Raw genomic sequence first — 72,089 nt, forward strand, 5'->3', positions numbered from 1 at the left:
AGCAAAAATCAGGCTTTGAATGAAGAATCACATTTCTTGGTAAAATCATGCAGGATTGAAATTTTTGATGGTTTTTTACTCCTCTCAACAGCCCAAACAAGTTTCTAAAAGGATGAGTTTGCAACTACTTTACTTTTGGAGAAAATTCAAAACATTCATTATTCAATAGGGCCCAAACTATCAAAAACCAGCGGTTTGAATGAACACACATTTCTTGGTAGAATCATGCAGGACTGAAATTTTTGATGTTTTTCTACTCCTCTCATGAGCCCAAACAAGTCTCTAAAAGCATGAGTTTGCAACTACTTTACTTTTGGAGAAAATTCAAAACATTCATTACTCAAAAGAGCCCAATAGCAAAAACCAGCGTTTTGAATGAAGAATCACATTTCTTGGTAGAATCATGCAGGATTGAAATTTTTGATGGATTTTTACTCCTCTCAACAGCCCAAACAAGTTTCTAAAAGGATGAGTTTGCAACTACTTTACTTTTGGAGAAAATTCAAAACATTCATTATTCAATAGAGCCCAATAGCAAAAACCAGCGTTTTGAATGAAGAATCACATTTCTTGGTAAAATCATGCAGGATTGAAATTTTTGATGGTTTTTTACTCCTCTCAACAGCCCAAACAAGTTTCTAAAAGGATGAGTTTGCAACTACTTTACTTTTGGAGAAAATTCAAAACATTCATTATTCAATAGGGCCCAAACTATCAAAAACCAGCGGTTTCAATTAACACACATTTCTTGGTAGAATCATGCAGGACTGAAATTTTTGATGTTTTTCTACTCCTCTCATGAGCCCAAACAAGTCTCTAAAAGCATGAGTTTGCAACTACTTTACTTTTGGAGAAAATTCAAAACATTCACTATTCAATAGAGCCCAATAGCAAAAATCAGGTTTTGAATGAAGAATCACATTTCTTGGTAAAATCATGCAGGATTGAAATTTTTGATGGTTTTTTACTCCTCTCAACAGCCCAAACAAGTTTCTAAAAGGATGAGTTTGCAACTACTTTACTTTTGGAGAAAATTCAAAACATTCATTATTCAATAGGCCCAAACTATCAAAAACCAGCGGTTTGAATGAACACACATTTCTTAGTAGAATCATGCAGGACTGAAATTTTTGATGTTTTTCTACTCCTCTCATGAGCCCAAACAAGTCTCTAAAAGCATGAGTTTGCAACTACTTTACTTTTGGAGAAAATTCAAAACATTCATTACTCAAAAGAGCCCAATAGCAAAAACCAGCGTTTTGAATGAAGAATCACATTTCTTGGTAGAATCATGCAGGATTGAAATTTTTGATGGATTTTTACTCCTCTCAACAGCCCAAACAAGTTTCTAATGGATGAGTTTGCAACTACTTTACTTTTGGAGAAAATTCAAAACATTCATTATTCAATAGGGCCCAAACTATCAAAAACCAGCGGTTTCAATGAACACACATTTCTTGGTAGAATCATGCAGGACTGAAATTTTTGATGTTTTTCTACTCCTCTCATGAGCCCAAACAAGTCTCTAAAAGCATGAGTTTGCAACTACTTTACTTTTGGAGAAAATTCAAAACATTCATTATTCAATAGAGCCCAATAGCAAAAATCAGGTTTTGAATGAAGAATCACATTTCTTGGTAGAATCATGCAGGATTGAAATTTTTGATGGTTTTTTACTCCTCTCAACAACCCAAACAAGTTTCTAAAAGGATGAGTTTGCAACTACTTTACTTTTGGAGAAAATTCAAAACATTCATTATTCAATAGGGCCCAAACTATCAAAAACCAGCGGTTTCAATGAACACACATTTCTTGTTAGAATCATGCAGGACTGAAATTTTTGATGTTTTTCTACTCCTCTCATGAGCCCAAACAAGTCTCTAAAAGCATGAGTTTGCAACTAGTTTACTTTTGGAGAAAATTCAAAACATTCATTATTCAATAGAGCCCAATAGCAAAAATCAGGTTTTGAATGAAGAATCACATTTCTTGGTAGAATCATGCAGGATTGAAATTTTTGATGGTTTTTTACTCCTCTCAACAGCACAAACAAGTTTCTAAAAGGATGAGTTTGCAACTACTTTACTTTTGGAGAAAATTCAAAACATTCATTATTCAATAGAGCCCAATAGCAAAAACCAGAGTTTTGAATGAAGTATCACATTTCTTGGTAGAATCATGCAGGATTGAAATTTTTGATGGTTTTTTACTCCTCTCAACAGCCCAAACAAGTTTCTAAAAGGATGAGTTTGCAACTACTTTACTTTTGGAGAAAATTCAAAACATTCATTAATCAATAGGGCCCAAACTATCAAAAACCAGCGGTTTGAATGAACACACATTTCTTGGTAGAATCATGCAGGACTGAAATTTTTGATGTTTTTCTACTCCTCTCATGAGTAGAGTTGAGCGATACCAGCCGATACTTGAAAATATCGGATCGGAATGGATCGGCCGATCTTAAAAAAAAGTATCGGTATCGCCGATTCCGATACCGGGAACCAATGCAAGTCAATGGGGCCAAAATATCGGAATTAAAAAAAACCCTTTCTTTCCTTGTAGGTTAATTCTACATGAAGAAAAACAACTAAGAATAATGTAGAATGTATTGTGGGAGGTGGAGGAGACATTAAAGCCATAGAGGTTTAGCCCAATCAAATGGAATAGCAGGAATTAAACTTTTTTTTTTAAAGATGTTAGGAGTTACAAAGATATTGACTATGTTAGCCTCATTTATATTTTGCCAGACATGTATGTCTTCTTCTTCTACTTCCTTTTTTTACATTCTTCTTCTTCTTCTTCTACTTCCTTTTTTTACATTCTTCTTCTTCTTCTTCTACTTCCTTTTTTTACATTCTTCTTCTTATTCCTTTTTTTACATTCTTCTTCTTCTTCTACTTCCTTTTTTTACATTCTTCTTCTTCTTCTTCTTCTTCTTCTTCTTCTTCTTCTTCTTCTTCTTCTTCCTTTTCTTACATTCTTCATATTCTTCTTATTCAACAATTATTATTCTACATATTCAGCTTCTTCATCTTCTTCCTATTCTTCTTCATCATATTCTTGTTTGTGTCAGGCATTCCTGTAGTTGTTATCTAGAAAAGTTAGAAGTTTACACCTTCCGTTCTGCCTGTCACAAAAGATTTACAACAGGATTTGTCCGCGTTCAGTTTGGCCTGCAGAAGCAGGCCTTTTCCAGGGGCACCACGAGGAGGAACGGACTCACCCCCATACACTGCTTAGTCTTCTTCTGCTTATAAATAAGATAATATCATTTGCTCAGAGTATTAGTCTTATGCTTAATGTTCTTCTGCTTTGTTTTTTTTATGCTTCTTTGTCTTCTCTCTCTTGTTGTTCTGCATCTTGGTGGTTGTCTTCCTGTTCTTTGTCCTCTTGAACCAGCTGACGGTACTGGCACCCGGAGGGGCAGCAGAAGGAACAAGAGCCAATGGCACTACCGAGGACCAGCTGACGGTGCTGGAACCCGGTTACTAAGCAGGAGGTACCTGTGCTACAAAGCACTACCAAGGACCAGCAGACGTTGCCGGAACTCGGATACCGAGATGGAGGCACCTAGGCCAAACGCTCTGACGAGAACCAGCTGACGGTGCTGGAACCCGGAGGGGTAGCATAAGCTGCAAGAGCAAATGGAAATAGCGAGGACCAGCTGACAGTGCTGGCACCCGGAGGGGCAGCAGAAGGAATAAGAGCCAATGGCACAACCGAGGACCAGCTGACGGTGCTGGAACCCGGTTACTAAGCAGGAGGTACCTGTGCTACAAAGCACTACCAAGGACCAGCAGACGTTGCCGGAACTCGGATACCGAGATGGAGGCACCTAGGCCAAAGGCTCTGACGAGAACCAGCTGACGGTGCTGGAACCCGGAGGGGTAGCATAAGCTGCAAGAGCAAATGGAAATAGCGAGGACCAGCTGACAGTGCTGGCACCCGGAGGGGCAGCAGAAGGAATAAGAGCCAATGGCACAACCGAGGACCAGCTGACGGTGCTGGAACCCGGTTACTAAGCAGGAGGTACCTGTGCTACAAAGCACTACCAAGGACCAGCAGACGTTGCTGGAACTCGGATACCGAGATGGAGGCACCTAGGCCAAAGGCTCTGATGAGAACCAGCTGACGGTGCTGGAACCCGGAGGGGTATCAGAAGTTACCCCTGAAAAGCAAAGTTGGCATGCCGCAAGCTGGCCGCAGTTACCGAATCACACAGTCCTACAGGGGGTGCTTGTCCTACTGGCACTATGGAACAAACCTTTCTTACCAGAACCCGCAGTCCACATAGGAAGCACCTAAACTGCTGGCACCCTAGCCTCGGCTAACCCAACCGCAACACGACATGGCAACTTGGGGTGGCAAACTGACATTGACACTTCCCGGAAACAGCAGGCAGGGCTGGAACCAAGCTGGGCAGGAGGGAGTACCCGTGCCAAAGTCAGTTATGAGCAGCAACTGGCGATGTTGGAGCCCAGGACAAGCACTTAGCAGGCTGAGGCCTGATGTGCTGTCAATTGGGAGGCAGCAGGACAGATTGCCATCAAAACAGCAGGGGAACAGCTGACGTTACTGAACCCCACAAACACAGGAGCTAGTGTTTTACTCTGTGAAGACGGCACTTCCGAGCAACAACTGGCTGTGTTGAAGCCCAGGGACAAGCACGGAGCAGGCTTAGGCTGCATTGAAGAAATTTTAAGATCGGTTGTAGACTACTAATTTGAACCAAGCTCCACTTAGGCCTGTGGATTCACTGATTTTCGTATTTCCCCTGTCCTCCAACCCCGCCAGTTACAGCTCCGAAGTGGCGTCTGCACAATCCACACTTGTTCCTGTGTTACAGGTGTTCAGTCCGGTCAGTTAATCCCCTGATGTGTGTCCGGCAATGTCGCCTGCTCTGTCCACATTCCGATAATGGGAATGTGGACAGAGCAGGCGACATTGCCGGACACACATCAGGGGATTAACTGATCGGACTGAACACCTGTAACACAGGAACAAGTGTGGATTGTGCAGACGCCACTTCGGAGCTGTAACTGGCAGGGTTGGAGGACAGGGGAAATACGAGAGACAGTGGAGCCACAGGCCTAATTGGAGCACGGTTAAAAATCAGTAGTGGTACGACTGTGTAGGCAGCAGGAGACTTTGCCATCCACACAGCAGGGGATCAGCTGACATTACTGAACCCCACTGAGACACGGGAGCAAGTATCTCTTTCCGTGTGGACGGCACTTCCGAACTACAACTGGCTGTGTTGAAGCCCAGGAAATAGGAGGGTGTAGGCAGAGGCCTACTGTATTTTGAATGAGTTTACAGCAGGAGAGACTGCCATCCACACAGCAGGGGATCAGCTGACGTTACTGAACCCCACTGAGACACGGGAGCAAGTATCTCTTTCCGTGTGGACGGCACTTCCGAACTACAACTGGCTGTGTTGAAGCCCAGGAAATAGGAGGGTGTAGGCAGAGGCCTACTGAATTTTGAATGAGGTGACAGCAGGAGAGACTGCCATCCACACAGCAGGGGATCAGCTGACGTTACTGAACCCCACTGAGACACGGGAGCAAGTATCTCTTTCCGTGTGGACGGCACTTCCGAACTACAACTGGCTGTGTTGAAGCCCAGGAAATAGGAGGGTGTAGGCAGAGGCCTACTGTATTTTGAATGAGTTTACAGCAGGAGAGACTGCCATCCACACAGCAGGGGATCAGCTGACGTTACTGAACCCCACTGAGACACGGGAGCAAGTATCTCTTTCCGTGTGGACGGCACTTCCGAACTACAACTGGCTGTGTTGAAGCCCAGGAAATAGGAGGGTGTAGGCAGAGGCCTACTGAATTTTGAATGAGGTGACAGCAGGAGAGACTGCCATCCACACAGCAGGGGATCAGCTGACGTTACTGAACCCCACTGAGACACGGGAGCAAGTGTCTCTTTCCGTGTGGACGGCACTTCCGAACTACAACTGGCTGTGTTGAAGCCCAGGAAATAGGAGGGTGTAGGCAGAGGCCTACTGTATTTTGAATGAGTTTACAGCAGGAGAGACTGCCATCCACACAGCAGGGGATCAGCTGACGTTACTGAACCCCACTGAGACACGGGAGCAAGTATCTCTTTCCGTGTGGACGGCACTTCCGAACTACAACTGGCTGTGTTGAAGCCCAGGAAATAGGAGGGTGTAGGCAGAGGCCTACTGTATTTTGAATGAGGTGACAGCAGGAGAGACTGCCATCCACACAGCAGGGGATCAGCTGACGTTACTGAACCCCACTGAGACACGGGAGCAAGTGTCTCTTTCCGTGTGGACGGCACTTCCGAACTACAACTGGCTGTGTTGAAGCCCAGGAAATAGGAGGGTGTAGGCAGAGGCCTACTGTATTTTGAATGAGTTTACAGCAGGAGAGACTGCCATCCACACAGCAGGGGATCAGCTGACGTTACTGAACCCCACTGAGACACGGGAGCAAGTATCTCTTTCCGTGTGGACGGCACTTCCGAACTACAACTGGCTGTGTTGAAGCCCAGGAAATAGGAGGGTGTAGGCAGAGGCCTACTGTATTTTGAATGAGTTTACAGCAGGAGAGACTGCCATCCACACAGCAGGGGATCAGCTGACGTTACTGAACCCCACTGAGACACGGGAGCAAGTATCTCTTTCCGTGTGGACGGCACTTCCGAACTACAACTGGCTGTGTTGAAGCCCAGGAAATAGGAGGGTGTAGGCAGAGGCCTACTGAATTTTGAATGAGGTGACAGCAGGAGAGACTGCCATCCACACAGCAGGGGATCAGCTGACGTTACTGAACCCCACTGAGACACGGGAGCAAGTATCTCTTTCCGTGTGGACGGCACTTCCGAACTACAACTGGCTGTGTTGAAGCCCAGGAAATAGGAGGGTGTAGGCAGAGGCCTACTGAATTTTGAATGAGGTGACAGCAGGAGAGACTGCCATCCACACAGCAGGGGATCAGCTGACGTTACTGAACCCCACTGAGACACGGGAGCAAGTGTCTCTTTCCGTGTGGACGGCACTTCCGAACTACAACTGGCTGTGTTGAAGCCCAGGAAATAGGAGGGTGTAGGCAGAGGCCTACTGTATTTTGAATGAGTTTACAGCAGGAGAGACTGCCATCCACACAGCAGGGGATCAGCTGACGTTACTGAACCCCACTGAGACACGGGAGCAAGTATCTCTTTCCGTGTGGACGGCACTTCCGAACTACAACTGGCTGTGTTGAAGCCCAGGAAATAGGAGGGTGTAGGCAGAGGCCTACTGTCTTTGTAATGCGGAGACAGCAGGAGAGACTGCCATCTCCACAGCAGGGGAACAGCTGGCAGTGCTGAACCCCACTAACACTTGAACGAACGTGTTTGGTTCTGTGGAGACGACACTTCTGAACACCAACTGACGCTGTTGGAGCCCAGGATTAGGCGAGGAGCAGGCTGGGGCCTACTGGATTTTGGCAGGTGAAGGCAGCAGGAGACTTGCCATCTCCACAGCAGGGGAACAGCTGGCAGTGCTGAACCCCACTAACACTTGAACGAACGTGTTTGGTTCTGTGGAGACGACACTTCTGAACACCAACTGACGCTGTTGGAGCCCAGGATTAGGCGAGGAGCAGGCTGGGGCCTACTGGATTTTGGCAGGTGAAGGCAGCAGGAGACTTGCCATCTCCACAGCAGGGGAACAGCTGGCAGTGCTGAACCCCACTAACACTTGAACGAACGTGTTTGGTTCTGTGGAGACGACACTTCTGAACACCAACTGACGCTGTTGGAGCCCAGGATTAGGCGAGGAGCAGGCTGGGGCCTACTGGATTTTGGCAGGTGAATGCAGCAGGAGACTTGCCATCTCCACAGCAGGGGAACAGCTGGCAGTGCTGAACCCCACTAACACTTGAACGAATGTGTTTGGTTCTGTGGAGACGACACTTCTGAACACCAACTGACGCTGTTGGAGCCCAGGATTAGGCGAGGAGCAGGCTGGGGCCTACTGGATTTTGGCAGGTGAAGGCAGCAGGAGACTTGCCATCTCCACAGCAGGGGAACAGCTGGCAGTGCTGAACCCCACTAACACTTGAACGAACGTGTTTGGTTCTGTGGAGACGACACTTCTGAACACCAACTGACGCTGTTGGAGCCCAGGATTAGGCGAGGAGCAGGCTGGGGCCTACTGGATTTTGGCAGGTGAATGCAGCAGGAGACTTGCCATCTCCACAGCAGGGGAACAGCTGGCAGTGCTGAACCCCACTAACACTTGAACGAATGTGTTTGGTTCTGTGGAGACGACACTTCTGAACACCAACTGACGCTGTTGGAGCCCAGGATTAGGCGAGGAGCAGGCTGGGGCCTACTGGATTTTGGCAGGTGAAGGCAGCAGGAGACTTGCCATCTCCACAGCAGGGGAACAGCTGGCAGTGCTGAACCCCACTAACACTTGAACGAATGTGTTTGTTTCTGTGGAGACGACACTTCTGAACACCAACTGACGCTGTTGGAGCCCAGGATTAGGCGAGGAGCAGGCTGGGGCCTACTGGATTTTGGCAGGTGAATGCAGCAGGAGACTTGCCATCTCCACAGCAGGGGAACAGCTGGCAGTGCTGAACCCCACTAACACTTGAACGAACGTGTTTGGCTCTGTGGAGACGACACTTCTGAACACCAACTGACGCTGTTGGAGCCCAGGATTAGGCGAGGAGCAGGCTGGGGCCTACTGGATTTTGGCAGGTGAAGGCAGCAGGAGACTTGCCATCTCCACAGCAGGGGAACAGCTGGCAGTGCTGAACCCCACTAACACTTGAACGAATGTGTTTGGTTCTGTGGAGACGACACTTCTGAACACCAACTGACGCTGTTGGAGCCCAGGATTAGGCGAGGAGCAGGCTGGGGCCTACTGGATTTTGGCAGGTGAATGCAGCAGGAGACTTGCCATCTCCACAGCAGGGGAACAGCTGGCAGTGCTGAACCCCACTAACACTTGAACGAATGTGTTTGGTTCTGTGGAGACGACACTTCTGAACACCAACTGACGCTGTTGGAGCCCAGGATTAGGCGAGGAGCAGGCTGGGGCCTACTGGATTTTGGCAGGTGAAGGCAGCAGGAGACTTGCCATCTCCACAGCAGGGGAACAGCTGGCAGTGCTGAACCCCACTAACACTTGAACGAATGTGTTTGTTTCTGTGGAGACGACACTTCTGAACACCAACTGACGCTGTTGGAGCCCAGGATTAGGCGAGGAGCAGGCTGGGGCCTACTGGATTTTGGCAGGTGAATGCAGCAGGAGACTTGCCATCTCCACAGCAGGGGAACAGCTGGCAGTGCTGAACCCCACTAACACTTGAACGAACGTGTTTGGCTCTGTGGAGACGACACTTCTGAACACCAACTGACGCTGTTGGAGCCCAGGATTAGGCGAGGAGCAGGCTGGGGCCTACTGGATTTTGGCAGGTGAAGGCAGCAGGAGACTTGCCATCTCCACAGCAGGGGAACAGCTGGCAGTGCTGAACCCCACTAACACTTGAACGAATGTGTTTGGTTCTGTGGAGACGACACTTCTGAACACCAACTGACGCTGTTGGAGCCCAGGATTAGGCGAGGAGCAGGCTGGGGCCTACTGGATTTTGGCAGGTGAAGGCAGCAGGAGACTTGCCATCTCCACAGCAGGGGAACAGCTGGCAGTGCTGAACCCCACTAACACTTGAACGAATGTGTTTGGCTCTGTGGAGACGACACTTCTGAACACCAACTGACGCTGTTGGAGCCCAGGATTAGGCGAGGAGCAGGCTGGGGCCTACTGGATTTTGGCAGGTGAATGCAGCAGGAGACTTGCCATCTCCACAGCAGGGGAACAGCTGGCAGTGCTGAACCCCACTAACACTTGAACGAATGTGTTTGGCTCTGTGGAGACGACACTTCTGAACACCAACTGACGCTGTTGGTGCCCAGGATTACGCATGCCGCATGCAGAGGCCAATGGGCAGCGGTTTTTATGGAGGTTGTGGACTACTACTGATTCTAACCATGCTCCACTTAGGCCTCTGGCTCCACTGTCTCTACTATTTACCCTGGCCTCCAACCCCGCCAGCTACATCTCTGAAGTGGCGTCAGCACAATCTACACTTGTTCCTGTGTTACTGGTGCTCAGTCCCATCAGTTGATCCCCTGATGTTTGTCCGGCAAGTTCGCCAGCTCTGTCCTCATTCCCACTACTGGTTATGGGAATGTGGACAGAGCAGGAGACCTTGCCGGACACACATCAGGGGATAAACTGATGGGACTGAGCCACAGGAACACAGGAACAAGTGTAGATTGTGCTGACGCCACTTCAGAGATGTAGATGGCGGGGTTGGAGGTCAGGGGAAATAGTAGAGACAGTGGAGCCAGAGACCTAAGTTGGGCACGGTTAAAAATCAGTAGTGGTTTGAATGTTGATGGAGCTGGTGACTCTGCCGTCCACACAGCAGGGGATCAGCTGGCATTACTGAACCCCAGTAACACAGGAGCTAGTGTGTTTCTCTGTGCAGACGACACATCTGAGCGACAACTGGCTGTGTTGAAGCACAGGGATTATAGTTCAGGTGGTAGAAAAATGAACACACCAGCAGACCTGGATACAGTTGCCAACCACTAATTTAGTCTGTAAGAGGAATGGCAAAGTCTTTGGAGATCCAGGCCTTGTTCATTTTCAGAAAAGTCAGCCGGTCAACATTATCGGAAGATAGTCGCGTGCGACGGTCTGTTAGTACACCACCTGCGGCACTAAAGACACGTTCCGATAATACACTGGCAGCAGGGCAAGCCAGCACCTCCAATGCATACTGGCTAAGCTCTGGCCATGTATCCAGCTTAGAGACCCAAAACTTGAAGGGGGAAGAGCCATCTGGGAGTACAGCGACAGGGCAAGACATGTAGTCTGACACCATCTGACGGAAGCGTTGCCTCCTGCTGACTCGAGGCGTCGCTGATGGTGTAGACAATTGTGGTGGACACACAAAACTTTGCCACATTTGGGCCATAGTGGTCTTGCCTTGTGCTGCGGCACTGCCTCTGCTCCCTCTTTGTGCAGAGTTTCCTCCACTGCCTCGACGCACAGAGCTGCTTTGTAAAGCACTTGCAACAATGCTGTCGGGTGGAATGGAAAACATTATGGACTGCACCAGTGACTCTTCGTACTCCCGCATTTTACGCTCCCGGTTCAACGTTGGTATGAGCCTTTGTACGCTGTCCCGGTAGCGAGGATCTAGGAGGGTGTACACCCAATAATCAGCCGAGACGAGAATGTGGGCGATGCGGCGGTCGTTTCTCAGGCACTGCAGCATGAAATCAACCATGTGCTGCAGACTCCCAACTGCCAAAGAACCGCTGTCCCCTGTTTGAGGCGTGACCTCGACCTGCTCTGCATCACCCCACCCTCGCTGTACATACTGAGTAGAGGTTTGTGTACCTCCCTCCTCTGGAGAGATGTCTTCCTCCTCCATCGACTCCTCCTCATCCTCCTCACAAAGTGTCCCCTGCCTAGGCCTTTGTGAGGAAACACGTAGCGCAGACTGTCCAGAAGCAGATGGCATTTGGGACTCCTCATCCTCCACCTCTTCTGAAACCTCATCCCTTAGTGCTTGCAGTGTTTGTTGAAGCAGGCAGATAAGGGGGACAGTCATGCTGACTAGTGCATCATCTGCACTCGCCATCCGCGTGGATTCATCGAAGGCACGCAAAACGAGGCAGATGTCCTTCATAGAGGCCCACTCAATGGTGCTGAAGTGTGAACGGCGCACAGTGCGACTTGTTTGCGCCTGATGCAGCTGGTACTCCATGACTGCTGCCTGCTGCTCACACAACCGCTCCAACATATGTAACGTTGAATTCCACCGGGTGGGTAGGTCACATATGATGCGATGTTCTGGAAGGCCAAATCGTCGCTGCAGAGCAGCGAGGCGCGATCTTGCCGTGCTGGAACGTCGCAAGTGAGCGCACTCTATGCGGACCTTGTGCAACAGTGCATCAAGATCCGGATAGTCCCTCAGAAAGCTCTGCACGACCAAGTTAAGAACATGTGCCAGACATGGGATGTGTGTGAGGTTGCCTAGGCCAAGAGCTGCCACCAGATTTCGGCCATTGTCACACACTACCAAGCCCGGCTGGAGATTCGCTGGCCCAAACCACACATCGCTCTCCAGCTTGATAGCATTCCAGAGCTCCTGCGCTGTGTGGCTTCGATTCCCCAAAGAAATTAATTTGAGTACAGCCTGTTGACGTTTGGCCACGGCTGTGCTCATATCGGTCGTAACAGGCTCCTGCTCTGCTGTTTCTGAGGAACTTGAGTAGGAGGAGGAGTCTATGTGTACAGACTGGAGTCCTGCAATCCGTGGCGTTGGAAGAACACGTACAGCGCCACTCTCCAGATCCGTACCCGGCTCCACAACATTGACCCAGTGGGCAGTGAGGGAAAGGTATCGTCCCTGTCCATGGTTACTGGTCCACGCATCGGTGGTCAGGTGGACCTTGCTACTAACGGCGTTTAGTAGCGCATGTTTTATTTTGCCCTCAACATGTTTCTGCAGGGCAGGGACGGCTCGCCTGCTGAAATAAAAGCGGCTGGGCACGTTGTATTGGGGGACTGCCAATGCCATTAAGTCCCGGAAGGTGTCAGTGTCCACCAGCCTGAATGACAGCATTTCAACTGCCAGAAGTTTGGCAATGCCAGCATTCAGAGACTGTGCTCGGGGATGGTTTGCCGAGTAAGGGCGCCTTTTATCCCATGCCTGTGCTACCGATGGCTGTGATGGATGGGAACGTGCTGTTATGGGTGGAATCTGACAGGGTCTCCGGACAACAGTGGCAGAGGTTCTTCCTTGGCGATCCTGTGAGGAAGCCGAACCAGCAGTGTGTGAGCTGGAGGAAGAGGGCCCAACACGAACTGAAGAGGTGGTAGGTGGTGCTGTACGTTGGCCTACGTCTTGAGGGTGTCTATGCAACTCCAACTCGTGCTTGGTGCGCACATGTTTCCACATATTTGTGGTATTGAGGTTGCTGACATTTCTCCCTCTTTTGACTCTCTGATGACACAGCTTGCATTTGACAAAGCAAATGTCATCTGCAACTGTGTCAAAAAAGGACCACGCACTGCAACTCTTGTGAGCGCCCGGTTTGCCTTTGGAAGGAGGAATGCTCCTAACGGGTGCCGAAGTGGAGGGTACAGGCAACCAAGTCTTCCCCCTCCCTCTGCCTCCTGTTTTGGCCGGTAGGGGAATCTCTTCCTCCGAGCTGCTCCCACCACCTTCCTGTTGCTCACGCCATGATGGGTCAAGGACCTCATCATCTTCCCTCCCCTCTTCAAACAGCTGCTTCTCCGGGGTTGTCTCGCCAGCACCGTACGCACCAGAAAGTGGCAACTGAGTCTCGTCATCATCTGATGCGTACTGAGGTGTGCTGACCATAGGCACTGGCCCACTCGCCTCTTCAGATTCAGAGGGACAAAGAAGTTGCGCATCACTGCATACTCCCTCTTCTTCACATTCAGGAATGCTGCTTGGCTGGCCCCCTCTTTCCAAGCCAACAGATTCCGAGAACAGAAGTAGAGATTGTGATGGCTCCTGTCCATGTCTCTCTGACTGCCTGGGCACTTTGGCAGGTGGTGAAGAGACAGATGGTTGCTCTTCGGTGCTCTGACCCTGAGAGGATGCGGAAGTAATTGAAGTCGATGCGTTAGCTGCCATCCATCCGACAACGGCTTCAATTTGTTCCTCCCGCAGCAGTGGGGTACGTTGAGGTCCTACAAAGCTGCGCATAAAGGACTGTTGCCTGCTAAAACTGGGGGATGCTGATCCACTGGTGCCCGCAGCAGGCCCAGAATCCCCACGTCCTCTACCTGTAGAATCCCCACGTCCTCTCCCTGCAGAATCCCCACGTCCTCTCCCTGCTGAAACTCCACGCCCACGCCCACGCCCCCGCGCCTTACTCCCTGCCTTCTTCATCTTGCAAGACTGCTTAAGATAGGCAAAAAAGGACAAAGGGGGGCCTTAGTGTGCTTATTCCTGAACAGCTGGTTACAGGTACAAGAAACACTAATTTTATGAAGTGTGTGTGTGTGGACTAGACTTTAATAGGAGCTGATGTGGCCTACACAAGTTCAAAATGTAGTGTTTGGTGAACTTTTTATGTGGTTTCTTTGTTTGAAACAAACTCAAAGTATGAGAACAAAGAATTGAAACTGATAGTATCACCAACTTTTTGGAGCTATTACAATGCAGGCAGGTAACCTACAATGCAAAAGATGAGGCTCCAAAAAAATTGGGTAATACTAATCTGGCTGCGCCGGCAGGGCACAAGCCAGAAAAAAAGGCTCCTCTATCTACTCCTATATAGTGTTTGCAACCAACCAATGTTGATGGATACGGATGGATGCACACTAATAGGAGAAGAAAAAATGAGCTGCACTCAGAGACAAATATGTGTGAGGCAGTGACGCACGTTGAGCGTCCTACAACCAGACGTAGCTGCAGGACACTCTACTCAGCGTGAGCTGCACTCACACACAGTCAGAGACCTCTCAGACAGCCGTCAACAGTGCAGCTAAGTGGGCACTGGCACTGACAGGCTGCAGAAAGGCTCCGCTGTGTACTCCTATATAGTGTTTGCAACCACCGTAGATGGAGACGGATGGATGCACACTAATAGAAGAAAAAATGAGCTGCACTCAAATAAAAATATGTGTGAGGCAGTGACGCACGCTGAGCGTCCTACAGCCAGACGTAGCTGCAGGACACACTACTCAGCGTGAGCTGCACTCACACACAGTCAGAGACCTCTCAGACAGCCGTGAACAGTGCAGCAAAGTGGACACTAGCACTGAAAGGCTGCAGAAAGGCTCCGCTGTCTACTACTAGTGTTTGCAACCAACGTATATGGATACGGATGTAAGCACACTAGATTGAAATTATTTAAAAAATGCAGCTCAAAAAATAAAAGATGTATGAGGCAGCAGTGATCACACTGGGTGGCCTACAGCCTGACGTGGCTGCAGGACCCACTCCACAGCGTGAGCTGCACTCACACAGCCCTTGCAGACAGCTGTGAAAACAGCGCTGCTAGGGAAAAGCAAGCTACAGTGGTGGTTTATGTAGCCTGGATAAAGCACAATATTGTTTTTAGAATCGCTATTTCTAACTGTCCCTCACAGTCTTCTACAGCAGCCTGTCCCTAACTGAATTCACAGCAGAGTGACCAGAAATGGCGGCTGCGGTGGCTTTTATAGTGCATCATGACATCATTTCGGCAGCCAATCACAGCCATGCCAATAGTTAACATGCCTACATGCCTAACAGGATGTGCCCACACTTCGGAGGATTCCCATTGGCTTAATCAAAGCAAGCAGGCTCATAGCATGATGGGAACTTCCTATTCCGATTCCGATCCCGGAATCCGATATGAAAAAAGTATCGGAATTAAGTATCGGAATTCCGATACCGCTGATATCGGCCGATACCCGATACTTGCGGTATCGGAATGCTCAACACTACTCATGAGCCCAAACAAGTCTCTAAAAGCATGAGTTTGCAACTACTTTACTTTTGGAGAAAATTCAAAACATTCATTACTCAAAAGAGCCCAATAGCAAAAACCAGCGTTTTGAATGAAGAATCACATTTCTTGGTAGAATCATGCAGGATTGAAATTTTTGATGGTTTTTTACTCCTCTCAACAGCCCAAACAAGTTTCTAAAAGGATGAGTTTGCAACTACTTTACTTTTGGAGAAAATTCAAAACATTCATTATTCAATAGGGCCCAAACTATCAAAAACCAGCGGTTTCAATGAACACACATTTCTTGGTAGAATCATGCAGGACTGAAATTTTTGATGTTTTTCTACTCCTCTCATGAGCCCAAACAAGTCTCTAAAAGCATGAGTTTGCAACTACTTTACTTTTGGAGAAAATTCAAAACATTCATTATTCAATAGGGCCCAAACTATCAAAAACCAGCGGTTTCAATGAACACACATTTCTTGGTAGAATCATGCAGGACTGAAATTTTTGATGTTTTTCTACTCCTCTCATGAGCCCAAACAAGTCTCTAAAAGCATGAGTTTGCAACTACTTTACTTTTGGAGAAAATTCAAAACATTCATTATTCAATAGAGCCCAATAGCAAAAATCAGGTTTTGAATGAAAAATCACATTTCTTGGTAGAATCATGCAGGATTGAAATTTTTGATGGTTTTTTACTCCTCTCAACAGCCCAAACAAGTTTCTAAAAGGATGAGTTTGTAACTACTTTACTTTTGGAGAAAATTCAAAACATTCATTATTCAATAGGGCCCAAACTATCAAAAACCAGCGGTTTGAATGAACACACATTTCTTGGTAGAATCATGCAGGACTGAAATTTTTGATGTTTTTCTACTCCTCTCATGAGCCCAAACAAGTCTCTAAAAGCATGAGTTTGCAACTACTTTACTTTTGGAGAAAATTCAAAACATTCACTATTCAATAGAGCCCAATAGCAAAAATCAGGTTTTGAATGAAGAATCACATTTCTTGGTAAAATCATGCAGGATTGAAATTTTTGATGGTTTTTTACTCCTCTCAACAGCCCAAACAAGTTTCTAAAAGGATGAGTTTGCAACTACTTTACTTTTGGAGAAAATTCAAAGCATTCATTATTCAATAGGGCCCAAACTATCAAAAACCAGCGATTTCAATGAACACACATTTCTTGGTAGAATCATGCAGGACTGAAATTTTTGATGTTTTTCTACTCCTCTCATGAGCCCAAACAAGTCTCTAAAAGCATGAGTTTGCAACTACTTTACTTTTGGAGAAAATTCAAAACATTCATTACTCAAAAGAGCCCAATAGCAAAAATCAGGTTTTGAATGAAGAATCACATTTCTTGGTAGAATCATGCAGGATTGAAATTTTTGATGGTTTTTTACTCCTCTCAACAGCCCAAACAAGTTTCTAAAAGGATGAGTTTGCAACTACTTTACTTTTGGAGAAAATTCAAAACATTCATTATTCAATAGGGCCCAAACTATCAAAAACCAGCGGTTTCAATGAACACACATTTCTTGATAGAATCATGCAGGACTGAAATTTTTGATGTTTTTCTACTCCTCTCATGAGCCCAAACAAGTCTCTAAAAGCATGAGTTTGCAACTACTTTACTTTTGGAGAAAATTCAAAACATTCATTATTCAATAGGGCCCAAACTATCAAAAACCAGCGGTTTCAATGAACACACATTTCTTGGTAGAATCATGCAGGACTGAAATTTTTGATGTTTTTCTACTCCTCTCATGAGCCCAAACAAGTCTCTAAAAGCATGAGTTTGCAACTACTTTACTTTTGGAGAAAATTCAAAACATTCATTATTCAATAGAGCCCAATAGCAAAAATCAGGTTTTGAATGAAAAATCACATTTCTTGGTAGAATCATGCAGGATTGAAATTTTTGATGGTTTTTTACTCCTCTCAACAGCCCAAACAAGTTTCTAAAAGGATGAGTTTGTAACTACTTTACTTTTGGAGAAAATTCAAAACATTCATTATTCAATAGGGCCCAAACTATCAAAAACCAGCGGTTTCAATGAACACACATTTCTTGGTAGAATCATGCAGGACTGAAATTTTTGATGTTTTTCTACTCCTCTCATGAGCCCAAACAAGTCTCTAAAAGCATGAGTTTGCAACTACTTTACTTTTGGAGAAAATTCAAAACATTCATTATTCAATAGAGCCCAATAGCAAAAATCAGGTTTTGAATGAAGAATCACATTTCTTGGTAAAATCATGCAGGATTGAAATTTTTGATGGTTTTTTACTCCTCTCAACAGCCCAAACAAGTTTCTAAAAGGATGAGTTTGCAACTACTTTACTTTTGGAGAAAATTCAAAACATTCATTATTCAATAGGGCCCAAACTATCAAAAACCAGCGGTTTCAATGAACACACATTTCTTGGTAGAATCATGCAGGACTGAAATTTTTGATGTTTTTCTACTCCTCTCATGAGCCCAAACAAGTCTCTAAAAGCATGAGTTTGCAACTACTTTACTTTTGGAGAAAATTCAAAACATTCATTACTCAAAAGAGCCCAATAGCAAAAACCAGCGTTTTGAATGAAGAATCACATTTCTTGGTAGAATCATGCAGGATTGAAATTTTTGATGGTTTTTTACTCCTCTCAACAGCCCAAACAAGTTTCTAAAAGGATGAGTTTGCAACTACTTTACTTTCGGAGAAAATTCAAAACATTCATTATTCAATAGGGCCCAAACTATCAAAAACCAGCGGTTTCAATGAACACACATTTCTTGGTAGAATCATGCAGGACTGAAATTTTTGATGTTTTTCTACTCCTCTCATGAGCCCAAACAAGTCTCTAAAAGCATGAGTTTGCAACTACTTTACTTTTGGAGAAAATTCAAAACATTCATTATTCAATAGAGCCCAATAGCAGAAATCAGGTTTTGAATGAAGAATCACATTTCTTGGTAGAATCGTGCAGGATTGAAATTTTTGATGGTTTTTTACTCCTCTCAACAGCCCAAACAAGTTTCTAAAAGGATGAGTTTGCAACTACTTTAGTTTTGGAGAAAATTCAAAACATTCATTATTCAATAGGGCCCAAACTATCAAAAACCAGCGGTTTGAATGAACACACATTTCTTGGAAGAATCATGCAGGACTGAAATTTTTGATGTTTTTCTACTCCTCTCATGAGCCCAAACAAGTCTCTAAAAGCATGAGTTTGCAACTACTTTACTTTTGGAGAAAATTCAAAACATTCATTATTCAATAGAGCCCAATAGCAAAAATCAGGTTTTGAATGAAGAATCACATTTCTTGGTAAAATCATGCAGGATTGAAATTTTTGATGGTTTTTTACTCCTCTCAACAGCCCAAACAAGTTTCTAAAAGGATGAGTTTGCAACTACTTTACTTTTGGAGAAAATTCAAAACATTCATTATTCAATAGGGCCCAAACTATCAAAAACCAGCGGTTTGAATGAACACACATTTCTTGGTAGAATCATGCAGGACTGAAATTTTTGATGTTTTTCTACTCCTCTCATGAGCCCAAACAAGTCTCTAAAAGCATGAGTTTGCAACTACTTTACTTTTGGAGAAAATTCAAAACATTCATTACTCAAAAGAGCCCAATAGCAAAAACCAGCGTTTTGAATGAAGAATCACATTTCTTGGTAGAATCATGCAGGATTGAAATTTTTGATGGTTTTTTACTCCTCTCAACAGCCCAAACAAGTTTCTAAAAGGATGAGTTTGCAACTACTTTACTTTTGGAGAAAATTCAAAACATTCATTATTCAATAGGGCCCAAACTATCAAAAACCAGCGGTTTCAATGAACACACATTTCTTGGTAGAATCATGCAGGACTGAAATTTTTGATGTTTTTCTACTCCTCTCATGAGCCCAAACAAGTCTCTAAAAGCATGAGTTTGCAACTACTTTACTTTTGGAGAAAATTCAAAACATTCATTATTCAATAGAGCCCAATAGCAAAAATCAGGTTTTGAAAGAAGAATCACATTTCTTGGTAGAATCATGCAGGATTGAAATTTTTGATGGTTTTTTACTCCTCTCAACAGCCCAAACAAGTTTCTAAAAGGATGAGTTTGCAACTACTTTACTTTTGGAGAAAATTCAAAACATTCATTATTCAATAGGGCCCAAACTATCAAAAACCAGCGGTTTCAATGAACACACATTTCTTGGTAGAATCATGCAGGACTGAAATTTTTGATGTTTTTCTACTCCTCTCATGAGCCCAAACAAGTCTCTAAAAGCATGAGTTTGCAACTACTTTACTTTTGGAGAAAATTCAAAACATTCATTATTCAATAGAGCCCAATAGCAGAAATCAGGTTTTGAATGAAGAATCACATTTCTTGGTAGAATCATGCAGGATTGAAATTTTTGATGGTTTTTTACTCCTCTCAACAGCCCAAACAAGTTTCTAAAAGGATGAGTTTGCAACTACTTTACTTTTGGAGAAAATTCAAAACATTCATTATTCAATAGGGCCCAAACTATCAAAAACCAGCGGTTTGAATGAACACACATTTCTTGGTAGAATCATGCAGGACTGAAATTTTTGATGTTTTTCTACTCCTCTCATGAGCCCAAACAAGTCTCTAAAAGCATGAGTTTGCAACTACTTTACTTTTGGAGAAAATTCAAAACATTCATTATTCAATAGAGCCCAATAGCAAAAATCAGGTTTTGAATGAAGAATCACATTTCTTGGTAAAATCATGCAGGATTGAAATTTTTGATGGTTTTTTACTCCTCTCAACAGCCCAAACAAGTTTCTAAAAGGATGAGTTTGCAACTACTTTACTTTTGGAGAAAATTCAAAACATTCATTATTCAATAGGGCCCAAACTATCAAAAACCAGCGGTTTGAATGAACACACATTTCTTGGTAGAATCATGCAGGACTGAAATTTTTGATGTTTTTCTACTCCTCTCATGAGCCCAAACAAGTCTCTAAAAGCATGAGTTTGCAACTACTTTACTTTTGGAGAAAATTCAAAACATTCATTACTCAAAAGAGCCCAATAGCAAAAACCAGCGTTTTGAATGAAGAATCACATTTCTTGGTAGAATCATGCAGGATTGAAATTTTTGATGGTTTTTTACTCCTCTCAACAGCCCAAACAAGTTTCTAAAAGGATGAGTTTGCAACTACTTTACTTTTGGAGAAAATTCAAAACATTCATTATTCAATAGGGCCCAAACTATCAAAAACCAGCGGTTTCAATGAACACACATTTCTTGGTAGAATCATGCAGGACTGAAATTTTTGATGTTTTTCTACTCCTCTCATGAGCCCAAACAAGTCTCTAAAAGCATGAGTTTGCAACTACTTTACTTTTGGAGAAAATTCAAAACATTCATTATTCAATAGAGCCCAATAGCAAAAATCAGGTTTTGAAAGAAGAATCACATTTCTTGGTAGAATCATGCAGGATTGAAATTTTTGATGGTTTTTTACTCCTCTCAACAGCCCAAACAAGTTTCTAAAAGGATGAGTTTGCAACTACTTTACTTTTGGAGAAAATTCAAAACATTCATTATTCAATAGGGCCCAAACTAACAAAAACCAGCGGTTTGAATGAACACACATTTCTTGGTAGAATCATGCAGGACTGAAATTTTTGATGTTTTTCTACTCCTCTCATGAGCCCAAACAAGTCTCTAAAAGCATGAGTTTGCAACTACTTTACTTTTGGAGAAAATTCAAAACATTCACTATTCAATAGAGCCCAATAGCAAAAATCAGGTTTTGAATGAAGAATCACATTTCTTGGTAAAATCATGCAGGATTGAAATTTTTGATGGTTTTTTACTCCTCTCAACAGCCCAAACAAGTTTCTAAAAGGATGAGTTTGCAACTACTTTACTTTTGGAGAAAATTCAAAGCATTCATTATTCAATAGGGCCCAAACTATCAAAAACCAGCGGTTTCAATGAACACACATTTCTTGGTAGAATCATGCAGGACTGAAATTTTTGATGTTTTTCTACTCCTCTCATGAGCCCAAACAAGTCTCTAAAAGCATGAGTTTGCAACTACTTTACTTTCGGAGAAAATTCAAAACATTCATTATTCAATAGAGCCCAATAGCAAAAATCAGGTTTTGAATGAAGAATCACATTTCTTGGTAGAATCATGCAGGATTGAAATTTTTGATGGTTTTTTACTCCTCTCAACAGCCCAAACAAGTTTCTAAAAGGATGAGTTTGCAACTACTTTACTTTTGGAGAAAATTCAAAACATTCATTATTCAATAGGGCCCAAACTATCAAAAACCAGCGGTTTCAATGAACACACATTTCTTGGTAGAATCATGCAGGACTGAAATTTTTGATGTTTTTCTACTTCTCTCATGAGCCCAAACAAGTCTTTAAAAGCATGAGTTTGCAACTACTTTACTTTTGGAGAAAATTCAAAACATTCATTATTCAATAGAGCCCAATAGCAAAAATCAGGTTTTGAATGAAGAATCACATTTCTTGGTAGAATCATGCAGGATTGAAATTTTTGATGGTCTTTTACTCCTCTCAACAGCCCAAACAAGTTTCTAAAAGGATGAGTTTGCAACTACTTTACTTTTGGAGAAAATTCAAAACATTCATTATTCAATAGGGCCCAAACTATCAAAAACCAGCGGTTTCAATGAACACACAGTTCTTGGTAGAATCATGCAGGACTGAAATTTTTGATGTTTTTCTACTCCTCTCATGAGCCCAAACAAGTCTCTAAAAGCATGAGTTTGCAACTACTTTACTTTTGGAGAAAATTCAAAACATTCATTATTCAATAGAGCCCAATAGCAAAAACCAGCGTTTTGAATGAAGAATCACATTTCTTGGTAGAATCATGCAGGATTGAAATTTTTGATGGTTTTTTACTCCTCTCAACAGCCCAAACAAGTTTCTAAAAGGATGAGTTTGCAACTACTTTACTTTTGGAGAAAATTCAAAACATTCATTATTCAATAGGGCCCAAACTATCAAAAACCAGCGGTTTCAATGAACACACATTTCTTGGTAGAATCATGCAGGACTGAAATTTTTGATGTTTTTCTACTCCTCTCATGAGCCCAAACAAGTCTCTAAAAGCATGAGTTTGCAACTACTTTACTTTTGGAGAAAATTCAAAACATTCATTATTCAATAGAGCCCAATAGCAAAAATCAGGTTTTGAAAGAAGAATCACATTTCTTGGTAGAATCATGCAGGATTGAAATTTTTGATGGTTTTTTACTCCTCTCAACAGCCCAAACAAGTTTCTAAAAGGATGAGTTTGCAACTACTTTACTTTTGGAGAAAATTCAAAACATTCATTATTCAATAGGGCCCAAACTAACAAAAACCAGCGGTTTGAATGAACACACATTTCTTGGTAGAATCATGCAGGACTGAAATTTTTGATGTTTTTCTACTCCTCTCATGAGCCCAAACAAGTCTCTAAAAGCATGAGTTTGCAACTACTTTACTTTTGGAGAAAATTCAAAACATTCACTATTCAATAGAGCCCAATAGCAAAAATCAGGTTTTGAATGAAGAATCACATTTCTTGGTAAAATCATGCAGGATTGAAATTTTTGATGGTTTTTTACTCCTCTCAACAGCCCAAACAAGTTTCTAAAAGGATGAGTTTGCAACTACTTTACTTTTGGAGAAAATTCAAAGCATTCATTATTCAATAGGGCCCAAACTATCAAAAACCAGCGGTTTCAATGAACACACAATTCTTGGTAGAATCATGCAGGACTGAAATTTTTGATGTTTTTCTACTCCTCTCATGAGCCCAAACAAGTCTCTAAAAGCATGAGTTTGCAACTACTTTACTTTTGGAGAAAATTCAAAACATTCATTATTCAATAGAGCCCAATAGCAAAAATCAGGTTTTGAATGAAGAATCACATTTCTTGGTAGAATCATGCAGTATTGAAATTTTTGATGGTTTTTTACTCCTCTCAACAGCCCAAACAAGTTTCTAAAAGGATGAGTTTGCAACTACTTTACTTTTGGAGAAAATTCAAAACATTCATTATTCAATAGGGCCCAAACTAACAAAAACCAGCGGTTTGAATGAACACACATTTCTTGGTAGAATCATGCAGGACTGAAATTTTTGATGTTTTTCTACTCCTCTCATGAGCCCAAACAAGTCTCTAAAAGCATGAGTTTGCAACTACTTTACTTTTGGAGAAAATTCAAAACATTCACTATTCAATAGAGCCCAATAGCAAAAATCAGGTTTTGAATGAAGAATCACATTTCTTGGTAAAATCATGCAGGATTGAAATTTTTGATGTTTTTTTACTCCTCTCAACAGCCCAAACAAGTTTCTAAAAGGATGAGTTTGCAACTACTTTACTTTTGGAGAAAATTCAAAGCATTCATTATTCAATAGGGCCCAAACTATCAAAAACCAGCGGTTTCAATGAACACACATTTCTTGGTAGAATCATGCAGGACTGAAATTTTTGATGTTTTTCTACTCCTCTCATGAGCCCAAACAAGTCTCTAAAAGCATGAGTTTGCAACTACTTTACTTTTGGAGAAAATTCAAAACATTCATTATTCAATAGAGCCCAATAGCAAAAATCAGGTTTTGAATGAAGAATCACATTTCTTGGTAGAATCATGCAGGATTGAAATTTTTGATGGTTTTTTATTCCTCTCAACAGCCCAAACAAGTTTCTAAAAGGATGAGTTTGCAACTACTTTACTTTTGGAGAAAATTCAAAACATTCATTATTCAATAGGGCCCAAAATATCAAAAACCAGCGGTTTGAATGAACACACATTTCTTGGTAGAATCGTGCAGGACTGAAATTTTTGATGTTTTTCTACTCCTCTCATGAGCCCAAACAAGTCTCTAAAAGCATGAGTTTGCAACTACTTTACTTTTGGAGAAAATTCAAAACATTCATTATTCAATAGAGCCCAATAGCAAAAATCAGGTTTTGAATGAAGAATCACATTTCTTGGTAGAATCATAAGATTAGGGGGGAGTGGAGAGCCACTCAGACACGACCACAGATCCGTTATAAAAATATATAATACATATCTTTATTGGGACATACAAACAGATCCTAGACAAACAATGCTAAAGTGTACAGAATGAATCCACGCGATATGGAACATGGTGATATGGCCGAATTCAATGTATGAGAAGGAGGCGTTTCGACAGTTATTAAATAACGTCTGTTACAAAAAACTTACGTTTAACCCCTTGTCCGCCTTTGATACCCAACTCAGAGGGATCATATCTAGAGCTATTGAGGCAGAGATTATCACGAAGGAACTGGGATCGGCCCTATTGGTGAATGAGCCTACAGTAGCGACTTTCTATCTGCTCCCCAAAATCCATAAGGATATACAATGTCCACCAGGAAGGCCGATAGTTTCAGGTCGGGGCAACTATCTTGAACATGTAGGCCGGTGGATTGACTCAATACTACAACCGTTAGTGGAGGTTTTGCCATCTTTTCTTAAAGACACTAATCAGTTATTGAGGAAGGTTGATGGGCTCTCTCTTGATAGAGATGCGATACTGGTGACGGCTGACGTAGAGTCACTGTATACTAGTATTCGGCACGCCGATGGTTTGAGAGCAGTGGAATTTTTTCTAGGTACTTCTAGCTTGCCGATGGGTCTTAAACGGTTTGTATTAGAGATTTTGGAATTTGCATTAACGCATAATTTTTTTACGTTTAAGGGGTCCTTTTTCCTACAGACCCAGGGGACAGCCATGGGAGCGGCCTATGCGCCTTCTTATGCCAATCTGTTCCTGGGTCTGTGGGAAAGGGACCTCTTCCAGTCAGATCTGCACGCATCTGTGGACCGCGTCCTTTTGTGGACGCGGTACATAGATGATGTGTTTTTGATCTGGCAGGGTTCTGAATGTTCATTAGAGGATTTTTTTCAGCAGTTAAATGACAATACATTGAACATCAGGTTGACTACTGTTCACGATGTGAACAAAATTGAATTTTTGGATGTTATCCTGAAGAGGGATGGCCGAGATATGATCCAGACTAACATATTTAGAAAGCCCACTTCCACGAACTCTTTGTTGCATGCCTCCTCCTCTCACCCCAATCATATGATTAATGCAGTGCCGATAGGAAAATTCCTTCGTCTAAGGCGTATTTGTTCGACTGATGCTGACTATGAACAACAGGCTGATGATTTAATACAGCGATTTAGAGAAAGGGGTTATAGCCACAGATCTATTAAAAAAGCGTATAACCGCGCTAAACATAGTACGCGTAATGCCTTATTGTATAAGAATGAGGACACTGTATCTAAATTAGACCAAGTGAGATTTGTAACAACTTTTCATTCTCAATCTGATAGGGTAAGTAAGATTTTGGAGAAGTCATGGCCGATTCTGCTAACCGATCCCATAATAGCCAAGATATTATCAAATAAACCCAGAATAGCGTACCGAAGGGCAAAGAACTTATGAGGGCACTTAATCAAGAGTCATTATGAGACTAATCCACCATTGACATTTTTACGGGGTGGTGCCCAACGTAATGGGTGCTTCTCTTGCGGCCAATGTGTGGCTTGTGTGAACATTGATCGAAGTGAGAGCTTTACGGACTCATCTGGCTCCAAAGTGTATAAAATTCAAAAGAGGATCACCTGCCAATCAAAATGTGTGATATATTATGCCACCTGTCCGTGCTCCCTGATCTATGTAGGATTGACTATACGTCAGTTAAAGGTTAGGGTCAGGGAGCACGTTTTAGGTATACAGGCTGCGGCAAGTGAAAATGATATATCAGTGCTCAAGACTATACCTAAGCACTTTAAATTATATCACCAATGTGATGGCAGGACCCTCAGAGTTAGAGGGATTGATCTATTAGATCCTGGTATTAGGGGAGGTAGAGTATCACAACGTTTGGCTCAAATTGAGACTAGATGGATATGGACCCTAAATACGGTCCAGCCTAATGGGCTTAATGAATCTTTAAATTTTGCATCGTTTCTATGATCACCTCCTGGCTGTACTGTTAGGTGCATTGAATTTCTCCACGTGTACGTGGTTGTTTTTATTTGTTTTTATTGTGTTTTATTTACTAATTTTTCTTATATATTTTCACTTTAGGCCACGTATTTAGTATCTACCGCAGCATTGGGTCAATTACTGGAGAGCATCATTAGTTGTATTTGAAATTTGGGGCATTGGTCCAATACAGTCAAGGGATACTGCATACCATCATACTAGGACTGTACATCGTGGAGTCATATCGGTGAACAATTGAATTTCAAGTTGTCTATCTGTGGGACATGGCTATTTATTCTGCATTGTTTACTGTGTATTATCTACAATCCATGGAATAATTTGCTTTATATGCCATGTATATGTGTTATGCATTAATGAGTTTTGAAGTATATATATTATATGGTATTATGTATGGGCTGTGTGATTACCAGCTTTATTCTATCTTGTATAATGTGGATGATCACACTTATGGTATAATATGTGAGGTATCTGTGCCCAAATCTATACACTATGATTTTCCGCGATGGTATGGGTTAATGTGCTCTTTATTTCATGTCGACTAGGTGCTCTCCATGTTTGATGCGATCAAATGTGGCCATGGTATGCGAATATTTCAATTCTTTTTGTTTGCACTCAACCCATTGAGGCCAGATGGGGAGGTTGTTTGACCTGCACGCATGCGCGTTGTGGGCCGGGGCCGCGGCTTCTGGTGTCTCCTCCGGTATGTTGCCATGGTGTCCTGGACGCAGGCTGCGTACTGGTGACGTCAGCGCCGCCCCGCGTCCCTGGTTGCCATAGCGGCGGATGCGTCACTTCCGGTCGACACCTCCTCATTTCCGGTCACGGCCTTTTTTAGCTGTTTGGCTCTGCTGTGTGTGACGCCCCCTGACGAAGGACGAGCCTCCGAAACGCGCGTCGGGGCACACATGCGGTCTCCCCTGTGACTCCCCACCCACCACCGTACATTTTGGTAATTATTACCGTTTTTTTTGCTGCCTGTCATTGTGTGCATGGCAGCAATTTCACTCCTGTCGGTCATGGAGGGTGAGGGTTAGAGGGATTTTCCCTCCAATATTTTTCATCTCCCTTACAAGACCTGTTTGTAATATATAACATATGTAATGGTTACAATGAGGATGCCATACTATGTCTATGTAGTATCTTTGCCCTGCTCCAGTGTTTATGCACATGTATATCTGTTTACATTTATTCATCGACTTTGTATTAGTATGTGTACACTATGTGACTAGGACTAGTGATAGGGAGTGTCTTTACGTTATCTTGGTGAGGAAAATGTTATGTCCTATTTGGACTATATTATCTGTATGATCTAGGGAGATCCGCTGTGTTTTCCATATCGCGTGGATTCATTCTGTACACTTTAGCATTGTTTGTCTAGGATCTGTTTGTATGTCCCAATAAAGATATGTATTATATATTTTTATAACGGATCTGTGGTCGTGTCTGAGTGGCTCTCCACTCCCCCCTAATCTTATAATTGCTGTTTGCGACTGATCTATATTTAGGTCCGAACATTTCAGTGGAGGCATCTAGATGTAATTCATTATGCCAAGAATATGCCCTCCTGTCTGAGAGTGTTTATGAGTATTTTGCTTTTTGGTAGAATCATGCAGGATTGAAATTTTTGATGGTTTTTTACTCCTCTCAACAGCCCAAACAAGTTTCTAAAAGGATGAGTTTGTAACTACTTTACTTTTGGAGAAAATTCAAAACATTCATTATTCAATAGGGCCCAAACTATCAAAAACCAGCGGTTTCAATGAACACACATTTCTTGGTAGAATCATGCAGGACTGAAATTTTTGATGTTTTTCTACTCCTCTCATGAGCCCAAACAAGTCTCTAAAAGCATGAGTTTGCAACTACTTTACTTTTGGAGAAAATTCAAAACATTCATTATTCAATAGAGCCCAATAGCAAAAATCAGGTTTTGAATGAAGAATCACATTTCTTGGTAAAATCATGCAGGATTGAAATTTTTGATGGTTTTTTACTCCTCTCAACAGCCCAAACAAGTTTCTAAAAGGATGAGTTTGCAACTACTTTACTTTAGGAGAAAATTCAAAACATTCATTATTCAATAGGGCCCAAACTATCAAAAACCAGCGGTTTGAATGAACACACATTTCTTGGTAGAATCATGCAGGCCTGAAATTTTTGATGTTTTTCTACTCCTCTCATGAGCCCAAACAAGTCTCTAAAAGCATGAGTTTGCAACTACTTTACTTTTGGAGAAAATTCAAAACATTCATTACTCAAAAGAGCCCAATAGCAAAAACCAGCGTTTTGAATGAAGAATCACATTTCTTGGTAGAATCATGCAGGATTGAAATTTTTGATGGTTTTTTACTCCTCTCAACAGCCCAAACAAGTTTCTAAAAGGATGAGTTTGCAACTACTTTACTTTTGGAGAAAATTCAAAACATTCATTATTCAATAGGGCCCAAACTATCAAAAACCAGCGGTTTCAATGAACACACATTTCTTGGTAGAATCATGCAGGACTGAAATTTTTGATGTTTTTCTACTCCTCTCATGAGCCCAAACAAGTCTCTAAAAGCATGAGTTTGCAACTACTTTACTTTTGGAGAAAATTCAAAACATTCATTATTCAATAGAGCCCAATAGCAAAAATCAGGTTTTGAATGAAGAATCACATTTCTTGGTAGAATCATGCAGGATTGAAATTTTTGATGGTTTTTTACTCCTCTCAACAGCCCAAACAAGTTTCTAAAAGGATGAGTTTGCAACTACTTTACTTTTGGAGAAAATTCAAAACATTCATTATTCAATAGGGCCCAAACTATCAAAAACCAGCGGTTTCAAAGAACACACATTTCTTGGTAGAATCATGCAGGACTGAAATTTTTGATGTTTTTCTACTCCTCTCATGAGCCCAAACAAGTCTCTAAAAGCATGAGTTTGCAACTACTTTACTTTTGGAGAAAATTCAAAACATTCACTATTCAATAGAGCCCAATAGCAAAAATCAGGTTTTGAATGAAGAATCACATTTCTTGGTAAAATCATGCAGGATTGAAATTTTTGATGGTTTTTTACTCCTCTCAACAGCCCAAACAAGTTTCTAAAAGGATGAGTTTGCAACTACTTTACTTTTGGAGAAAATTCAAAACATTCATTATTCAATAGGGCCCAAACTATCAAAAACCAGCGGTTTCAATGAACACACATTTCTTGGTAGAATCATGCAGGACTGAAATTTTTGATGTTTTTCTACTCCTCTCATGAGCCCAAACAAGTCTCTAAAAGCATGAGTTTGCAACTACTTTACTTTTGGAGAAAATTCAAAACATTCATTATTCAATAGAGCCCAATAGCAAAAATCAGGTTTTGAATGAAGAATCACATTTCTTGGTAGAATCATGCAGGATTGAAAGTTTTGATGGTTTTTTACTCCTCTCAACAGCCCAAACAAGTTTCTAAAAGGATGAGTTTGCAACTACTTTATTTTTGGAGAAAATTCAAAACATTCATTATTCAATAGGGCCCAAAATATCAAAAACCAGCGGTTTGAATGAACACACATTTCTTGGTAGAATCGTGCAGGACTGAAATTTTTGATGTTTTTCTACTCCTCTCATGAGCCCAAACAAGTCTCTAAAAGGATGAGTTTGCAACTATTTACTTTTGGAGAAAATTCAAAACATTCATTATTCAATAGAGCCCAATAGCAAAAACCAGCGTTTTGAATGAAGAATCACATTTCTTGGTAGAATCATGCAGGATTGAAATTTTTGATGGTTTTTTACTCCTCTCAACAGCCCAAACAAGTTTCTAAAAGGATGAGTTTGCAACTACTTTATTTTTGGAGAAAATTCAAAACATTCATTATTCAATAGGGCCCAAACTATCAAAAACCAGCGGTTTGAATGAACACACATTTCTTGGTAGAATCATGCAGGACTGAAATTTTTGATGTTTTTCTACTCCTCTCATGAGCCCAAACAAGTCTCTAAAAGCATGAGTTTGCAACTACTTTACTTTTGGAGAAAATTCAAAACATTCATTACTCAAAAGAGCCCAATAGCAAAAACCAGCGTTTTGAATGAAGAATCACATTTCTTGGTAGAATCATGCAGGATTGAAATTTTTGATGGTTTTTTACTCCTCTCAACAGCCCAAACAAGTTTCTAAAAGGATGAGTTTGCAACTACTTTACTTTTGGAGAAAATTCAAAACATTCATTATTCAATAGGGCCCAAACTATCAAAAACCAGCGGTTTCAATGAACACACATTTCTTGGTAGAATCATGCAGGACTGAAATTTTTGATGTTTTTCTACTCCTCTCATGAGCCCAAACAAGTCTCTAAAAGCATGAGTTTGCAACTACTTTACTTTTGGAGAAAATTCAAAACATTCATTATTCAATAGAGCCCAATAGCAAAAATCAGGTTTTGAATGAAGAATCACATTTCTTGGTAAAATCATGCAGGATTGAAATTTTTGATGGTTTTTTACTACTCTCAACAGCCCAAACAAGTTTCTAAAAGGATGAGTTTGCAACTACTTTACTTTTGGAGAAAATTCAAAACATTCATAATTCAATAGGGCCCAAACTATCAAAAACCAGCGGTTTGAATGAACACACATTTCTTGGTAGAATCATGCAGGACTGAAATTTTTGATGTTTTTCTACTCCTCTCAAGAGCCCAAACAAGTCTCTAAAAGCATGAGTTTGCAACTACTTTACTTTTGGAGAAAATTCAAAACATTCATTACTCAAAAGAGCCCAATAGCAAAAACCAGCGTTTTGAATGAAGAATCACATTTCTTGGTAGAATCATGCAGGATTGAAATTTTTGATGGTTTTTTACTCCTCTCAACAGCCCAAACAAGTTTCTAAAAGGATGAGTTTGCAACTACTTTACTTTTGGAGAAAATTCAAAACATTCATTATTCAATAGGGCCCAAACTATCAAAAACCAGCGGTTTCAATGAACACACATTTCTTGGTAGAATCATGCAGGACTGAAATTTTTGATGTTTTTCTACTCCTCTCATGAGCCCAAACAAGTCTCTAAAAGCATGAGTTTGCAACTACTTTACTTTTGGAGAAAATTCAAAACATTCATTATTCAATAGAGCCCAATAGCAAAAATCAGGTTTTGAATGAAGAATCACATTTCTTGGTAGAATCATGCAGGATTGAAATTTTTGATGGTTTTTTACTCCTCTCAACAGCCCAAACAAGTTTCTAAAAGGATGAGTTTGCAACTACTTTACTTTTGGAGAAAATTCAAAACATTCATTATTCAATAGGGCCCAAACTATCAAAAACCAGCGGTTTGAATGAACACACATTTCTTGGTAGAATCATGCAGGACTGAAATTTTTGATGTTTTTTTACTCCTCTCATGAGCCCAAACAAGTCTCTAAAAGCATGAGTTTGCAACTACTTTACTTTTGGAGAAAATTCAAAACATTCATTACTCAAAAGAGCCCAATAGCAAAAACCATCGTTTTGAATGAAGAATCACATTTCTTGGTAGAATCATGCAGGATTGAAATTTTTGATGGTTTTTTACTCCTCTCAACAGCCCAAACAAGTTTCTAAAAGGATGAGTTTGCAACTACTTTACTTTTGGAGAAAATTCAAAACATTCATTATTCAATAGGGCCCAAACTATCAAAAACCAGCGGTTTGAATGAACACACATTTCTTGGTAGAATCATGCAGGACTGAAATTTTTGATGTTTTTTTACTCCTCTCATGAGCCCAAACAAGTCTCTAAAAGCATGAGTTTGCAACTACTTTACTTTTGGAGAAAATTCAAAACATTCATTACTCAAAAGAGCCCAATAGCAAAAACCAGCGTTTTGAATGAAGAATCACATTTCTTGGTAGAATCATGCAGGATTGAAATTTTTGATGGTTTTTTACTCCTCTCAACAGCCCAAACAAGTTTCTAAAAGGATGAGTTTGCAACTACTTTACTTTTGGAGAAAATTCAAAACATTCATTATTCAATAGGGCCCAAACTATCAAAAACCAGCGGTTTCAATGAACACACATTTCTTGGTAGAATCATGCAGGACTGACATTTTTGATGTTTTTCTACTCCTCTCATGAGCCCAAACAAGTCTCTAAAAGCATGAGTTTGCAACTACTTTACTTTTGGAGAAAATTCAAAACATTCATTATTCAATAGAGCCCAATAGCAAAAACCAGCGTTTTGAATGAAGAATCACATTTCTTGGTAGAATCATGCAGGATTGAAATTTTTGATGGTTTTTTACTCCTCTCAACAGCCCAAACAAGTTTCTAAAAGGATGAGTTTGCAACTACTTTACTTTTGGAGAAAATTCAAAACATTCATTATTCAATAGGGCCCAAACTATCAAAAACCAGCGGTTTGAATGAACACACATTTCTTGGAAGAATCATGCAGGACTGAAATTTTTGATGTTTTTCTACTCCTCTCATGAGCCCAAACAAGTCTCTAAAAGCATGAGTTTGCAACTACTTTACTTTTGGAGAAAATTCAAAACATTCATTATTCAATAGAGCCCAATAGCAAAAATCAGGTTTTAAAATGAAGAATCACATTTCTTGGTAAAGTCATGCAGGATTGAAATTTTTGATGGTTTTTTACTCCTCTCAACAGCCCAAACAAGTTTCTAAAAGGATGAGTTTGCAACTACTTTACTTTTGGAGAAAATTCAAAACATTCATTATTCAATAGGGCCCAAACTATCAAAAACCAGCGGTTTGAATGAACACACATTTCTTGGTAGAATCATGCAGGACTGAAATTTTTGATGTTTTTTTACTCCTCTCATGAGCCCAAACAAGTCTCTAAAAGCATGAGTTTGCAACTACTTTACTTTTGGAGAAAATTCAAAACATTCATTACTCAAAAGAGCCCAATAGCAAAAACCAGCGTTTTGAATGAAGAATCACATTTCTTGGTAGAATCATGCAGGATTGAAATTTTTGATGATTTTTTACTCCTCTCAACAGCCCAAACAAGTTTCTAAAATGATGAGTTTGCAACTACTTTACTTTTGGAGAAAATTCAAAACATTCATTATTCAATAGGGCCCAAACTATCAAAAACCAGCGGTTTCAATGAACACACATTTCTTGGTAGAATCATGCAGGACTGAAATTTTTGATGTTTTTCTACTCCTCTCATGAGCCCAAACAAGTCTCTAAAAGCATGAGTTTGCGTTTCAATGAACACACATTTCTTGGTAGAATCATGCAGGACTGAAATTTTTGATGTTTTTCTACTCCTCTCATGAGCCCAAACAATTCTCTAAAAGCATGAGTTTGCAACTACTTTACTTTTGGAGAAAATTCAAAACATTCATTATTCAATAGAGCCCAATAGCAAAAATCAGGTTTTGAATGAAGAATCACATTTCTTGGTAAAATCATGCAGGATTGAAATTTTTGATGGTTTTTTACTCCTCTCAACAGCCCAAACAAGTTTCTAAAAGGATGAGTTTGCAACTACTTTACTTTAGGAGAAAATTCAAAACATTCATTATTCAATAGGGCCCAAACTATCAAAAACCAGCGGTTTGAATGAACACACATTTCTTGGTAGAATCATGCAGGCCTGAAATTTTTGATGTTTTTCTACTCCTCTCATGAGCCCAAACAAGTCTCTAAAAGCATGAGTTTGCAACTACTTTACTTTTGGAGAAAATTCAAAACATTCATTACTCAAAAGAGCCCAATAGCAAAAACCAGCGTTTTGAATGAAGAATCACATTTCTTGGTAGAATCATGCAGGATTGAAATTTTTGATGGTTTTTTACTCCTCTCAACAGCCCAAACAAGTTTCTAAAAGGATGAGTTTGCAACTACTTTACTTTTGGAGAAAATTCAAAACATTCATTATTCAATAGGGCCCAAACTATCAAAAACCAGCGGTTTGAATGAACACACATTTCTTGGTAGAATCATGCAGGACTGAAATTTTTGATGTTTTTCTACTCCTCTCAAGAGCCCAAACAAGTCTCTAAAAGCATGAGTTTGCAACTACTTTACTTTTGGAGAAAATTCAAAACATTCATTACTCAAAAGAGCCCAATAGCAAAAACCAGCGTTTTGAATGAAGAATCACATTTCTTGGTAGAATCATGCAGGATTGAAATTTTTGATGGTTTTTTACTCCTCTCAACAGCCCAAACAAGTTTCTAAAAGGATGAGTTTGCAACTACTTTACTTTTGGAGAAAATTCAAAACATTCATTATTCAATAGGGCCCAAACTATCAAAAACCAGCGGTTTCAATGAACACACATTTCTTGGTAGAATCATGCAGGACTGAAATTTTTGATGTTTTTCTACTCCTCTCATGAGCCCAAACAAGTCTCTAAAAGCATGAGTTTGCAACTACTTTACTTTTGGAGAAAATTCAAAACATTCATTATTCAATAGAGCCCAATAGCAAAAATCAGGTTTTGAATGAAGAATCACATTTCTTGGTAGAATCATGCAGGATTGAAATTTTTGATGGTTTTTTACTCCTCTCAACAGCCCAAACAAGTTTCTAAAAGGATGAGTTTGCAACTACTTTACTTTTGGAGAAAATTCAAAACATTCATTATTCAATAGGGCCCAAACTATCAAAAACCAGCGGTTTGAATGAACACACATTTCTTGGAAGAATCATGCAGGACTGAAATTTTTGATGTTTTTCTACTCCTCTCATGAGCCCAAACAAGTCTCTAAAAGCATGAGTTTGCAACTACTTTACTTTTGGAGAAAATTCAAAACATTCATTATTCAATAGAGCCCAATAGCAAAAATCAGGTTTTAAAATGAAGAATCACATTTCTTGGTAAAATCATGCAGGATTGAAATTTTTGATGGTTTTTTACTCCTCTCAACAGCCCAAACAAGTTTCTAAAAGGATGAGTTTGCAACTACTTTACTTTTGGAGAAAATTCAAAACATTCATTATTCAATAGGGCCCAAACTATCAAAAACCAGCGGTTTGAATGAACACACATTTCTTGGTAGAATCATGCAGGACTGAAATTTTTGATGTTTTTTTACTCCTCTCATGAGCCCAAACAAGTCTCTAAAAGCATGAGTTTGCAACTACTTTACTTTTGGAGAAAATTCAAAACATTCATTACTCAAAAGAGCCCAATAGCAAAAACCAGCGTTTTGAATGAAGAATCACATTTCTTGGTAGAATCATGCAGGATTGAAATTTTTGATGGTTTTTTTACTCCTCTCAACAGCCCAAACAAGTTTCTAAAAGGATGAGTTTGCAACTACTTTACTTTTGGAGAAAATTCAAAACATTCATTATTCAATAGGGCCCAAACTATCAAAAACCAGCGGTTTCAATGAACACACATTTCTTGGTAGAATCATGCAGGACTGACATTTTTGATGTTTTTCTACTCCTCTCATGAGCCCAAACAAGTCTCTAAAAGCATGAGTTTGCAACTACTTTACTTTTGGAGAAAATTCAAAACATTCATTATTCAATAGAGCCCAATAGCAAAAACCAGCGTTTTGAATGAAGAATCACATTTCTTGGTAGAATCATGCAGGATTGAAATTTTTGATGGTTTTTTACTCCTCTCAACAGCCCAAACAAGTTTCTAAAAGGATGAGTTTGCAACTACTTTACTTTTGGAGAAAATTCAAAACATTCATTATTCAATAGGCCCCAAACTATCAAAAACCAGCGGTTTGAATGAACACACATTTCTTGGAAGAATCATGCAGGACTGAAATTTTTGATGTTTTTCTACTCCTCTCATGAGCCCAAACAAGTCTCTAAAAGCATGAGTTTGCAACTACTTTACTTTTGGAGAAAATTCAAAACATTCATTATTCAATAGAGCCCAATAGCAAAAATCAGGTTTTAAAATGAAGAATCACATTTCTTGGTAAAGTCATGCAGGATTGAAATTTTTGATGGTTTTTTACTCCTCTCAACAGCCCAAACAAGTTTCTAAAAGGATGAGTTTGCAACTACTTTACTTTTGGAGAAAATTCAAAACATTCATTATTCAATAGGGCCCAAACTATCAAAAACCAGCGGTTTGAATGAACACACATTTCTTGGTAGAATCATGCAGGACTGAAATTTTTGATGTTTTTTTACTCCTCTCATGAGCCCAAACAAGTCTCTAAAAGCATGAGTTTGCAACTACTTTACTTTTGGAGAAAATTCAAAACATTCATTACTCAAAAGAGCCCAATAGCAAAAACCAGCGTTTTGAATGAAGAATCACATTTCTTGGTAGAATCATGCAGGATTGAAATTTTTGATGGTTTTTTACTCCTCTCAACAGCCCAAACAAGTTTCTAAAATGATGAGTTTGCAACTACTTTACTTTTGGAGAAAATTCAAAACATTCATTATTCAATAGGGCCCAAACTATCAAAAACCAGCGGTTTCAATGAATACACATTTCTTGGTAGAATCATGCAGGACTGAAATTTTTGATGTTTTTCTACTCCTCTCATGAGCCCAAAAAAGTCTCTAAAAGCATGAGTTTGCGTTTCAATGAACACACATTTCTTGGTAGAATCATGCAGGACTGAAATTTTTGATGTTTTTCTACTCCTCTCATGAGCCCAAACAAGTTTCTAAAAGGATGACTTTGCAACTACTTTACTTTTGGAGAAAATTCAAAACATTCATTATTCAATAGGGCCCAAAATATCAAAAACCAGCGGTTTGAATGAACACACATTTGTTGGTAGAATCGTGCAGGACTGAAATTTTTGATGTTTTTCTACTCCTCTCATGAGCCCAAACAAGTCTCTAAAAGCATGAGTTTGCAACTACTTTACTTTTGGAGAAAATTCAAAACATTCATTACTCAAAAGAGCCCAATAGCAAAAACCAGCTTTTTGAATGAAGAATCACATTTCTTGGTAGAATCATGCAGGATTGAAATTTTTGATGGTTTTTTACTCCTCTCAACAGCCCAAAACAAGTTTCTAAAAGGATGAGTTTGCAACTACTTTACTTTTGGAGAAAATTCAAAACATTCATTATTCAATAGGGCCCAAACTATCAAAAACCAGCGGTTTGAATGAACACACATTTTTGATGTTTTTCTACTCCTCTCATGAGCCCAAACAAGTCTCTAAAAGGATGAGTTTGCAACTACTTTACTTTTGGAGAAAATTCAAAACATTCATTATTCAAAAGAGCCCAATAGCAAAAATCAGCGTTTTGAATGAAGAATCACATTTCTTGGTAGAATCATGCAAATTTTTGATGGTTTTTTACTCCTCTCAACAGCCCAAACAAGTTTCTAAAAGGATGAGTTTGCAACTACTTTACTTTTGGAGAAAATTCAAAACATTCATTATTCAATAGGGCCCAAACTATCAAAAACCAGCGGTTTCAATGAACACACATTTCTTGGTAGAATCATGCAGGACTGACATTTTTGATGTTTTTCTACTCCTCTCATGAGCCCAAACAAGTCTCTAAAAGCATGAGTTTGCAACTACTTTACTTTTGGAGAAAATTCAAAACATTCATTACTCAAAAGAGCCCAATAGCAAAAATCAGGTTTTGAATGAAGAATCACATTTCTTGGTAGAATCATGCAGGATTGAAATTTTTGATGGTTTTTTACTCCACTCAACAGCCCAAACAAGTTTCTAAAAGGATGAGTTTGCAACTACTTTACTTTTGGAGAAAATTCAAAACATTCATTATTCAATAGGGCCCAAACTATCAAAAACCAGCGGTTTCAATGAACACACATTTCTTGGTAGAATCATGCAGGACTGAAATTTTTCATGTTTTTCTACTCCTCTCATGAGCCCAAACAAGTCTCTAAAAGCATGAGTTTGCAACTACTTTACTTTTGGAGAAAATTCAAAACATTCATTATTCAATAGAGCCCAATAGCAAAAACCAGCGTTTTGAATGAAGAATCACATTTCTTGGTAGAATCATGCAGGATTGAAATTTTTGATGGTTTTTTACTCCTCTCAACAGCCCAAACAAGTTTCTAAAAGGATGAGTTTGCAACTACTTTACTTTTGTAGAAAATTCAAAACATTCATTATTCAATAGGGCCCAAACTATCAAAAACCAGCGGTTTGAATGAACACACATTTCTTGGTAGAATCATGCAGGACTGAAATTTTTGATGTTTTTCTACTCCTCTCATGAGCCCAAACAAGTCTCTAAAAGCATGAGTTTGCAACTACTTTACTTTTGGAGAAAATTCAAAACATTCATTATTCAATAGAGCCCAATAGCAAAAATCAGGTTTTGAATGAAGAATCACATTTCTTGGTAGAATCATGCAGGATTGAAATTTTTGATGGTTTTTTACTCCTCTCAACAGCCCAAACAAGTTTCTAAAAGGATGAGTTTGCAACTACTTTACTTTTGGAGAAAATTCAAAACATTCATTATTCAATAGGGCCCAAAATATCAAAAACCAGCGGTTTGAATGAACACACATTTCTTGGTAGAATCGTGCAGGACTGAAATTTTTGATGTTTTTCTACTCCTCTCATCAGCCCAAACAAGTCTCTAAAAGGATGAGTTTGCAACTACTTTACTTTTGGAGAAAATTCAAAACATTCATTATTCAATAGAGCCCAATAGCAAAAACCAGCGTTTTGAATGAAGAATCACATTTCTTGGTAGAATCATGCAGGATTGAAATTTTTGATGGTTTTTTACTCCTCTCAACAGCCCAAACAAGTTTCTAAAAGGATGAGTTTGCAACTACTTTACTTTTGGAGAAAATTCAAAACATTCATTATTCAATAGGGCCCAAACTATCAAAAACCAGCGGTTTGAATGAACACACATTTCTTGGTAGAATCATGCAGGACTGAAATTTTTGATGTTTTTCTACTCCTCTCATGAGCCCAAACAAGTCTCTAAAAGCATGAGTTTGCAACTACTTTACTTTTGGAGAAAATTCAAAACATTCATTACTCAAAAGAGCCCAATAGCAAAAACCAGCGTTTTGAATGAAGAATCACATTTCTTGGTAGAATCATGCAGGATTGAAATTTTTGATGGTTTTTTACTCCTCTCAACAGCCCAAACAAGTTTCTAAAAGGATGAGTTTGCAACTACTTTACTTTTGGAGAAAATTCAAAACATTCATTATTCAATAGGGCCCAAACTATCAAAAACCAGCGGTTTCAATGAACACACATTTCTTGGTAGAATCATGCAGGACTGAAATTTTTGATGTTTTTCTACTCCTCTCATGAGCCCAAACAAGTCTCTAAAAGCATGAGTTTGCAACTACTTTACTTTTGGAGAAAATTCAAAACATTCATTATTCAATAGAGCCCAATAGCAAAAATCAGGTTTTGAATGAAGAATCACATTTCTTGGTAGAATCATGCAGGATTGAAATTTTTGATGGTTTTTTACTCCTCTCAACAGCCCAAACAAGTTTCTAAAAGGATGAGTTTGCAACTACTTTACTTTTGGAGAAAATTCAAAACATTCATTATTCAATAGGGCCCAAACTATCAAAAACCAGCGGTTTCAATGAACACACATTTCTTGGTAGAATCATGCAGGACTGAAATTTTTGATGTTTTTCTACTCCTCTCATGAGCCCAAACAAGTCTCTAAAAGCATGAGTTTGCAACTACTTTACTTTTGGAGAAAATTCAAAACATTCACTATTCAATAGAGCCCAATAGCAAAAATCAGGTTTTCAATGAAGAATCACATTTCTTGGTAAAATCATGCAGGATTGAAATTTTTGATGGTTTTTTACTCCTCTCAACAGCCCAAACAAGTTTCTAAAAGGATGAGTTTGCAACTACTTTACTTTTGGAGAAAATTCAAAACATTCATTATTCAATAGGGCCCAAACTATCAAAAACCAGCGGTTTCAATGAACACACATTTCTTGGCAGAATCATGCAGGACTGAAATTTTTGATGTTTTTCTACTCCTCTCATGAGCCCAAACAAGTCTCTAAAAGCATGAGTTTGCAACTACTTTACTTTTGGAGAAAATTCAAAACATTCATTATTCAATAGAGCCCAATAGCAAAAACCAGCGTTTTGAATGAAGAATCACATTTCTTGGTAGAATCATGCAGGATTGAAATTTTTGATGGTTTTTTACTCCTCTCAACAGCCCAAACAAGTTTCTAAAAGGATGAGTTTGCAACTACTTTACTTTTGGAGAAAATTCAAAACATTCATTATTCAATAGGGCCCAAACTATCAAAAACCAGCGGTTTCAATGAACACACATTTCTTGGTAGAATCATGCAGGACTGAAATTTTTGATGTTTTTCTACTCCTCTCATGAGCCCAAACAAGTCTCTAAAAGCATGAGTTTGCAACTACTTTACTTTTGGAGAAAATTCAAAACATTCATTATTCAATAGAGCCCAATAGCAAAAATCAGGTTTTGAATGAAGAATCACATTTCTTGGTAGAATCATGCAGGATTGAAATTTTTGATGGTTTTTTACTCCTCTCAACAGCCCAAACAAGTTTCTAAAAGGATGAGTTTGCAACTACTTTACTTTTGGAGAAAATTCAAAACATTCATTATTCAATAGGGCCCAAAATATCAAAAACCAGCGGTTTGAATGAACACACATTTCTTGGTAGAATCGTGCAGGACTGAAATTTTTGATGTTTTTCTACTCCTCTCATGAGCCCAAACAAGTCTCTAAAAGCATGAGTTTGCAACTACTTTACTTTTGGAGAAAATTCAAAACATTCATTATTCAATAGAGCCCAATAGCAAAAACCAGCGTTTTGAATGAAGAATCACATTTCTTGGTAGAATCATGCAGGATTGAAATTTTTGATGGTTTTTTACTCCTCTCAACAGCCCAAACAAGTTTCTAAAAGGATGAGTTTGCAACTACTTTACTTTTGGAGAAAATTCAAAACATTCATTATTCAATAGGGCCCAAACTATCAAAAACCAGCGGTTTGAATGAACACACATTTCTTGGTAGAATCATGCAGGACTGAAATTTTTGATGTTTTTCTACTCCTCTCATGAGCCCAAACAAGTCTCTAAAAGCATGAGTTTGCAACTACTTTACTTTTGGAGAAAATTCAAAACATTCATTATTCAATAGAGCCCAATAGCAAAAATCAGGTTTTGAATGAAGAATCACATTTCTTGGTAGAATCATGCAGGATTGAAATTTTTGATGGTTTTTTACTCCTCTCAACAGCCCAAACAAGTTTCTAAAAGGATGAGTTTGCAACTACTTTACTTTTGGAGAAAATTCAAAACATTCATTATTCAATAGGGCCCAAAATATCAAAAACCAGCGGTTTGAATGAACACACATTTCTTGGTAGAATCGTGCAGGACTGAAATTTTTGATGTTTTTCTACCCCTCTCATGAGCCCAAACAAGTCTCTAAAAGCATGAGTTTGCAACTACTTTACTTTTGGAGAAAATTCAAAACATTCATTATTCAATAGAGCCCAATAGCAAAAACCAGCGTTTTGAATGAAGAATCACATTTCTTGGTAGAATCATGCAGGATTGAAATTTTTGATGGTTTTTTACTCCTCTCAACAGCCCAAACAAGTTTCTAAAAGGATGAGTTTGCAACTACTTTACTTTTGGAGAAAATTCAAAACATTCATTATTCAATAGGGCCCAAACTATCAAAAACCAGCGGTTTGAATGAACACACATTTCTTGGTAGAATCATGCAGGACTGAAATTTTTGATGTTTTTCTACTCCTCTCATGAGCCCAAACAAGTCTCTAAAAGCATGAGTTTGCAACTACTTTACTTTTGGGGAAAATTCAAAACATTCATTATTCAATAGAGCCCAATAGCAAAAATCAGGTTTTGAATGAAGAATCACATTTCTTGGTAGAATCATGCAGGATTGAAATTTTTGATGGTTTTTTACTCCTCTCAACAGCCCAAACAAGTTTCTAAAAGGATGAGTTTGCAACTACTTTACTTTTGGAGAAAATTCAAAACATTCATTATTCAATAGGGCCCAAAATATCAAAAACCAGCGGTTTGAATGAACACACATTTCTTGGTAGAATCGTGCAGGACTGAAATTTTTGATGTTTTTCTACCCCTCTCATGAGCCCAAACAAGTCTCTAAAAGCATGAGTTTGCAACTACTTTACTTTTGGAGAAAATTCAAAACATTCATTATTCAATAGAGCCCAATAGCAAAAACCAGCGTTTTGAATGAAGAATCACATTTCTTGGTAGAATCATGCAGGATTGAAATTTTTGATGGTTTTTTACTCCTCTCAACAGCCCAAACAAGTTTCTAAAAGGATGAGTTTGCAACTACTTTACTTTTGGAGAAAATTCAAAACATTCATTATTCAATAGGGCCCAAACTATCAAAAACCAGCGGTTTGAATGAACACACATTTCTTGGTAGAATCATGCAGGACTGAAATTTTTGATGTTTTTCTACTCCTCTCATGAGCCCAAACAAGTCTCTAAAAGCATGAGTTTGCAACTACTTTACTTTTGGGGAAAATTCAAAACATTCATTATTCAATAGAGCCCAATAGCAAAAATCAGGTTTTGAATGAAGAATCACATTTCTTGGTAGAATCATGCAGGATTGAAATTTTTGATGGTTTTTTACTCCTCTCAACAGCCCAAACAAGTTTCTAAAAGGATGAGTTTGCAACTACTTTACTTTTGGAGAAAATTCAAAACATTCATTATTCAATAGTGCCCAAAATATCAAAAACCAGCGGTTTGAATGAACACACATTTCTTGGTAGAATCGTGCAGGACTGAAATTTTTGATGTTTTTCTACTCCTCTCATGAGCCCAAACAAGTCTCTAAAAGGATGAGTTTGCAACTACTTTACTTTTGGAGAAAATTCAAAACATTCATTATTCAATAGAGCCCAATAGCAAAAACCAGCGTTTTGAATGAAGAATCACATTTCTTGGTAGAATCATGCAGGATTGAAATTTTTGATGGTTTTTTACTCCTCTCAACAGCCCAAACAAGTTTCTAAAAGGATGAGTTTGCAACTATACTTTTGGAGAAAATTCAAAACATTCATTATTCATTAGGGCCCAAACTATCAAAAACCAGCGGTTTGAATGAACACACATTTCTTGGTAGAATCATGCAGGACTGAAATTTTTGATGTTTTTTTACTCCTCTCATGAGCCCAAACAAGTCTCTAAAAGCATGAGTTTGCAACTACTTTACTTTTGGAGAAAATTCAAAACATTCATTATTCAATAGAGCCCAATAGCAAAAATCAGGTTTTGAATGAAGAATCACATTTCTTGGTAGAATCATGCAGGATTGAAATTTTTGATGGTTTTTTACTCCTCTCAACAGCCCAAACAAGTTTCTAAAAGGATGAGTTTGCAACTACTTTACTTTTGGAGAAAATTCAAAACATTCATTATTCAATAGGGCCCAAAATATCAAAAACCAGCGGTTTGAATGAACACACATTTCTTGGTAGAATCGTGCAGGACTGAAATTTTTGATGTTTTTCTACTCCTCTCATGAGCCCAAACAAGTCTCTAAAAGGATGAGTTTGCAACTACTTTACTTTTGGAGAAAATTCAAAACATTCATTATTCAATAGAGCCCAATAGCAAAAACCGGCGTTTTGAATGAAGAATCACATTTCTTGGTAGAATCATGCAGGATTGAAATTTTTGATGGTTTTTTACTCCTCTCAACAGCCCAAACAAGTTTCTAAAAGGATGAATTTGCAACTACATTACTTTTGGAGAAAATTCAAAACATTCATTATTCAATAGGGCCCAAACTATCAAAAACCAGCGGTTTGAATGAACACACATTTCTTGGTAGAATCATGCAGGACTGAAATTTTTGATGTTTTTCTACTCCTCTCATGAGCCCAAACAAGTCTCTAAAAGCATGAGTTTGCAACTACTTTACTTTTGGAGAAAATTCAAAACATTCATTACTCAAAAGAGCCCAATAGCAAAAACCAGCGTTTTGAATGAAGAATCACATTTCTTGGTAGAATCATGCAGGATTGAAATTTTTGATGGTTTTTTACTCCTCTCAACAGCCCAAACAAGTTTCTAAAAGGATGAGTTTGCAACTACTTTACTTTTGGAGAAAATTCAAAACATTCATTATTCAATAGGGCCCAAACTATCAAAAACCAGCGGTTTCAATGAACACACATTTCTTGGTAGAATCATGCAGGACTGAAATTTTTGATGTTTTTCTACTCCTCTCATGAGCCCAAACAAGTCTCTAAAAGGATGAGTTTGCAACTACTTTACTTTTGGAGAAAATTCAAAACATTCATTATTCAATAGAGCCCAATAGCAAAAATCAGGTTTTGAATGAAGAATCACATTTCTTGGTAGAATCATGCAGGATTGAAATTTTTGATGGTTTTTTACTCCTCTCAACAGCCCAAACAAGTTTCTAAAAGGATGAGTTTGCAACTACTTTACTTTTGGAGAAAATTCAAAACATTCATTATTCAATAGGGCCCAAACTATCAAAAACCAGCGGTTTCAATGAACACACATTTCTTGGTAGAATCATGCAGGACTGAAATTTTTGATGTTTTTCTACTCCTCTCATGAGCCCAAACAAGTCTCTAAAAGCATGAGTTTGCAACTACTTTACTTTTGGAGAAAATTCAAAACATTCATTATTCAATAGAGCCCAATAGCAAAAATCAGGTTTTGAATGAAGAATCACATTTCTTGGTAAAATCATGCAGGATTGAAATTTTTGATGGTTTTTTACTCCTCTCAACAGCCCAAACAAGTTTCTAAAAGGATGAGTTTGCAACTACTTTACTTTTGGAGAAAATTCAAAACATTCATTATTCAATAGGGCCCAAACTATCAAAAACCAGCGGTTTCAATGAACACACATTTCTTGGTAGAATCATGCAGGACTGAAATTTTTGATGTTTTTCTACTCCTCTCATGAGCCCAAACAAGACTCTAAAAGCATGAGTTTGCAACTACTTTACTTTTGGAGAAAATTCAAAACATTCATTACTTAAAAGAGCCCAATAGCAAAAACCAGCGTTTTGAATGAAGAATCACATTTCTTGGTAGAATCATGCAGGATTGAAATTTTTGATGGTTTTTTACTCCTCTCAACAGCCCAAACAAGTTTCTAAAAGGATGAGTTTGCAACTACTTTACTTTTGGAGAAAATTCAAAACATTCATTATTCAATAGGGCCCAAACTATCAAAAACCAGCGGTTTCAATGAACACACATTTCTTGGTAGAATCATGCAGGACTGAAATTTTTGATGTTTTTCTACTCCTCTCATGAGCCCAAACAAGTTTCTAAAAGCATGAGTTTGCAACTACTTTACTTTTGGAGAAAATTCAAAACATTCATTATTCAATAGAGCCCAATAGCAAAAATCAGGTTTTGAATGAAGAATCACATTTCTTGGTAGAATCATGCAGGATTGAAATTTTTGATGGTTTTTTACTCCTCTCAACAGCCCAAACAAGTTTCTAAAAGGATGAGTTTGCAACTACTTTACTTTTGGAGAAAATTCAAAACATTCATTATTCAATAAGGCCCAAACTATCAAAAACCAGCGGTTTCAATGAACACACATTTCTTGGTAGAATCATGCAGGACTGAAATTTTTGATGTTTTTCTACTCCTCTCATGAGCCCAAACAAGTCTCTAAAAGCATGAGTTTGCAACTTCTTTACTTTTGAAGAAAATTCAAAACATTCATTATTCAATAGAGGACAATAGCAAAAATCAGGTTTTGAATGAAGAATCACATTTCTTGGTAGAATCATGCAGGATTGAAATTTTTGATGGTTTTTTACTCCTCTCAACAGCCCAAACAAGTTTCTAAAAGGATGAGTTTGCAACTACTTTACTTTTGGAAAAAATTCAAAACATTCATTATTCAATAGGGCCCAAACTATCAAAAACCAGCGGTTTCAATGAACACACATTTCTTGGTAGAATCATGCAGGACTGAAATTTTTGATGTTTTTCTACTCCTCTCATGAGCCCAAACAAGTCTCTAAAAGCATGAGTTTGCAACTACTTTACTTTTGGAGAAAATTCAAAACATTCATTATTCAATAGAGCCCAATAGCAAAAACCAGCGTTTTGAATGAAGAATCACATTTCTTGGTAGAATCATGCAGGATTGAAATTTTTGATGGTTTTTTACTCCTCTCAACAGCCCAAACAAGTTTCTAAAAGGATGAGTTTGCAACTACTTTACTTTTGGAGAAAATTCAAAACATTCATTATTCAATAGGGCCCAAACTATCAAAAACCAGCGGTTTGAATGAACACACATTTCTTGGTAGAATCATGCAGGACTGAAATTTTTGATGTTTTTCTACTCCTCTCATGAGCCCAAACAAGTCTCTAAAAGCATGAGTTTGCAACTACTTTACTTTTGGAGAAAATTCAAAACATTCATTATTCAATAGAGCCCAATAGCAAAAATCAGGTTTTGAATGAAGAATCACATTTCTTGGTAGAATCATGCAGGATTGAAATTTTTGATGGTTTTTTACTCCTCTCAACAGCCCAAACAAGTTTCTAAAAGGATGAGTTTACAACTACTTTACTTTTGGAGAAAATTCAAAACATTCATTATTCAATAGGGCCCAAAATATCAAAAACCAGCGGTTTGAATGAACACACATTTCTTTTTAGAATCGTGCAGGACTGAAATTTTTGATGTTTTTCTACTCCTCTCATGAACCCAAACAAGTCTCTAAAAGGATGAGTTTGCAACTACTTTACTTTTGGAGAAAATTCAAAACATTCATTATTCAATAGAGCCCAATAGCAAAAACCAGCGTTTTGAATGAAGAATCACATTTCTTGGTAGAATCATGCAGGATTGAAATTTTTGATGGTTTTTTACTCCTCTCAACAGCCCAAACAAGTTTCTAAAAGGATGAGTTTGCAACTACTTTACTTTTGGAGAAAATTCAAAACATTCATTATTCAATAGGGCCCAAACTATCAAAAACCAGCGGTTTGAATGAACACACATTTCTTGGTAGAATCATGCAGAACTGAAATTTTTGATGTTTTTCTACTCCTCTCATGAGCCCAAACAAGTCTCTAAAAGCATATTTGCAACTACTTTACTTTTGGAGAAAATTCAAAACATTCATTACTCAAAAGAGCCCAATAGCAAAAACCAGCGTTTTGAATGAAGAATCACATTTCTTGGTAGAATCATGCAGGATTGAAATTTTTGATGGTTTTTTACTCCTCTCAACAGCCCAAACAAGTTTCTAAAAGGATGAGTTTGCAACTACTTTACTTTTGGAGAAAATTCAAAACATTCATTATTCAATAGGGCCCAAACTATCAAAAACCAGCGGTTTGAATGAACACACATTTCTTGGTAGAATCATGCAGGACTGAAATTTTTGATGTTTTTCTACTCCTCTCATGAGCCCAAACAAGTCTCTAAAAGCATGAGTTTGCAACTACTTTACTTTTGGAGAAAATTCAAAACATTCATTACTCAAAAGAGCCCAATAGCAAAAACCAGCGTTTTGAATGAAGAATCACATTTCTTGGTAGAATCATGCAGGATTGAAATTTTTGATGGTTTTTTACTCCTCTCAACAGCCCAAACAAGTTTCTAAAAGGATGAGTTTGCAACTACTTTACTTTTGGAGAAAATTCAAAACATTCATTATTCAATAGGGCCCAAACTATCAAAAACCAGCGGTTTCAATGAACACACATTTCTTGGTAGAATCATGCAGGACTGAAATTTTTGATGTTTTTCTACTCCTCTCATGAGCCCAAACAAGTCTCTAAAAGCATGAGTTTGCAACTACTTTACTTTTGGAGAAAATTCAAAACATTCATTATTCAATAGAGCCCAATAGCAAAAAACAGGTTTTGAATGAAGAATCACATTTCTTGGTAGAATCATGCAGGATTGAAATTTTTGATGGTTTTTTACTCCTCTCAACAGCCCAAACAAGTTTCTAAAAGGATGAGTTTGCAACTACTTTACTTTTGGAGAAAATTCAAAACATTCATTATTCAATAGGGCCCAAACTATCAAAAACCAGCGGTTTCAATGAACACACATTTCTTGGTAGAATCATGCAGGACTGAAATTTTTGATGTTTTTCTACTCCTCTCATGAGCCCAAACAAGTCTCTAAAAGCATGAGTTTGCAACTACTTTACTTTTGGAGAAAATTCAAAACATTCACTATTCAATAGAGCCCAATAGCAAAAATCAGGTTTTCAATGAAGAATCACATTTCTTGGTAAAATCATGCAGGATTGAAATTTTTGATGGTTTTTTACTCCTCTCAACAGCCCAAACAAGTTTCTAAAAGGATGAGTTTGCAACTACTTTACTTTTGGAGAAAATTCAAAACATTCATTATTCAATAGGGCCCAAACTATCAAAAACCAGCGGTTTCAATGAACACACATTTCTTGGCAGAATCATGCAGGACTGAAATTTTTGATGTTTTTCTACTCCTCTCATGAGCCCAAACAAGTCTCTAAAAGCATGAGTTTGCAACTACTTTACTTTTGGAGAAAATTCAAAACATTCATTATTCAATAGAGCCCAATAGCAAAAACCAGCGTTTTGAATGAAGAATCACATTTCTTGGTAGAATCATGCAGGATTGAAATTTTTGATGGTTTTTTACTCCTCTCAACAGCCCAAACAAGTTTCTAAAAGGATGAGTTTGCAACTACTTTACTTTTGGAGAAAATTCAAAACATTCATTATTCAATAGGGCCCAAACTATCAAAAACCAGCGGTTTCAATGAACACACATTTCTTGGTAGAATCATGCAGGACTGAAATTTTTGATGTTTTTCTACTCCTCTCATGAGCCCAAACAAGTCTCTAAAAGCATGAGTTTGCAACTACTTTACTTTTGGAGAAAATTCAAAACATTCATTATTCAATAGAGCCCAATAGCAAAAATCAGGTTTTGAATGAAGAATCACATTTCTTGGTAGAATCATGCAGGATTGAAATTTTTGATGGTTTTTTACTCCTCTCAACAGCCCAAACAAGTTTCTAAAAGGATGAGTTTGCAACTACTTTACTTTTGGAGAAAATTCAAAACATTCATTATTCAATAGGGCCCAAAATATCAAAAACCAGCGGTTTGAATGAACACACATTTCTTGGTAGAATCGTGCAGGACTGAAATTTTTGATGTTTTTCTACTCCTCTCATGAGCCCAAACAAGTCTCTAAAAGCATGAGTTTGCAACTACTTTACTTTTGGAGAAAATTCAAAACATTCATTATTCAATAGAGCCCAATAGCAAAAACCAGCGTTTTGAATGAAGAATCACATTTCTTGGTAGAATCATGCAGGATTGAAATTTTTGATGGTTTTTTACTCCTCTCAACAGCCCAAACAAGTTTCTAAAAGGATGAGTTTGCAACTACTTTACTTTTGGAGAAAATTCAAAACATTCATTATTCAATAGGGCCCAAACTATCAAAAACCAGCGGTTTGAATGAACACACATTTCTTGGTAGAATCATGCAGGACTGAAATTTTTGATGTTTTTCTACTCCTCTCATGAGCCCAAACAAGTCTCTAAAAGCATGAGTTTGCAACTACTTTACTTTTGGAGAAAATTCAAAACATTCATTATTCAATAGAGCCCAATAGCAAAAATCAGGTTTTGAATGAAGAATCACATTTCTTGGTAGAATCATGCAGGATTGAAATTTTTGATGGTTTTTTACTCCTCTCAACAGCCCAAACAAGTTTCTAAAAGGATGAGTTTGCAACTACTTTACTTTTGGAGAAAATTCAAAACATTCATTATTCAATAGGGCCCAAAATATCAAAAACCAGCGGTTTGAATGAACACACATTTCTTGGTAGAATCGTGCAGGACTGAAATTTTTGATGTTTTTCTACCCCTCTCATGAGCCCAAACAAGTCTCTAAAAGCATGAGTTTGCAACTACTTTACTTTTGGAGAAAATTCAAAACATTCATTATTCAATAGAGCCCAATAGCAAAAACCAGCGTTTTGAATGAAGAATCACATTTCTTGGTAGAATCATGCAGGATTGAAATTTTTGATGGTTTTTTACTCCTCTCAACAGCCCAAACAAGTTTCTAAAAGGATGAGTTTGCAACTACTTTACTTTTGGAGAAAATTCAAAACATTCATTATTCAATAGGGCCCAAACTATCAAAAACCAGCGGTTTGAATGAACACACATTTCTTGGTAGAATCATGCAGGACTGAAATTTTTGATGTTTTTCTACTCCTCTCATGAGCCCAAACAAGTCTCTAAAAGCATGAGTTTGCAACTACTTTACTTTTGGGGAAAATTCAAAACATTCATTATTCAATAGAGCCCAATAGCAAAAATCAGGTTTTGAATGAAGAATCACATTTCTTGGTAGAATCATGCAGGATTGAAATTTTTGATGGTTTTTTACTCCTCTCAACATCCCAAACAAGTTTCTAAAAGGATGAGTTTGCAACTACTTTACTTTTGGAGAAAATTCAAAACATTCATTATTCAATAGGGCCCAAAATATCAAAAACCAGCGGTTTGAATGAACACACATTTCTTGGTAGAATCGTGCAGGACTGAAATTTTTGATGTTTTTCTACCCCTCTCATGAGCCCAAACAAGTCTCTAAAAGCATGAGTTTGCAACTACTTTACTTTTGGAGAAAATTCAAAACATTCATTATTCAATAGAGCCCAATAGCAAAAACCAGCGTTTTGAATGAAGAATCACATTTCTTGGTAGAATCATGCAGGATTGAAATTTTTGATGGTTTTTTACTCCTCTCAACAGCCCAAACAAGTTTCTAAAAGGATGAGTTTGCAACTACTTTACTTTTGGAGAAAATTCAAAACATTCATTATTCAATAGGGCCCAAACTATCAAAAACCAGCGGTTTGAATGAACACACATTTCTTGGTAGAATCATGCAGGACTGAAATTTTTGATGTTTTTCTACTCCTCTCATGAGCCCAAACAAGTCTCTAAAAGCATGAGTTTGCAACTACTTTACTTTTGGGGAAAATTCAAAACATTCATTATTCAATAGAGCCCAATAGCAAAAATCAGGTTTTGAATGAAGAATCACATTTCTTGGTAGAATCATGCAGGATTGAAATTTTTGATGGTTTTTTACTCCTCTCAACAGCCCAAACAAGTTTCTAAAAGGATGAGTTTGCAACTACTTTACTTTTGGAGAAAATTCAAAACATTCATTATTCAATAGTGCCCAAAATATCAAAAACCAGCGGTTTGAATGAACACACATTTCTTGGTAGAATCGTGCAGGACTGAAATTTTTGATGTTTTTCTACTCCTCTCATGAGCCCAAACAAGTCTCTAAAAGGATGAGTTTGCAACTACTTTACTTTTGGAGAAAATTCAAAACATTCATTATTCAATAGAGCCCAATAGCAAAAACCAGCGTTTTGAATGAAGAATCACATTTCTTGGTAGAATCATGCAGGATTGAAATTTTTGATGGTTTTTTACTCCTCTCAACAGCCCAAACAAGTTTCTAAAAGGATGAGTTTGCAACTATACTTTTGGAGAAAATTCAAAACATTCATTATTCATTAGGGCCCAAACTATCAAAAACCAGCGGTTTGAATGAACACACATTTCTTGGTAGAATCATGCAGGACTGAAATTTTTGATGTTTTTTTACTCCTCTCATGAGCCCAAACAAGTCTCTAAAAGCATGAGTTTGCAACTACTTTACTTTTGGAGAAAATTCAAAACATTCATTATTCAATAGAGCCCAATAGCAAAAATCAGGTTTTGAATGAAGAATCACATTTCTTGGTAGAATCATGCAGGATTGAAATTTTTGATGGTTTTTTACTCCTCTCAACAGCCCAAACAAGTTTCTAAAAGGATGAGTTTGCAACTACTTTACTTTTGGAGAAAATTCAAAACATTCATTATTCAATAGGGCCCAAAATATCAAAAACCAGCGGTTTGAATGAACACACATTTCTTGGTAGAATCGTGCAGGACTGAAATTTTTGATGTTTTTCTACTCCTCTCATGAGCCCAAACAAGTCTCTAAAAGGATGAGTTTGCAACTACTTTACTTTTGGAGAAAATTCAAAACATTCATTATTCAATAGAGCCCAATAGCAAAAACCGGCGTTTTGAATGAAGAATCACATTTCTTGGTAGAATCATGCAGGATTGAAATTTTTGATGGTTTTTTACTCCTCTCAACAGCCCAAACAAGTTTCTAAAAGGATGAATTTGCAACTACTTTACTTTTGGAGAAAATTCAAAACATTCATTATTCAATAGGGCCCAAACTATCAAAAACCAGCGGTTTGAATGAACACACATTTCTTGGTAGAATCATGCAGGACTGAAATTTTTGATGTTTTTCTACTCCTCTCATGAGCCCAAACAAGTCTCTAAAAGCATGAGTTTGCAACTACTTTACTTTTGGAGAAAATTCAAAACATTCATTACTCAAAAGAGCCCAATAGCAAAAACCAGCGTTTTGAATGAAGAATCACATTTCTTGGTAGAATCATGCAGGATTGAAATTTTTGATGGTTTTTTACTCCTCTCAACAGCCCAAACAAGTTTCTAAAAGGATGAGTTTGCAACTACTTTACTTTTGGAGAAAATTCAAAACATTCATTATTCAATAGGGCCCAAACTATCAAAAACCAGCGGTTTCAATGAACACACATTTCTTGGTAGAATCATGCAGGACTGAAATTTTTGATGTTTTTCTACTCCTCTCATGAGCCCAAACAAGTCTCTAAAAGGATGAGTTTGCAACTACTTTACTTTTGGAGAAAATTCAAAACATTCATTATTCAATAGAGCCCAATAGCAAAAATCAGGTTTTGAATGAAGAATCACATTTCTTGGTAGAATCATGCAGGATTGAAATTTTTGATGGTTTTTTACTCCTCTCAACAGCCCAAACAAGTTTCTAAAAGGATGAGTTTGCAACTACTTTACTTTTGGAGAAAATTCAAAACATTCATTATTCAATAGGGCCCAAACTATCAAAAACCAGCGGTTTCAATGAACACACATTTCTTGGTAGAATCATGCAGGACTGAAATTTTTGATGTTTTTCTACTCCTCTCATGAGCCCAAACAAGTCTCTAAAAGCATGAGTTTGCAACTACTTTACTTTTGGAGAAAATTCAAAACATTCATTATTCAATAGAGCCCAATAGCAAAAATCAGGTTTTGAATGAAGAATCACATTTCTTGGTAAAATCATGCAGGATTGAAATTTTTGATGGTTTTTTACTCCTCTCAACAGCCCAAACAAGTTTCTAAAAGGATGAGTTTGCAACTACTTTACTTTTGGAGAAAATTCAAAACATTCATTATTCAATAGGGCCCAAACTATCAAAAACCAGCGGTTTCAATGAACACACATTTCTTGGTAGAATCATGCAGGACTGAAATTTTTGATGTTTTTCTACTCCTCTCATGAGCCCAAACAAGACTCTAAAAGCATGAGTTTGCAACTACTTTACTTTTGGAGAAAATTCAAAACATTCATTACTTAAAAGAGCCCAATAGCAAAAACCAGCGTTTTGAATGAAGAATCACATTTCTTGGTAGAATCATGCAGGATTGAAATTTTTGATGGTTTTTTACTCCTCTCAACAGCCCAAACAAGTTTCTAAAAGGATGAGTTTGCAACTACTTTACTTTTGGAGAAAATTCAAAACATTCATTATTCAATAGGGCCCAAACTATCAAAAACCAGCGGTTTCAATGAACACACATTTCTTGGTAGAATCATGCAGGACTGAAATTTTTGATGTTTTTCTACTCCTCTCATGAGCCCAAACAAGTTTCTAAAAGCATGAGTTTGCAACTACTTTACTTTTGGAGAAAATTCAAAACATTCATTATTCAATAGAGCCCAATAGCAAAAATCAGGTTTTGAATGAAGAATCACATTTCTTGGTAGAATCATGCAGGATTGAAATTTTTGATGGTTTTTTACTCCTCTCAACAGCCCAAACAAGTTTCTAAAAGGATGAGTTTGCAACTACTTTACTTTTGGAGAAAATTCAAAACATTCATTATTCAATAAGGCCCAAACTATCAAAAACCAGCGGTTTCAATGAACACACATTTCTTGGTAGAATCATGCAGGACTGAAATTTTTGATGTTTTTCTACTCCTCTCATGAGCCCAAACAAGTCTCTAAAAGCATGAGTTTGCAACTTCTTTACTTTTGAAGAAAATTCAAAACATTCATTATTCAATAGAGGACAATAGCAAAAATCAGGTTTTGAATGAAGAATCACATTTCTTGGTAGAATCATGCAGGATTGAAATTTTTGATGGTTTTTTACTCCTCTCAACAGCCCAAACAAGTTTCTAAAAGGATGAGTTTGCAACTACTTTACTTTTGGAAAAAATTCAAAACATTCATTATTCAATAGGGCCCAAACTATCAAAAACCAGCGGTTTCAATGAACACACATTTCTTGGTAGAATCATGCAGGACTGAAATTTTTGATGTTTTTCTACTCCTCTCATGAGCCCAAACAAGTCTCTAAAAGCATGAGTTTGCAACTACTTTACTTTTGGAGAAAATTCAAAACATTCATTATTCAATAGAGCCCAATAGCAAAAACCAGCGTTTTGAATGAAGAATCACATTTCTTGGTAGAATCATGCAGGATTGAAATTTTTGATGGTTTTTTACTCCTCTGAACAGCCCAAACAAGTTTCTAAAAGGATGAGTTTGCAACTACTTTACTTTTGGAGAAAATTCAAAACATTCATTATTCAATAGGGCCCAAACTATCAAAAACCAGCGGTTTGAATGAACACACATTTCTTGGTAGAATCATGCAGGACTGAAATTTTTGATGTTTTTCTACTCCTCTCATGAGCCCAAACAAGTCTCTAAAAGCATGAGTTTGCAACTACTTTACTTTTGGAGAAAATTCAAAACATTCATTATTCAATAGAGCCCAATAGCAAAAATCAGGTTTTGAATGAAGAATCACATTTCTTGGTAGAATCATGCAGGATTGAAATTTTTGATGGTTTTTTACTCCTCTCAACAGCCCAAACAAGTTTCTAAAAGGATGAGTTTACAACTACTTTACTTTTGGAGAAAATTCAAAACATTCATTATTCAATAGGGCCCAAAATATCAAAAACCAGCGGTTTGAATGAACACACATTTCTTTTTAGAATCGTGCAGGACTGAAATTTTTGATGTTTTTCTACTCCTCTCATGAACCCAAACAAGTCTCTAAAAGGATGAGTTTGCAACTACTTTACTTTTGGAGAAAATTCAAAACATTCATTATTCAATAGAGCCCAATAGCAAAAACCAGCGTTTTGAATGAAGAATCACATTTCTTGGTAGAATCATGCAGGATTGAAATTTTTGATGGTTTTTTACTCCTCTCAACAGCCCAAACAAGTTTCTAAAAGGATGAGTTTGCAACTACTTTACTTTTGGAGAAAATTCAAAACATTCATTATTCAATAGGGCCCAAACTATCAAAAACCAGCGGTTTGAATGAACACACATTTCTTGGTAGAATCATGCAGAACTTAAATTTTTGATGTTTTTCTACTCCTCTCATGAGCCCAAACAAGTCTCTAAAAGCATATTTGCAACTACTTTACTTTTGGAGAAAATTCAAAACATTCATTACTCAAAAGAGCCCAATAGCAAAAACCAGCGTTTTGAATGAAGAATCACATTTCTTGGTAGAATCATGCAGGATTGAAATTTTTGATGGTTTTTTACTCCTCTCAACAGCCCAAACAAGTTTCTAAAAGGATGAGTTTGCAACTACTTTACTTTTGGAGAAAATTCAAAACATTCATTATTCAATAGGGCCCAAACTATCAAAAACCAGCGGTTTGAATGAACACACATTTCTTGGTAGAATCATGCAGGACTGAAATTTTTGATGTTTTTCTACTCCTCTCATGAGCCCAAACAAGTCTCTAAAAGCATGAGTTTGCAACTACTTTACTTTTGGAGAAAATTCAAAACATTCATTACTCAAAAGAGCCCAATAGCAAAAACCAGCGTTTTGAATGAAGAATCACATTTCTTGGTAGAATCATGCAGGATTGAAATTTTTGATGGTTTTTTACTCCTCTCAACAGCCCAAACAAGTTTCTAAAAGGATGAGTTTGCAACTACTTTACTTTTGGAGAAAATTCAAAACATTCATTATTCAATAGGGCCCAAACTATCAAAAACCAGCGGTTTCAATGAACACACATTTCTTGGTAGAATCATGCAGGACTGAAATTTTTGATGTTTTTCTACTCCTCTCATGAGCCCAAACAAGTCTCTAAAAGCATGAGTTTGCAACTACTTTACTTTTGGAGAAAATTCAAAACATTCATTATTCAATAGAGCCCAATAGCAAAAATCAGGTTTTGAAAGAAGAATCACATTTCTTGGTAGAATCATGCAGGATTGAAATTTTTGATGGTTTTTTACTCCTCTCAACAGCCCAAACAAGTTTCTAAAAGGATGAGTTTGCAACTACTTTACTTTTGGAGAAAATTCAAAACATTCATTATTCAATAGGGCCCAAACTATCAAAAACGAGCGGTTTCAATGAACACACATTTCTTGGTAGAATCATGCAGGACTGAAATTTTTGATGTTTTTCTACTCCTCTCATGAGCCCAAACAAGTCTCTAAAAGCTTGAGTTTGCAACTACTATACTTTTGGAGAAAATTCAAAACATTCATTATTCAATAGAGCCCAATAGCAAAAATCAGGTTTTGAATGAAGAATCACATTTCTTGGTAGAATCATGCAGGATTGAAATTTTTGATGGTTTTTTACTCCTCTCAACAGCCCAAACAAGTTTCTAAAAGGATGAGTTTGCAACTACTTTACTTTTGGAGAAAATTCAAAACATTCATTATTCAATAGGGCCCAAAATATCAAAAACCAGCGGTTTGAATGAACACACATTTCTTGGTAGAATCGTGCAGGACTGAAATTTTTGATGTTTTTCTACCCCTCTCATGAGCCCAAACAAGTCTCTAAAAGCATGAGTTTGCAACTACTTTACTTTTGGAGAAAATTCAAAACATTCATTATTCAATAGAGCCCAATAGCAAAAACCAGCGTTTTGAATGAAGAATCACATTTCTTGGTAGAATCATGCAGGATTGAAATTTTTGATGGTTTTTTACTCCTCTCAACAGCCCAAACAAGTTTCTAAAAGGATGAGTTTGCAACTACTTTACTTTTGGAGAAAATTCAAAACATTCATTATTCAATAGGGCCCAAACTATCAAAAACCAGCGGTTTGAATGAACACACATTTCTTGGTAGAATCATGCAGGACTGAAATTTTTGATGTTTTTCTACTCCTCTCATGAGCCCAAACAAGTCTCTAAAAGCATGAGTTTGCAACTACTTTACTTTTGGGGAAAATTCAAAACATTCATTATTCAATAGAGCCCAATAGCAAAAATCAGGTTTTGAATGAAGAATCACATTTCTTGGTAGAATCATGCAGGATTGAAATTTTTGATGGTTTTTTACTCCTCTCAACAGCCCAAACAAGTTTCTAAAAGGATGAGTTTGCAACTACTTTACTTTTGGAGAAAATTCAAAACATTCATTATTCAATAGGGCCCAAAATATCAAAAACCAGCGGTTTGAATGAACACACATTTCTTGGTAGAATCGTGCAGGACTGAAATTTTTGATGTTTTTCCACCCCTCTCATGAGCCCAAACAAGTCTCTAAAAGCATGAGTTTGCAACTACTTTACTTTTGGAGAAAATTCAAAACATTCATTATTCAATAGAGCCCAATAGCAAAAACCAGCGTTTTGAATGAAGAATCACATTTCTTGGTAGAATCATGCAGGATTGAAATTTTTGATGGTTTTTTACTCCTCTCAACAGCCCAAACAAGTTTCTAAAAGGATGAGTTTGCAACTACTTTACTTTTGGAGAAAATTCAAAACATTCATTATTCAATAGGGCCCAAACTATCAAAAACCAGCGGTTTGAATGAACACACATTTCTTGGTAGAATCATGCAGGACTGAAATTTTTGATGTTTTTCTACTCCTCTCATGAGCCCAAACAAGTCTCTAAAAGCATGAGTTTGCAACTACTTTACTTTTGGGGAAAATTCAAAACATTCATTATTCAATAGAGCCCAATAGCAAAAATCAGGTTTTGAATGAAGAATCACATTTCTTGGTAGAATCATGCAGGATTGAAATTTTTGATGGTTTTTTACTCCTCTCAACAGCCCAAACAAGTTTCTAAAAGGATGAGTTTGCAACTACTTTACTTTTGGAGAAAATTCAAAACATTCATTATTCAATAGTGCCCAAAATATCAAAAACCAGCGGTTTGAATGAACACACATTTCTTGGTAGAATCGTGCAGGACTGAAATTTTTGATGTTTTTCTACTCCTCTCATGAGCCCAAACAAGTCTCTAAAAGGATGAGTTTGCAACTACTTTACTTTTGGAGAAAATTCAAAACATTCATTATTCAATAGAGCCCAATAGCAAAAACCAGCGTTTTGAATGAAGAATCACATTTCTTGGTAGAATCATGCAGGATTGAAATTTTTGATGGTTTTTTACTCCTCTCAACAGCCCAAACAAGTTTCTAAAAGGATGAGTTTGCAACTATACTTTTGGAGAAAATTCAAAACATTCATTATTCATTAGGGCCCAAACTATCAAAAACCAGCGGTTTGAATGAACACACATTTCTTGGTAGAATCATGCAGGACTGAAATTTTTGATGTTTTTTTACTCCTCTCATGAGCCCAAACAAGTCTCTAAAAGCATGAGTTTGCAACTACTTTACTTTTGGAGAAAATTCAAAACATTCATTATTCAATAGAGCCCAATAGCAAAAATCAGGTTTTGAATGAAGAATCACATTTCTTGGTAGAATCATGCAGGATTGAAATTTTTGATGGTTTTTTACTCCTCTCAACAGCCCAAACAAGTTTCTAAAAGGATGAGTTTGCAACTACTTTACTTTTGGAGAAAATTCAAAACATTCATTATTCAATAGGGCCCAAAATATCAAAAACCAGCGGTTTGAATGAACACACATTTCTTGGTAGAATCGTGCAGGACTGAAATTTTTGATGTTTTTCTACTCCTCTCATGAGCCCAAACAAGTCTCTAAAAGGATGAGTTTGCAACTACTTTACTTTTGGAGAAAATTCAAAACATTCATTATTCAATAGAGCCCAATAGCAAAAACCGGCGTTTTGAATGAAGAATCACATTTCTTGGTAGAATCATGCAGGATTGAAATTTTTGATGGTTTTTTACTCCTCTCAACAGCCCAAACAAGTTTCTAAAAGGATGAATTTGCAACTACTTTACTTTTGGAGAAAATTCAAAACATTCATTATTCAATAGGGCCCAAACTATCAAAAACCAGCGGTTTGAATGAACACACATTTCTTGGTAGAATCATGCAGGACTGAAATTTTTGATGTTTTTCTACTCCTCTCATGAGCCCAAACAAGTCTCTAAAAGCATGAGTTTGCAACTACTTTACTTTTGGAGAAAATTCAAAACATTCATTACTCAAAAGAGCCCAATAGCAAAAACCAGCGTTTTGAATGAAGAATCACATTTCTTGGTAGAATCATGCAGGATTGAAATTTTTGATGGTTTTTTACTCCTCTCAACAGCCCAAACAAGTTTCTAAAAGGATGAGTTTGCAACTACTTTACTTTTGGAGAAAATTCAAAACATTCATTATTCAATAGGGCCCAAACTATCAAAAACCAGCGGTTTCAATGAACACACATTTCTTGGTAGAATCATGCAGGACTGAAATTTTTGATGTTTTTCTACTCCTCTCATGAGCCCAAACAAGTCTCTAAAAGGATGAGTTTGCAACTACTTTACTTTTGGAGAAAATTCAAAACATTCATTATTCAATAGAGCCCAATAGCAAAAATCAGGTTTTGAATGAAGAATCACATTTCTTGGTAGAATCATGCAGGATTGAAATTTTTGATGGTTTTTTACTCCTCTCAACAGCCCAAACAAGTTTCTAAAAGGATGAGTTTGCAACTACTTTACTTTTGGAGAAAATTCAAAACATTCATTATTCAATAGGGCCCAAACTATCAAAAACCAGCGGTTTCAATGAACACACATTTCTTGGTAGAATCATGCAGGACTGAAATTTTTGATGTTTTTCTACTCCTCTCATGAGCCCAAACAAGTCTCTAAAAGCATGAGTTTGCAACTACTTTACTTTTGGAGAAAATTCAAAACATTCATTATTCAATAGAGCCCAATAGCAAAAATCAGGTTTTGAATGAAGAATCACATTTCTTGGTAAAATCATGCAGGATTGAAATTTTTGATGGTTTTTTACTCCTCTCAACAGCCCAAACAAGTTTCTAAAAGGATGAGTTTGCAACTACTTTACTTTTGGAGAAAATTCAAAACATTCATTATTCAATAGGGCCCAAACTATCAAAAACCAGCGGTTTCAATGAACACACATTTCTTGGTAGAATCATGCAGGACTGAAATTTTTGATGTTTTTCTACTCCTCTCATGAGCCCAAACAAGACTCTAAAAGCATGAGTTTGCAACTACTTTACTTTTGGAGAAAATTCAAAACATTCATTACTTAAAAGAGCCCAATAGCAAAAACCAGCGTTTTGAATGAAGAATCACATTTCTTGGTAGAATCATGCAGGATTGAAATTTTTGATGGTTTTTTACTCCTCTCAACAGCCCAAACAAGTTTCTAAAAGGATGAGTTTGCAACTACTTTACTTTTGGAGAAAATTCAAAACATTCATTATTCAATAGGGCCCAAACTATCAAAAACCAGCGGTTTCAATGAACACACATTTCTTGGTAGAATCATGCAGGACTGAAATTTTTGATGTTTTTCTACTCCTCTCATGAGCCCAAACAAGTTTCTAAAAGCATGAGTTTGCAACTACTTTACTTTTGGAGAAAATTCAAAACATTCATTATTCAATAGAGCCCAATAGCAAAAATCAGGTTTTGAATGAAGAATCACATTTCTTGGTAGAATCATGCAGGATTGAAATTTTTGATGGTTTTTTACTCCTCTCAACAGCCCAAACAAGTTTCTAAAAGGATGAGTTTGCAACTACTTTACTTTTGGAGAAAATTCAAAACATTCATTATTCAATAAGGCCCAAACTATCAAAAACCAGCGGTTTCAATGAACACACATTTCTTGGTAGAATCATGCAGGACTGAAATTTTTGATGTTTTTCTACTCCTCTCATGAGCCCAAACAAGTCTCTAAAAGCATGAGTTTGCAACTTCTTTACTTTTGAAGAAAATTCAAAACATTCATTATTCAATAGAGGACAATAGCAAAAATCAGGTTTTGAATGAAGAATCACATTTCTTGGTAGAATCATGCAGGATTGAAATTTTTGATGGTTTTTTACTCCTCTCAACAGCCCAAACAAGTTTCTAAAAGGATGAGTTTGCAACTACTTTACTTTTGGAAAAAATTCAAAACATTCATTATTCAATAGGGCCCAAACTATCAAAAACCAGCGGTTTCAATGAACACACATTTCTTGGTAGAATCATGCAGGACTGAAATTTTTGATGTTTTTCTACTCCTCTCATGAGCCCAAACAAGTCTCTAAAAGCATGAGTTTGCAACTACTTTACTTTTGGAGAAAATTCAAAACATTCATTATTCAATAGAGCCCAATAGCAAAAACCAGCGTTTTGAATGAAGAATCACATTTCTTGGTAGAATCATGCAGGATTGAAATTTTTGATGGTTTTTTACTCCTCTCAACAGCCCAAACAAGTTTCTAAAAGGATGAGTTTGCAACTACTTTACTTTTGGAGAAAATTCAAAACATTCATTATTCAATAGGGCCCAAACTATCAAAAACCAGCGGTTTGAATGAACACACATTTCTTGGTAGAATCATGCAGGACTGAAATTTTTGATGTTTTTCTACTCCTCTCATGAGCCCAAACAAGTCTCTAAAAGCATGAGTTTGCAACTACTTTACTTTTGGAGAAAATTCAAAACATTCATTATTCAATAGAGCCCAATAGCAAAAATCAGGTTTTGAATGAAGAATCACATTTCTTGGTAGAATCATGCAGGATTGAAATTTTTGATGGTTTTTTACTCCTCTCAACAGCCCAAACAAGTTTCTAAAAGGATGAGTTTACAACTACTTTACTTTTGGAGAAAATTCAAAACATTCATTATTCAATAGGGCCCAAAATATCAAAAACCAGCGGTTTGAATGAACACACATTTCTTTTTAGAATCGTGCAGGACTGAAATTTTTGATGTTTTTCTACTCCTCTCATGAACCCAAACAAGTCTCTAAAAGGATGAGTTTGCAACTACTTTACTTTTGGAGAAAATTCAAAACATTCATTATTCAATAGAGCCCAATAGCAAAAACCAGCGTTTTGAATGAAGAATCACATTTCTTGGTAGAATCATGCAGGATTGAAATTTTTGATGGTTTTTTACTCCTCTCAACAGCCCAAACAAGTTTCTAAAAGGATGAGTTTGCAACTACTTTACTTTTGGAGAAAATTCAAAACATTCATTATTCAATAGGGCCCAAACTATCAAAAACCAGCGGTTTGAATGAACACACATTTCTTGGTAGAATCATGCAGAACTGAAATTTTTGATGTTTTTCTACTCCTCTCATGAGCCCAAACAAGTCTCTAAAAGCATATTTGCAACTACTTTACTTTTGGAGAAAATTCAAAACATTCATTACTCAAAAGAGCCCAATAGCAAAAACCAGCGTTTTGAATGAAGAATCACATTTCTTGGTAGAATCATGCAGGATTGAAATTTTTGATGGTTTTTTACTCCTCTCAACAGCCCAAACAAGTTTCTAAAAGGATGAGTTTGCAACTACTTTACTTTTGGAGAAAATTCAAAACATTCATTATTCAATAGGGCCCAAACTATCAAAAACCAGCGGTTTGAATGAACACACATTTCTTGGTAGAATCATGCAGGACTGAAATTTTTGATGTTTTTCTACTCCTCTCATGAGCCCAAACAAGTCTCTAAAAGCATGAGTTTGCAACTACTTTACTTTTGGAGAAAATTCAAAACATTCATTACTCAAAAGAGCCCAATAGCAAAAACCAGCGTTTTGAATGAAGAATCACATTTCTTGGTAGAATCATGCAGGATTGAAATTTTTGATGGTTTTTTACTCCTCTCAACAGCCCAAACAAGTTTCTAAAAGGATGAGTTTGCAACTACTTTACTTTTGGAGAAAATTCAAAACATTCATTATTCAATAGGGCCCAAACTATCAAAAACCAGCGGTTTCAATGAACACACATTTCTTGGTAGAATCATGCAGGACTGAAATTTTTGATGTTTTTCTACTCCTCTCATGAGCCCAAACAAGTCTCTAAAAGCATGAGTTTGCAACTACTTTACTTTTGGAGAAAATTCAAAACATTCATTATTCAATAGAGCCCAATAGCAAAAATCAGGTTTTGAAAGAAGAATCACATTTCTTGGTAGAATCATGCAGGATTGAAATTTTTGATGGTTTTTTACTCCTCTCAACAGCCCAAACAAGTTTCTAAAAGGATGAGTTTGCAACTACTTTACTTTTGGAGAAAATTCAAAACATTCATTATTCAATAGGGCCCAAACTATCAAAAACCAGCGGTTTGAATGAACACACATTTCTTGGTAGAATCATGCAGGACTGAAATTTTTGATGTTTTTCTACTCCTCTCATGAGCCCAAACAAGTCTCTAAAAGCATGAGTTTGCAACTACTTTACTTTTGGAGAAAATTCAAAACATTCATTATTCAATAGAGCCCAATAGCAAAAATCAGGTTTTGAATGAAGAATCACATTTCTTGGTAGAATCATGCAGGATTGAAATTTTTGATGGTTTTTTACTCCTCTCAACAGCCCAAACAAGTTTCTAAAAGGATGAGTTTGCAACTACTTTACTTTTGGAGAAAATTCAAAACATTCATTATTCAATAGGGCCCAAAATATCAAAAACCAGCGGTTTGAATGAACACACATTTCTTTTTAGAATCGTGCAGGACTGAAATTTTTGATGTTTTTCTACTCCTCTCATGAACGCAAACAAGTCTCTAAAAGGATGAGTTTGCAACTACTTTACTTTTGGAGAAAATTCAAAACATTCATTATTCAATAGAGCCCAATAGCAAAAACCAGCGTTTTGAATGAAGAATCACATTTCTTGGTAGAATCATGCAGGATTGAAATTTTTGATGGTTTTTTACTCCTCTCAACAGCCCAAACAAGTTTCTAAAAGGATGAGTTTGCAACTACTTTACTTTTGGAGAAAATTCAAAACATTCATTATTCAATAGGGCCCAAACTATCAAAAACCAGCGGTTTGAATGAACACACATTTCTTGGTAGAATCATGCAGGACTGAAATTTTTGATGTTTTTCTACTCCTCTCATGAGCCCAAACAAGTCTCTAAAAGCATGAGTTTGCAACTACTTTACTTTTGGAGAAAATTCAAAACATTCATTACTCAAAAGAGCCCAATAGCAAAAACCAGCGTTTTGAATGAAGAATCACATTTCTTGGTAGAATCATGCAGGATTGAAATTTTTGATGGTTTTTTACTCCTCTCAACAGCCCAAACAAGTTTCTAAAAGGATGAGTTTGCAACTACTTTACTTTTGGAGAAAATTCAAAACATTCATTATTCAATAGGGCCCAAACTATCAAAAACCAGCGGTTTGAATGAACACACATTTCTTGGTAGAATCATGCAGGACTGAAATTTTTGATGTTTTTCTACTCCTCTCATGAGCCCAAACAAGTCTCTAAAAGCATGAGTTTGCAACTACTTTACTTTTGGAGAAAATTCAAAACATTCATTATTCAATAGAGCCCAATAGCAAAAATCAGGTTTTGAAAGAAGAATCACATTTCTTGGTAGAATCATGCAGGATTGAAATTTTAGATGGTTTTTTACTCCTCTCAACAGCCCAAACAAGTTTCTAAAAGGATGAGTTTGCAACTACTTTACTTTTGGAGAAAATTCAAAACATTCATTATTCAATAGGGCCCAAACTAACAAAAACCAGCGGTTTGAATGAACACACATTTCTTGGTAGAATCATGCAGGACTGAAATTTTTGATGTTTTTCTACTCCTCTCATGAGCCCAAACAAGTCTCTAAAAGCATGAGTTTGCAACTACTTTACTTTTGGAGAAAATTCAAAACATTCACTATTCAATAGAGCCCAATAGCAAAAATCAGGTTTTGAATGAAGAATCACATTTCTTGGTAAAATCATGCAGGATTGAAATTTTTGATGGTTTTTTACTCCTCTCAACAGCCCAAACAAGTTTCTAAAAGGATGAGTTTGCAACTACTTTACTTTTGGAGAAAATTCAAAGCATTCATTATTCAATAGGGCCCAAACTATCAAAAACCAGCGGTTTCAATGAACACACATTTCTTGGTAGAATCATGCAGGACTGAAATTTTTGATGTTTTTCTACTCCTCTCATGAGCCCAAACAAGTCTCTAAAAGCATGAGTTTGCAACTACTTTACTTTTGGAGAAAATTCAAAACATTCATTATTCAATAGAGCCCAATAGCAAAAATCAGGTTTTGAATGAAGAATCACATTTCTTGGTAGAATCATGCAGGATTGAAATTTTTGATGGTTTTTTACTCCTCTCAACAGCCCAAACAAGTTTCTAAAAGGATGAGTTTGCAACTACTTTACTTTTGGAGAAAATTCAAAACATTCATTATTCAATAGGGCCTAAAATATCAAAAACCAGCGGTTTGAATGAACACACATTTCTTGGTAGAATCGTGCAGGACTGAAATTTTTGATGTTTTTCTACTCCTCTCATGAGCCCAAACAAGTCTCTAAAAGCATGAGTTTGCAACTACTTTACTTTTGGAGAAAATTCAAAACATTCATTATTCAATAGAGCCCAATAGCAAAAATCAGGTTTTGAATGAAGAATCACATTTCTTGGTAGAATCATGCAGGTTTGAAATTTTTGATGGTTTTTTACTCCTCTCAACAGCCCAAACAAGTTTCTAAAAGGATGAGTTTGTAACTACTTTACTTTTGGAGAAAATTCAAAACATTCATTATTCAATAGGGCCCAAACTATCAAAAACCAGCGGTTTGAATGAACACACATTTCTTGGTAGAATCATGCAGGCCTGAAATTTTTGATGTTTTTCTACTCCTCTCATGAGCCCAAACAAGTCTCTAAAAGCATGAGTTTGCAACTACTTTACTTTTGGAGAAAATTCAAAACATTCATTACTCAAAAGAGCCCAATAGCAAAAACCAGCGTTTTGAATGAAGAATCACATTTCTTGGTAGAATCATGCAGGATTGAAATTTTTGATGGTTTTTTACTCCTCTCAACAGCCCAAACAAGTTTCTAAAAGGATGAGTTTGCAACTACTTTACTTTTGGAGAAAATTCAAAACATTCATTATTCAATAAGGCCCAAACTATCAAAAACCAGCGGTTTCAATGAACACACATTTCTTGGTAGAATCATGCAGGACTGAAATTTTTGATGTTTTTCTACTCCTCTCATGAGCCCAAACAAGTCTCTAAAAGCATGAGTTTGCAACTACTTTACTTTTGGAGAAAATTCAAAACATTCATTATTCAATAGAGCCCAATAGCAAAAATCAGGTTCTGAATGAAGAATCACATTTCTTGGTAGAATCATGCAGGATTGAAATTTTTGATGGTTTTTTACTCCTCTCAACAGCCCAAACAAGTTTCTAAAAGGATGAGTTTGCAACTACTTTACTTTTGGAGAATATTCAAAACATTCATTATTCAATAGGGCCCAAACTATCAAAAACCAGCGGTTTCAATGAACACACATTTCTTGGTAGAATCATGCAGGACTGAAATTTTTGATGTTTTTCTACTCCTCTCATGAGCCCAAACAAGTCTCTAAAAGCATGAGTTTGCAACTACTTTACTTTTGGAGAAAATTCAAAACATTCACTATTCAATAGAGCCCAATAGCAAAAATCAGGTTTTGAATGAAGAATCACATTTCTTGGTAAAATCATGCAGGATTGAAATTTTTGATGGTTTTTTACTCCTCTCAACAGCCCAAACAAGTTTCTAAAAGGATGAGTTTGCAACTACTTTACTTTTGGAGAAAATTCAAAACATTCATTATTCAATAGGGCCCAAAATATCAAAAACCAGCGGTTTGAATGAACACACATTTCTTGGTAGAATCGTGCAGGACTGAAATTTTTGATGTTTTTCTACCCCTCTCATGAGCCCAAACAAGTCTCTAAAAGCATGAGTTTGCAACTACTTTACTTTTGGAGAAAATTCAAAACATTCATTATTCAATAGAGCCCAATAGCAAAAACCAGCGTTTTGAATGAAGAATCACATTTCTTGGTAGAATCATGCAGGATTGAAATTTTTGATGGTTTTTTACTCCTCTCAACAGCCCAAACAAGTTTCTAAAAGGATGAGTTTGCAACTACTTTACTTTTGGAGAAAATTCAAAACATTCATTATTCAATAGGGCCCAAACTATCAAAAACCAGCGGTTTGAATGAACACACATTTCTTGGTAGAATCATGCAGGACTGAAATTTTTGATGTTTTTCTACTCCTCTCATGAGCCCAAACAAGTCTCTAAAAGCATGAGTTTGCAACTACTTTACTTTTGGGGAAAATTCAAAACATTCATTATTCAATAGAGCCCAATAGCAAAAATCAGGTTTTGAATGAAGAATCACATTTCTTGGTAGAATCATGCAGGATTGAAATTTTTGATGGTTTTTTACTCCTCTCAACAGCCCAAACAAGTTTCTAAAAGGATGAGTTTGCAACTACTTTACTTTTGGAGAAAATTCAAAACATTCATTATTCAATAGTGCCCAAAATATCAAAAACCAGCGGTTTGAATGAACACACATTTCTTGGTAGAATCGTGCAGGACTGAAATTTTTGATGTTTTTCTACTCCTCTCATGAGCCCAAACAAGTCTCTAAAAGGATGAGTTTGCAACTACTTTACTTTTGGAGAAAATTCAAAACATTCATTATTCAATAGAGCCCAATAGCAAAAACCAGCGTTTTGAATGAAGAATCACATTTCTTGGTAGAATCATGCAGGATTGAAATTTTTGATGGTTTTTTACTCCTCTCAACAGCCCAAACAAGTTTCTAAAAGGATGAGTTTGCAACTATACTTTTGGAGAAAATTCAAAACATTCATTATTCATTAGGGCCCAAACTATCAAAAACCAGCGGTTTGAATGAACACACATTTCTTGGTAGAATCATGCAGGACTGAAATTTTTGATGTTTTTTTACTCCTCTCATGAGCCCAAACAAGTCTCTAAAAGCATGAGTTTGCAACTACTTTACTTTTGGAGAAAATTCAAAACATTCATTATTCAATAGAGCCCAATAGCAAAAATCAGGTTTTGAATGAAGAATCACATTTCTTGGTAGAATCATGCAGGATTGAAATTTTTGATGGTTTTTTACTCCTCTCAACAGCCCAAACAAGTTTCTAAAAGGATGAGTTTGCAACTACTTTACTTTTGGAGAAAATTCAAAACATTCATTATTCAATAGGGCCCAAAATATCAAAAACCAGCGGTTTGAATGAACACACATTTCTTGGTAGAATCGTGCAGGACTGAAATTTTTGATGTTTTTCTACCCCTCTCATGAGCCCAAACAAGTCTCTAAAAGCATGAGTTTGCAACTACTTTACTTTTGGAGAAAATTCAAAACATTCATTATTCAATAGAGCCCAATAGCAAAAACCAGGGTTTTGAATGAAGAATCACATTTCTTGGTAGAATCATGCAGGATTGAAATTTTTGATGGTTTTTTACTCCTCTCAACAGCCCAAACAAGTTTCTAAAAGGATGAGTTTGCAACTACTTTACTTTTGGAGAAAATTCAAAACATTCATTATTCAATAGGGCCCAAAATATCAAAAACCAGCGGTTTGAATGAACACACATTTCTTGGTAGAATCGTGCAGGACTGAAATTTTTGATGTTTTTCTACCCCTCTCATGAGCCCAAACAAGTCTCTAAAAGCATGAGTTTGCAACTACTTTACTTTTGGAGAAAATTCAAAACATTCATTATTCAATAGAGCCCAATAGCAAAAACCAGGGTTTTGAATGAAGAATCACATTTCTTGGTAGAATCATGCAGGATTGAAATTTTTGATGGTTTTTTACTCCTCTCAACAGCCCAAACAAGTTTCTAAAAGGATGAGTTTGCAACTACTTTACTTTTGGAGAAAATTCAAAACATTCATTATTCAATAGGGCCCAAACTATCAAAAACCAGCGGTTTGAATGAACACACATTTCTTGGTAGAATCATGCAGGACTGAAATTTTTGATGTTTTTCTACTCCTCTCATGAGCCCAAACAAGTCTCTAAAAGCATGAGTTTGCAACTACTTTACTTTTGGGGAAAATTCAAAACATTCATTATTCAATAGAGCCCAATAGCAAAAATCAGGTTTTGAATGAAGAATCACATTTCTTGGTAGAATCATGCAGGATTGAAATTTTTGATGGTTTTTTACTCCTCTCAACAGCCCAAACAAGTTTCTAAAAGGATGAGTTTGCAACTACTTTACTTTTGGAGAAAATTCAAAACATTCATTATTCAATAGTGCCCAAAATATCAAAAACCAGCGGTTTGAATGAACACACATTTCTTGGTAGAATCGTGCAGGACTGAAATTTTTGATGTTTTTCTACTCCTCTCATGAGCCCAAACAAGTCTCTAAAAGGATGAGTTTGCAACTACTTTACTTTTGGAGAAAATTCAAAACATTCATTATTCAATAGAGCCCAATAGCAAAAACCAGCGTTTTGAATGAAGAATCACATTTCTTGGTAGAATCATGCAGGATTGAAATTTTTGATGGTTTTTTACTCCTCTCAACAGCCCAAACAAGTTTCTAAAAGGATGAGTTTGCAACTATACTTTTGGAGAAAATTCAAAACATTCATTATTCAATAGGGCCCAAACTATCAAAAAACAGCGGTTTGAATGAACACACATTTCTTGGTAGAATCATGCAGGACTGAAATTTTTGATGTTTTTCTACTCCTCTCATGAGCCCAAACAAGTCTCTAAAAGCATGAGTTTGCAACTACTTTACTTTTGGAGAAAATTCAAAACATTCATTATTCAATAGAGCCCAATAGCAAAAATCAGGTTTTGAATGAAGAATCACATTTCTTGGTAGAATCATGCAGGATTGAAATTTTTGATGGTTTTTTACTCCTCTCAACAGCCCAAACAAGTTTCTAAAAGGATGAGTTTGCAACTACTTTACTTTTGGAGAAAATTCAAAACATTCATTATTCAATAGGGCCCAAAATATCAAAAACCAGCGGTTTGAATGAACACACATTTCTTGGTAGAATCGTGCAGGACTGAAATTTTTGATGTTTTTCTACTCCTCTCATGAGCCCAAACAAGTCTCTAAAAGGATGAGTTTGCAACTACTTTACTTTTGGAGAAAATTCAAAACATTCATTATTCAATAGAGCCCAATAGCAAAAACCGGCGTTTTGAATGAAGAATCACATTTCTTGGTAGAATCATGCAGGATTGAAATTTTTGATGGTTTTTTACTCCTCTCAACAGCCCAAACAAGTTTCTAAAAGGATGAATTTGCAACTACTTTACTTTTGGAGAAAATTCAAAACATTCATTATTCAATAGGGCCCAAACTATCAAAAACCAGCGGTTTGAATGAACACACATTTCTTGGTAGAATCATGCAGGACTGAAATTTTTGATGTTTTTCTACTCCTCTCATGAGCCCAAACAAGTCTCTAAAAGCATGAGTTTGCAACTACTTTACTTTTGGAGAAAATTCAAAACATTCATTACTCAAAAGAGCCCAATAGCAAAAACCAGCGTTTTGAATGAAGAATCACATTTCTTGGTAGAATCATGCAGGATTGAAATTTTTGATGGTTTTTTACTCCTCTCAACAGCCCAAACAAGTTTCTAAAAGGATGAGTTTGCAACTACTTTACTTTTGGAGAAAATTCAAAACATTCATTATTCAATAGGGCCCAAACTATCAAAAACCAGCGGTTTCAATGAACACACATTTCTTGGTAGAATCATGCAGGACTGAAATTTTTGATGTTTTTCTACTCCTCTCATGAGCCCAAACAAGTCTCTAAAAGGATGAGTTTGCAACTACTTTACTTTTGGAGAAAATTCAAAACATTCATTATTCAATAGAGCCCAATAGCAAAAATCAGGTTTTGAATGAAGAATCACATTTCTTGGTAGAATCATGCAGGATTGAAATTTTTGATGGTTTTTTACTCCTCTCAACAGCCCAAACAAGTTTCTAAAAGGATGAGTTTGCAACTACTTTACTTTTGGAGAAAATTCAAAACATTCATTATTCAATAGGGCCCAAACTATCAAAAACCAGCGGTTTCAATGAACACACATTTCTTGGTAGAATCATGCAGGA

This window comes from Dendrobates tinctorius, unplaced genomic scaffold (assembly GCF_039654945.1).
Source record: "Dendrobates tinctorius isolate UK_male_01 unplaced genomic scaffold, ASM3965494v1 ptg000033l, whole genome shotgun sequence".
Taxonomy (NCBI): domain Eukaryota; kingdom Metazoa; phylum Chordata; class Amphibia; order Anura; family Dendrobatidae; genus Dendrobates; species Dendrobates tinctorius.